Source organism: Eublepharis macularius, chromosome 15, assembly GCF_028583425.1.
Source record: "Eublepharis macularius isolate TG4126 chromosome 15, MPM_Emac_v1.0, whole genome shotgun sequence".
In the NCBI taxonomy this organism is placed as follows: domain Eukaryota; kingdom Metazoa; phylum Chordata; class Lepidosauria; order Squamata; family Eublepharidae; genus Eublepharis; species Eublepharis macularius.
The window spans coordinates 44,638,816-44,697,331 of record NC_072804.1 but is presented as its reverse complement, the minus strand read 5'-3'; the positions used below and the strand labels follow the sequence as shown (position 1 = coordinate 44,697,331).

Sequence of the window (58,516 nt, the reverse complement as noted above, 5' to 3'; positions counted from 1 at the left end):
TGTCACATTTTAATAATAATAATAATAACAGTTGTTTATATACCGCCCTTCAGGACAATTTAACACCCACAGAGCATTTTACAAAGTGTTATTAACCTCATAACAATCAACCTGTGAGGTAGGTGAGGCTGAGAGAGTTCTAAGAGAGCTGTGACTGATCCAAGGTCACCCAGCGGGTTTGATTTGATTTCATCTTTTCTCTGGTAGAAAATATGGGTCTCTTTTCCTCTGTTTTGGTGGTGGAAAGTGCTGCCAAGTCACAGACAACATATGGCAAACCCCCCCCCCCCCCCGGTAGGTTTTCAAGGCAGGAGACAAACAGAGGTGGTTTACCATTGCCTGCCTCTGTGTAACAACCCTGGACTTCTTTGGTGCTTTCCCATCCAAGTACTAACCAAGCCCGATCCAGCTTAGCTTCTGAGAACTGATGAGATCAGGCTAACCTTGGCCATTCAGGTCAACACATCCTCTGCTTTACCTGAGTAATAATTCTGCGAGGTAGGTGAGGCTGAAAGTGACTGGCCCAAGGTCGCCCAGCATGTTTCAGGCAGAGTGGGGATTTGAACCTGAGTTGACACCCCAACTCAAAATAAAAGTAAGGAAAGCAATAGACCCAGGTGGAAATCAGGTTGTTTCATTCATCGTGGTTTATTCTAGGATTTCAGCATTTGAAAAAACGCCGTCCTATCTCCCCATGATATCAATTATCCTGCATAGTCTTACTGATCCACTCTCTGTATTTGGAAATGTCCATATTGACCCCAGGTTTGGTACTGGTGATTAGAGATGGGCACGATCCACATTACGATCGAAAAAACCCACAATAATGGCGATCGCGCGATCGTGACCCGGTGGATCGTGATCGTCCACGGCCAACGATCCAGCGATCGGGAGGGGCCTGGATCAGGGCGATCGGGCTCAGATCAGGGATCCAGACACTCAGGCGCCAGCAATCTATTCCCCTGGCAACAGAACCAGGGAAATGCCTGAGCTGTGTTTGCCCTCCTTCTGTCGCCCTGGAAACCCGAATGGAAGCCCAGCTTTCCTTGATCAGCAGGCCTTCCTTCCAACTACAGAGCAGCAAAGCAGTCACCAGATGGGAGAAGACACCCAGGGGAGGGAGGGGGAAGGGGGTGTTCTGTAGCCATGGGCACTCCAATCTCATCCCTGCAAACCGTGATAGGCAGCTCTGACGGCCAAACACAGACGGCCAAACACAAACACAGATGCCACCGGCATCACCCACCGTTCCTGTATCACTGGGAACAGCGGGGCGCTCCTCCGCTTTTGCCTACACGATCCACAGATCGGGAATGGGAGATGATCGGTGTGGATCGTTTATTTGGGATCGTTGCCGGCCCCAATCCACGATCAGCTGGATTGTTAATTTTTTTGGATCGTGCCCATCTCTACTGGTGATACAAGGCATATCTCCCCAAGACACCACACCCTGGAGCTTCCCATTGCAGACAAGAGGTCCTCCAGAGTCTCCCTATGTAGACAATCAAGAAAAGATAGCTCTTAATTCAGGATCAGTTGCACACAGACACCCAGCCCGATCCAATGCATGTGGGTTGGGACCCAAGTTACAAGGGATTCAACACTTACTCTCCCATGTGTGTGGGACTGCAGTCTTGTACTCTTTTGAATAACTAGCCTACTATGCTAAAGTGTGTGTGTGTAAAGTGCCATCAAGGCATAGCTGATTCATGGCAAGTCCATCGGATTTTTCAAGACAAGAGAGGAACAAAGGTGATTTGCCATTGCCTGCCTCTACATAGCGCCCCTGACTTCCTTGGTGGTATCTCATCCCAGCACTAACCAGGGCTGACCCAGCTGAGCTTTCGAGATCTGACAAGATTGGGCTAGCCTGGGCCATCCAGTTCCGGGCTTCCTGCTAAAGAATAGATCATGAGAAAGAATGTACAAGGACCCTTTCATTGGCTTACTGGGGTGACAGCCAGTTTCAAGTAGCGGTTAAGAGCAGCGGGACTCTAATCTGGAGATCTGGGTTTGATTCCCCACTCCTCCACTTGAAGCCAGCTGGGTGACCTTGGGTCAGTCACAGCTCTCTCTGAGCTCTCTCAGCCCCACTCATCTCACAGGGTGATTGTTGTGGGGATAATAATAATATACTTTGTAAACTGCTCTGTGTGGGCTTAAGTTGTCCTGAAGGGCGGTATATAAATGGAACGTTGTTGAGGTTGTTGTAATGTGGCTCTTCCCAGGCCAGAATTTATTTACTTATTTCCTGCTTTTCTCCCTAATGGGGGCTTAAGACAACTTACTACACTGGTTTCCCCAGCTCCATTTCATCACAATAAACATCCTGTGAGAGGCTGAGAGTGAGTGACTGGCCCAAGGTCATATCCAGCAGACTTCCATAGCAGAGTAAGGATTTGAACCTGGGTCTCCCAAATCCTAATCCAACCCTCTAGCCATTACACCGTACTGGCAAGCTATCCTTTAGCTGCCACAGAAAGAGGGCCCCATCCATTATCTTCCTTGGGCCAAATTCTTTGGTGTCCTTTTTTTTCCTTTCAAAAAACCCAGAACTTCTCTGGTAACGAAGCATTTCGACTATGGTCTTGCCACTGTATTATCCCGCAATTAACTTACCACAGAACTAAAAGAAAATCCCTATCAGCGCCAGTATTGCGTGATGGTCTTAATGCCTATTCGATATACATTGTACTTCACAGATATAAGTCCTGATACTGCGGCCGTTTTCACATGCCCAAAGCCTCTGGAAGATTGCGCGAAACTCACGGCACGAAGCGTCTTCCTAGCATGATTTCCCAGCACGATCCCATTTAATGGCATAATTTCTGACATCATCGCACCATTAAAGGGTATTGTGCTGGAATATTGTGCTAGGAAGACACTTCATGCCGTGAGTTTCACACGATCTTCCGGAGTCTTGTGAGTACGTGTGAAAACGGCCAGCTTTTCTTGGACAGCTTTGGCATGCATAAAAACTGGTGGCTCAGCTGGATAATGCACACGTGCACCAAAAGATACATCCATCTTGTGGTCCAAATGAGTACACTAATGTGTGTCTGCATTAGCTATGCACGTAGAAAACTGCTTCCATACACCAATCTGTTTTGCTAGATTGGGGCAATATTATCCATCAGACATCACTGAATCATATAGAGTCACCTACAACATTTACACTGGATTATGTAAACGCGTGTTTAAAAATGTACAGCCCAACCCCAGAATGATCATAGAGAGCTGGAAAGTTGACAGTCTGTTTTACAAGGATTTCTGTTAGGGCTCAGTACAACTTCAGTTATTTGTTGCTAACAAAATGCCAGTTATTCATTGGCATCCATTTCTTGCAGGTTGTGAGAAATTGTAATCTGTGGCAAAACATTAATCAAATGTGTTCAACATGCCAGTCCTCTGAAGATGTCAGGTCATCTTGCCTTGAACACTTTAAAATGGTAGATGAATCAGCTCTTTATTAGGCAATTTAAACAGCTTTGCAAAATCTATTCCTATGTCAGAATATGAGCTCCTCAATCTAGAATTGAGGTTCGTTGGTGAAGAAATCATACTATAACCCAGCTATGTTTAATACTGATGGGCTCTTAACCTAGTGATTTCATTTAAATGTAAATGTTTTAAATAGAGTAACATCTCTATAAACTTTAGTCATAGCCCAGTTAAGGCCTTATGAGCTGGACTTAAGTTATTTGAGTTCTAATAGTGTCATTAAACCTGAATCCTAAAAGGAGCTGAGGGTGAATCACATACAGAAAACAAACCAAACAACTGACCAAAGCTCCATTGAACCTGATGGGAAGTCTTGCGACACAGCTAAGGAACGCAACTGCTCCACTTTCCAAAAAAGAGAGCCAACTATCAACGCCACGTGCTTCAGGGTGTACTTACTGCTATTTATCTCATTTATCTCCTTCCTCGCTTTATGGGATGTTAATGGAGTGTTAATAGCTCTAGAGGAGGAGTAAGTAGTTGATAAACCTGGCTTAATGATGTAGTAACAAGAATGGAAATTTTGCTATCATGCCAGTTGCCACAAGTTGGTTAAGTTTTACAGTTTGGGCCAAAATAAATGTTTTGATTTTTGACTGGTTTATGCATGGACTCCTCCTGCGAGATTGTCACATATTAGTTGCAAGGGAACTTGTTTCCCAAGTGCACGGGCCTCCCAATTCAGATTGGCAACATGTGCAGCCCCCTCAAAAAGAGAAACAGTGTACCCTGAGGCCCTTTTGGGTCACTAATATAATAATAATAATAATAATAATAATAATAATAATAATATTCAATTTAGATACCACCCTTCAGGATGACTTAACACCCACTCAGAGCGGTTTACAAAGTATGCTATTATTATCCCTACAACAAAACACCCTGTGAGGTGGGTGGGGCTGAGAGAGCTCTGAGAGAGCTGTGACTAATCCAAGGTCACCCAGCTGGCTTCAAACAGAGGAGTGGGGAATCAAACCCGGTTCTAGAGTCCTGCACTCTTAACCACTACACCAAACTGGCTCGAATAAAGTTGTCAACCTCAAGGTGAGGCCTAGAAATCTTCTAGAATTACAACTTACCTCCAGACTACACAGAATGGTTCCATTGGAGAAAATGGCAGCTTCAGAGGGCAGAGTCTATGGCATTACCCCCTGCTGAAGTCTCTCCCCTCCCCACATGCCATCCTCTCTAGGCTCTGCCCCCAAATCTCCAGGAATTTCCCAACCTGGAGTTGGCAACTTTAGTCGTAAAATGATGTGAGGGAGAGGCTGATGCTCCTTCACACTCAGCCTGACAGTCCCAATCCAAAATGGAGCCTCACAAATTTCCCTCACAGCTAATGAGCAACTGTCTAAGTCTCAGTCAGGTTGAGGGAACCAAGACATGACACACCAAAAATTGTAATGTGTAATTTTGGCTTTCAGCGACAACTAAATGTAAGCAGGACCGCTGAACATCTACAGCTGCCTTATACTAAGTGAAGCAATGGTCTATCTATCTTAAAGTTGTCTACTCTGACAGGCAACAACTCTTCAAGGTTTCAGATGAAGAAAGGCCTTCTTCAGCATCTGCTCTCTATTGTTTCCTGTTTGTGAGCTTCCCTGGCCACAATTTGACACTCCAAGCCTGACTTAATGATTCTATCCAGACCATCTTTGTGTTTCTAAAAATTGACCTTACCTCACAAGAATCCGTGCCTCCCTCTATGGAGGCAGGACACATCATTTTGCTGTTCAGTTTCCCAGGGTATTCAGCCGCACATTCGTTGTGAGCGATTACTCTGACATTTGCACAATAAAAGACCAGAGGGATATCCTCTGAAATAGAAGTTGTAGAGGAAAATCTTAAGATGCCATTATTTTGGTCATACTTCTTTTTTGCCTCTCAAGAGGCTGCCACCAAAACTCTGGTTCATCATCATGCATATATGAATTTTTACTCTTCCTTCCTCAAAGGACAATTGGTCAGGTCTCTCTTCTTCGCATGCATCTGGAGAGCTGTGGTTCTTGAAAGCTTATGCTACAATAAAGGCCCTAAACAGGGTATTTATAGAACTGCCTTGTCCCATATTCTTCAACCCACCAATTCAGATTTTCTTCTCAAGCCCTGCTTTCTGAGCTGATGAAGTGAGGCAAGTGGTAACCAGAGACAGGGCTTTTTCTGTGGTGGCACCTGACCTGTGGAATGCCCACTCTCTTGAGCTTTGCCAAGCACTTACTTTACTTTTTTATATACACCAGGCCAAACTATTTCTTTATTGGGGCTTTTAACTACGGAGTTCCATCTTTTCTGGTTGTTTTATGATTTGTGCCTTATCATAATTATTTTAGTCCATTTTGTTTGTTTTATGTGCTTTTTACGGCCTGGTCGTAAAAGCAGATCCACTCCACTTGACTTTTCTTCCAGCAGTGGCAGAAAGCAGGAGGCCAGGAGGGAAAAGTCAGGAAAAAGAGCCTGAAGAGAGCTACATGGAGGGAAAGGAGAGCCTGCTGAAGTCTCCCTGCGAGTTTGGCATCTCTGGGTATGAAGGGAGCCATTGAAATACTCTGGGTTCTGATGAATCATGAAACTAACAAACCATATCATGAAACAGGACAATTTAATGGAATTTCGTGTTTTGCGATTCATGGAATGCAACAAAACACAAAACACTTGGGTTTTTTTCTGTTTTGTGCCCATCTCTACTGTACAGATGTCACTTTTGAGTCTGCAGCCTGCATGCTCTTTTCTAAAGAGTACCAGGGTCAGCTAGATTTGCAGAGTATCACATGCACCCTAGAGCTTTTTGTTATTTTTTAAATCCTGACACCTACTCACGAGAAAGGAATGCATAGATTTGACAGCCAGTATTTTTAACAACTGGCAGACCCGGTAAAAAGACATTAAATTACCTGGAATGTGTTTCTGATTCGACAGAATTGACACAGCAGCCAACACTCTGATCTACATATTTATACTGGGGCTATGTTGCTTGGAAGGGAAAAAAATTTAAAAGGCAGCACTTGCTCTTGGCAAAGCATGCCCTCTACTGGTCTTTGGCTTTACAACCTTATATTAATTAAAATGGTTATCAATTCCCCAAATCAGTTTCACAGCCCTACAAACGAAGTCCTCTTTAGCTATCTTGGCATAAAATACTATTTCGCTTGATGCTGGTTAAACAGGAAATGTGGCCTCTTCTTAGTGGTAGAGAGAGCGCATATGTATGCTTGCATTTGTACACTCAGTACAGTAATGAGAAAAGCAACCTATGCCCCTATTCAGCCCTGGGGGGTACATTGTTCCGAACAGGATTTTTATCTCACTACAGATGCTAATTTTGTACATTTCCTCCCCTGCTCTAATCAAGCTGGTTCCATTTTTAATTGTATCTTTACATCCTAACTCCCTTTTTGGCAATATTCCTCCCCACTTTCAGACTGGGATATAATCTCAGATCTCCATTCCAACTTATATCTGATAAAGGGAGCTTGACTCTCAAATGCTTATACCATGGAAAATCCTGTTAGTCTTTAAGTTGCTACTGAACTTGAATCTTGCTCTTCTACTGCAGACCAACATGTCTGCCAGCCTGAAATTAGTTGTTAGACGATTCTTACAAAGAAAAACGACGAGACTGGGGCTATCATACTTTGGTCACATTTAGAGAAGACAAAACGCACTGGAAAAGACAATAATGCTAGGAAAACTGGAAGAAGTAGGAAAAGAGGAAGACGCAAAATGAGATGGCTTGACTCAGTAAAGGAGGCCACACCCTCTAGTTTGCAAGATCGGAGCAAGTCTGTTAATGATAGGACATTCTGGAGGTCTTTCATTCATAGGGTCGCCATAAGTCGGAAGCAACTTGACAGCACATAACACACACACGAACCATTAAACACACACACTTTCTGTGAATGAAACATGGGCACAGTAATAATGGGGTATAAACACAGCAAAATTCTTTATTGATGAACAGAATGGGATAACAAGAGAGTGTACGGGTGCTTTGAAGAACCTCGGCAGTAACCTTCCAAAGCAGCATCCCCTTAGCCCTCTGACCAGCCATAATCATCGTTGTGCTGAATTCTTTAGCAACTGTCCGTCCTTTAAAAGGGGAAGGAAGGACAACACAGCCAATGAAAACAACACAAAGCCCGAACGCAGCTAACCAAAGCCCACACATGTATATGCAAGGTAAGATTCGCTGGCTGGCATTGGGGGCATAACTGTATGTGCAAATGAATTGCTTTCGAAAGAACAACCCGTCGCTCCATCAAAACAGTGCAAAAAAACTTGGGTGGGGAAAAAGCTACAAACTGAACATTCTATAAAAGAAGACAGGGCACACACACACACAGGGAAATTCCACATTAAAAGCTGCAGTGATACCGCCTGATTGCGGTAGGGCGGGAGGCACTCGATGTGAGAAGGGCCCACTGTCTGGAAGACAGCATACTCTAACTGCTTCACCACTCCAAACATGGAAGTTTCCCTTCTCAGGAAGGAATCTCTCTTCTGTCATTAGACAGAACAGTCTCTTAGACTAACTTATCAGGAAGATAGCTAAGTGCATTTGGGGAGCTACAAGGTCAGTTCCTGAGTTACATGGAATTGATAGAAATCAGTGTTCTCTATTCCAATTCTGGTTTATACTTTTTTTAACCACTTATTCTTCCCTTTGCCCTGACCTTCACGGCCCAGGCTAGTTCAATTTTATCACATCTCAGAAGCGAAGCAGGGTTGGCCCTGATAAATATGTGGATGGGAGACCACCAGGGAGAGCAGGGTCATTATAAAAGGGCAGGCAATGGCAAACTATCCCAAACATCTCCTGCCTTGAAAACTCTGTGGGGTTGTCATGAGTCACCTGCGACTTGACAGCACTTTCCACCACCGTTCTTCCCTCTACTTTCTTCTCTGTCGCTGCTTTTTCACTATATTCTCAACTTACTCCATTAAGATGGAGTCTCCAATTTTTGCTGAACCTCTGGGCACTATGGAGTTTTGAGAAAGGCTTGTGGGTTCCACAACAAAATGGCTACCATGGTTTTTTTAAAATAAAATAATGTTCCAAGACAAAGGTTGTTGTGGATTTTCCAGGCTGTATAGCCGTGGTCTTGGCATTGTAGTTCCTGATGTTTCGCCAGCGGCTGTGGCTGGCATCTTCAGAGGTGTAGCACCAAAAGACAGAAATCTCTCAGTATCACTGTGTCAGTCTCTCAGTGTCACTGTGACACTTAGAGATCTCTGTCTTTTGGTGCTACACCTCTGAAGATGCCAGCCACAGCTGCTGGCGAAACGTCAGGAACTACAATGCCAAGACCACGGCTATACAGCCCGGAAAATCCACAACAACGATCGTTCTCCAGCCGTGAAAGCCTTCGACAATATTTCCAAGACAAATATCTTTCTATGATGGCAGCAACCATTTCTGAGCGGCGTTCACTGTACACCTAAAAGTAATTCCTCCTCGAGTCTTCTGAAGCACCTCCTGCTTCACCCACAGGGCAAGAAGAGACAGGATTTATTTTTTGCTTTGGGGAAGAGATGTTTTAGAGAAGAAAGTGGGCACCCAGAAACATTGTGGTACGTACCATGGCACCTATGAGCAGCAGATTGAATTCCAACCAGTATTATACCACAGAGCTTCCTTTACTCTTCAAACTTTGTGAAAGTCCATAAACTAGGGTTTGGTTTCACGTTTTTTTTAACAGGACTTATTTACACATACAGATGCAGATCATATTGGAAAATTGCAGCATTAGATACATCCCATATCCCAGGTTCACTTCTGATATGCGAAAGTCACTGTAACTTGACCAATTTCACATGGCAAATATCCTTTTGAAGACACCCTCCCGCCATAACAGTTGGGTGTATCCCACGTTTCAACTCCTGAAACCAACACAGCATATACCATGTCACCACTGGAAAGGGGAAGGGGAGACTTCCCTAAGAAGTCTTGACCCCTTGAAATTTGCCAAGGCAAAGTGAACCAACAGAGAGATTCAGATGTAAGAGTTGAATTGCTGTGGGTGGAAAGAATGCAAAAAATAAAAGTGGCAACCAAATTGGTTCCTTCTGATTCTATGCCATCAACTTTGAGAATGTCCTTCTTCAAACTCCCGTTAGCATTTTAAAAGAGTTTATCCTTGCCTGAAAAGGCACTGTGAAAAGTAATGGATTATGCATTCACTTCTGATAAACAAGGGTCTACCATTAATTCAGCACAATATTTATTCTCATAAAACTTTTGTGATATTATAAAGGTTCTGTTTTTTAAAAAAAAATAGGTCTGGATGACACAATTAAAACTATCAAAAACAATGTAGTTATTGCCACAACCTCAACGAAGCCAGACAACATCTTAGTCCAAGAAGTGCCTTTATGATGTCACAAAAGAGGTTCTTCATTCCACCTCTTCTTCCTCCTGTGCCGCGTAGATGGCCTGGTTCCGTCTTTTAATTTTCTTTGTACCACTCTTCTCTTCTGCATTTTCGACACCTATCCGCTTCAGGGACTTTTCGGAGGTATTTTGCTCTTCCTCCTCGTTTTCACTGCCTGGTTGCCCCACGTCAATGCTCACACTGTCCGGAGTGTTGTCAGATGAGACATTCATGCAACTCGGTAGTCTCCTGAGCTCAGAATATGTGGAGGGTGTCTCTAAATGTTGGTCTGAACTGTCGTCTGGATCTTCCTCGGCACTGGCTTCGTCATCCAGTATTATTTCATCAGGGTTGACAGAGGTAGTCAACCCGGACACGTCCGTATTATAGTCACTGGCCTCCCCAGTACTGTCGGCCTCCTCCTCTTCCTCCTCCCCTCTCTGAGCCAGTATCTCCTCTCTCAGTTGCTGGATTCTGTCATTGATGTCAACAAGACCAAACCGGGCACAGAACTCCGTGGTCTGGGGATTGATTCTATGAACCAGGGCTAATCGCTGCTGGGATTTGTTGCCATCAGAGGTAATACTACTGAAGTTCTGGGGAATCTGAAGGTCGTTGTTGGCCTCTTCCAGTACCTCCTTGATCTCTTTTTCTGTAACGCTGTAATCCCATCTATAAGAAGTCAAAAAGCAAAAATTAAAAGCTAAGCAACAAGAATTGCCCCTTCTTTTAACTTTTTTACAAACTAGTGGTTCCAAACAGAAACTGTGCTTATCGCTGCTGACATATTCTTTTCAAACAGGAGTTTCCTTAGTGTGTTGGTTGTTGGGTATGCAAATAGGTGTGAGATGAGTAGGGGATCCACCAAATGTGACTTAGCTGGGCCCACCAGCCACCGGAAGTGGGAAAACAATTCGGAAAAACCCAAATCCTGAAGCCGCACTACAACCCCCTCCTCCCCCCTCCCATTGGGTAGAAACAGGCAAGAAGCTCAAAGCAGCACTTTTCTTGCTGTTTGCAAATGGCCAGAAGTGCTGCAGCTACTGCCAGAAGCTTTCCGAAACGCTCCGAAGCTTTCGGTAAGCCTTGCTTCGGTATTCCCAAATCAGCTCACCAATGCTGGATGGGGCCAATTTGGAAATACCGAACCTACCTGAATTGGCCTGATTCGGGTTAAAAACCCAAATCAGAAACCCGAAATACACACCCCTAGCCATGATGTCTGGTCACCATGGCTCTGTTTCTTACCTTCGTCTTGTCCTTGTCCTCTCACAAACTCCTCTTGGACCTTCCCCACTGCCCTCCTCCCAATCACAGCACCCAACTACTTGTAAGAATGTCTGCAGGAAAGCCCAGATCGCCTCTCCCTCCTCACCAAGCACCCTCCCCACTTCAAGTAACACTAAGAAAAACAAAGCTTTCAAGTTAATATTTCTTGTCAACTCCTGAGGCAAAGGCGTATTCTTTAAACTTCATTAAGCACTTAATTGGAAAAAATTGCATGGATGGCCAGGCAGGGGGAGAGAAGTAACACCCTTTTTGGAGGGGAAGCTGGAGAGAGGTGATGAACTAAAAGAGCTTGGGAGGAAACAAGTGACTGAGCACATGAGTAGGTATAGGTAGGATATTTTTCTCTCCAAGACAGAAAATCCCACATGTGTGGGTTGGCTACAGCAAGGAAGGACCCACAAGAGAGACACTGGGACTTCCTAAAGCAGGAGAAAGTATTGCTAGCCTTTGGATGCTAGTCTCCTAGGCAAATCATTGCAAATGTCCCAAACACAGTGTACTGCATTGCCAAGGGTACTTCTGCCATGTATGCTACCAGAGTAGTTCAAGAAGGAAAAGTAGACAGACAGACATTGCAGTAGCATGGAACTTTATTCTAGAAGCAAACTTCTTCGAGAAGCCTTAGACTGGTTTAATTATTCTAGGTATTAAGATTTCAGGCCAATTAAAGTTGGCTGGGCCTCTAGTTGAGTTGGATTTTGGAATGTCAGCCAAGCAGATGCTCACAGGTAAGAATTCCAGCCCTCAAGCAGCAGGAAAGTGTTCTACCTACTTGGCATGGAGTCCGTTGTTTTCAGGCATATTCCAAAAGTTTGAAGATATGTTGATGAGGTTGTTAGTTGCTTTGAGAACAGCAATCCATTCTGGGTCGTACTCCAGGCAGTCAGAGGCGTTGGGGTTATGCTCAATCTCTACAATCTTAAACACACAAATCAGAAGTTAGGAAGCTCCGTCTTTGCTCTCTTATAGTATGAAGGCACAGTAGGATTCTTGCAACACCTCAACATTTTCTCCTTTCTCCTTCCTTGTGGAAAGGCCAAGAAACTCTACATCTGAAGCCAGGCCCACTAGCCTAACAGTGCAATCCAATGCACCCTTCTAAGACCATTGAAATCAACGGGCTTACAAGGATAAAACCCTGCACTGTATTGTACTCCAAGTCAGGAATCAAAAAGACCAACACACAGCAGCAGGGTGAAACTTTTCATTTGTCTTACAGAGAGCAATAAGTTCTCTAAATTACATTTGACTGTGGTGATTTTACAGTAAAACCAGTGGACGTAACTGTGAATGAAATTCACAGTGAAATGTGAATAGTTTTTATTACTAAATAACAGTTGGGGTGTGAATGGACTCCAATTTGGATTAGGGCCACTGTGCCAGAAGAGAGGGACTGTCTCTTCCCCTCCCCATGCCCCCTTTCCCAACAAACACCCCTCTATTAGTTGCCATTTGTCCTGTTGGCTTTTAAGATCCACATTCGGAAAGAGAGAACAGTGAAAACAGCCTGCTCATAATTCCTTATTCCTGTCAAAGGAAGGCCCTGCTCTTCACTTTCAAAAACAGCATGCCATATCCTCACGTAACAGAGCGATACACTCTTTGGGTCACAGCCATTTTAAAAACAATTCCACCTCTCTCAGGCCTGACAAGATGTATAAAAAACAAATCGGGTACCTGCTAAGAATCACAGAAAGGAGGAACAACATCAAATATCTCCTCTTCCGGGATTCTGTTTCAGGGGCTGGGCAGGCTAGCTGCCCTGTGGATTGTGGGCCCCCCTTTAACAGACGCTTTTGAGTTCCTCTCAAAATTGTGTGCCTTCCAGGCTGCTCTGATGTCTTTCCTGATCATCATAAGGAAGCCCAGCCCAATATCAGGAGAAGGGATGGAATGTTCCAGATTGTCTTACCTGAAGGAAGTCTCGTTGGGGCAAGCATTTGTCCAGGGCCAGGAATTTTGTTGCTTTGGGCTGCTTCTCGCTGCTGTCAGCCTAGAAAGCAGGAGTAAAGATGTGTAATATGTACATGTGGCAACTGGGCCTCTTGTTATAAAACAGACCAGAGACCCCATTTGAAAGCAACAATATGGGATACACCAATTTGGTGTAGTGATTAAGAGCGGCAGGACTCTAATCTGGAGAACCGGGTTTGATTCCCCAGTCCACCGCTTGAAGTCAGCTGAGTGGCCTTGGGTCAGTCACAGCTCTTTCAGAACTCTCTCAGCCCTACCCACCTCACAGGGTGATTGTTGTGAAGTTAATAACACACTTTGTAAACAGCCCTGAGTGTAGCATTAAGTTGTCCTGAAGGTCGGTATATAAAGCGAATGTTATTATTATTATTATTCCTCACATTCACCTTTCTTGCAAATAGCTCAGAGTGGTGGGCATGGTGGGGATGGCTGCATTTTTATTTCCTTTTTTGTGTGTGTGTGACAAAGATCTTTTAAGTATAACAAGAAGATACTTTGAATATTTGAAAGTGTTAGATAAATGCTAACCATAGATCTTGAACAGAAAAGCAAAATGCTCAGTTTATTTTATAGCTGCGACACAGAGAAATGTGGAATACAGGTGATTGGTACCCTTCCAAGCTTGGTCTGAAATGACTTAAACTAGTTAAGGGCCATTTATTATAGAGATGTAAGCAGATAAATGTTCTGTGGATAATATGTTTCCAATCAATAATAAAAAGGAAAATCGTCTTTCAAAAAAAAAGTGCTTTCCTGTTACTTCCTTAGGGTTGTTGGTAGTAATAATCTAACCTTCAGCAGGTCTCCCTGACCTGGATAGCACAGGCCAGCCCAATCTCACCAGATCTTGGAAGCTAAGCAAGGTTGGCCTTGGTTAGTAATTGGATGGGAGACCTCCAAGGAAGACCAAGGTCAGTATGCAGAGGCAGACAATGGCAAACTACCTCTGTTAATCTCTTGCCTTGAAAACCCAAGCAGGGGTCCCCATAAGTCAGCTATGACTTGATGGCACTTTCCTCCACCACCACAGCAGGTCTTCCAGCCGACTATCCACAATTAGATTTGTGCAATCTTCATGCTTCATTAAACTGCAAATTATGTTCTAGCTGCTACCAGCAATGAAGACACCAATTTGCTTCTTTTAAAGCACTCCAGCAAGTCGAACAAAGTTGTTCCAAGATCTCACAAAAAGCATCTATTTTTATCTATTATATTTTATAAGAGACTCTAATATGGTTCCCAGTTTATTCTTTTTAGATCTGAATGCATTGTTCTCCCTCAAAAATGTTCTGGAAATTCACTGAACACACGAATCCCAGCACATTCACAGCCAAACACCCCACCTCCTTTACCTCGTGTTGCATTACAGCTGCGAATTTGACGTGAAGATGTGCTGAGAACCAGTATGCAGGCTTCAAGTGCTGCAGAAGTTCTGATGCAGCTGGACTTCCCAAAGTATTGTTTTCCACTTCTTGGCGGAAAAAGGATTTCTTCTTAAGCAGCGAGTTCTTGTCCCCATAATGATATATACCTCTGGGCCAGTCATGGGACATAAAGATATCCATAGGTTGCTTCAGCTGTTTGTCCCAATATAAAAGCAACACAAATTAGAGACGGACGCTACTGCCAGAAAAAGAATTCAAGAGTCCAGGATGACAAAGCAAACTTACAAAATAATCTTTGTTTGTAGCCCCTCTCTTAACTCCAAGCCAAATATGTGACTGCAAGAAACAAGGTCTTTTCAGTGGTTGCATCTACTTATGCAGTCAGCTGCCTGTCAAGGTTAAAAACTAGTACTGGAAACTCACAACTGGGAGTGGCTACTAAGACACAGTAATCAAAATTATTTTCATATTAATTAAACAAGTGCAAAGTTCATATAAATACAGAATAAATACATTCACAATAAATAGCTAAAAAGCATACAAAATATCCACAATCCAGTAAATACAATAATATAGCCAACAAAGTCCAGAGACTGTAATATGAACCTGACATCCAACAGAGAGTGTTATAATTGATTCTCTTTCTTTCTCTCTACCGGTGCAACAGCAAAAAAGGATCCCAAAGGGAACAAGAACTTCTACTGGTAAGTGTCCAAAGTAATCATGGGAACAAATTCCAAAATCCCAATAAGGGGCCAGCTAATAAGTTTCTTGTTTCATTGGACCAGCTTCATCAGGGGATATTAATAAAGTCCATCCTGCATCCACTGGCACACATGAAATCTCCTGTGTGCCAGTGTTGAGCACACATGAAATGTGTGCTCAACTTGATGTGAAATTTCATGAAATGTGTCCTCAACTTGCCCCCCCTCTCTCAGCCTGGGACCTAACAACAGTGATCCATGCAATGGTCACCTCCAGGCTGGACTACTGTAACTCACTCTACGCAGGACTTCCCTTGGATCTGATCCGGAAACTACAATGCTGCTGCTCGTGTCCTGATGGGTGTTCCATACAGGACACATATTACACCAATCCTACAGCAGCTTCACTGGCTCCCCGTGGAATTCCAGATCCGTTTCAAGGTGTTGGTTTTAACCTTTAAAGCCCTAAACGGATTGGGACCAGCATACCTGAGGGACCGTCTCTCCCCGTATGTGCCCCAGAGAGCACTTTGTTCAGTGGGTAAGAACTTACTGGTGATCCTTAGCCCTAGGGAGGCTCGTTTGGCCTTGACCAGGGCCAGGGCCTTTTCGGTCCTGGCCCCAACCTGGTGGAACTCTCTGTTTGAGGACACTCGGGCCCACCAGGATCTTGTATCATTTCAGCGGGCCTGCAAGACGGAGATGTTCCACCAGGCTTACGGTTGAGGCCAGCGTCAGGGCCATCATTGAGCCTCCCACCGGTCTCCGGTATTCGAGTACAGCTCGTCTGTCCATCTACCTCCTCTTTGTATGCTGGGGGCAGGATTGAGTAGCCAACTATATCAGGTTTTTGTATATATATAATTTTAATTGCTGAATTTTATTGTAGAATCTGCTATGTAATTGTATTTTATGACTGTTGTACCCTGTCCTGAGCCCACCGAATAAACAAAACTGTATGTCAGCAGTCTTTTCTTCATAAAAATGAGCTTTTCATCTACATAGGGAGTGATATAACATTTAAAGCTGGGGCTTCTGAACTGCTGTGGGTTTTTTTTTTTGTTGCATGGTTCTAAATTGTTTCTTTGTTGAGCTGAACACAAGGAAAGGCAGGATACAAATTGCCAGGATTATTTTTTTTTTAATTTCAGATTGGCAAGCTGGGGCACAATAAGAGTTTGGTAGTAAAATATTAGATAATGCCTTGAATCCTTTACTGGTAGTAAGTTGGGATGGGAGAGTGGGAAGGAGACACTGTTAGCTGAATACGATCTGTCTTGAGTTTGTTTCCCCTCTGCTTACAAGTTCTTTATGCCCACTCCTCATCTCCCTTTTTTGGTGATATCATTGGCATAAAATAGCAGCCAACAGGGCCTTCCCAAGAAGGTATTTACCTGCTAGAGAATGATACCCCAGAGCATACAAAACATGCAGCGAATGACCAAGATTGCTAGCCCGTTAAACATCCTCCACCATGTCTGTGTACTCTGAAGAAAATATTTACACTGACCTGCTTGAGCTTGAACACTTCAATATTTCTCACATGGTAGACGCTTCTTAAGGTATTCTGGTTGTAGGGGGGACACTCAAAGTGGCCTGAAATGAGCAACAAGAAATGAGTTACCAGAACAAAGCCTGTGCTATTATTTATTATTTCTTTTACTTTGTTTATAGCCTTTCTTTCTCACTGAGAAAGAAAACAAAAACAATGTAATTTTAAAAATCATATGCCATACAAAAACTGCAATTCAGAAAATGGATTAGAAAAATTAGTGCATAAACACCAGAGAATACGCTCAATAAACAGTGCAATAAACAGTCCTTGTTTCTTTCCCGCTCCCTTCGAGCATGGAGAATATAACTCTGGTTACCTGTGACTGATTTCCTTATCTTATTTATTTACTTCATTTATACCCTGCCTTTCTCCCCAATGGGGAACCAAAGTGGATTCTGCTGCAGAGATGGGAATCGAACCTGGGTCTCCCAAACCCTAATCTGACACAATAACCACGACATCATGCTGGCTGCCTCACTGATTTATGAATGAGAGCCCAAGGAGCAAGTGAGTTAACCCCTTCCCCCTGCAAACCAGACTTCTAAAGCAGATTTCATCCAGTTAGTGTGAGTTTGTATAAAGTGCCATCAAGTCACAGCTGACTGAGGGTGACCGTGTGGGGTCCAAGTACTAGCCAGTGCCAAAACTGCTTCGCTTCCAAGATTTGACAGGATCTGGCTAGCTTGGGCCATCCAGGTTAGAACCTGTGTACAGCATTCATACATTTTGGGTAACCAAAGCAACAGCACAATCCTAAGAAGAGCTCAAAAGAATAGAGCTCAAAAGAATTCAGTGGATTTAACTCTATCTAGGATTGCTTGATTAGTTTCTAACATAAAAGAGCCAAGCTAGATCTGACCAAAGGCCCATCCAGTCCAAAGTTCTGTTCACACAGTGGATCACGTTCTGTTCACGCAGTGGACCATGCCTCTACAAAGACCTCAAGTAGGATGACTGGAACTGCATGCTCCCCAGCAACTGATATAAAGAGGCACACCTCCAGGAAGTAGATATCCATCATGACTAAGAGCCATCAAGACTAGGAGCCGTTGATAACCCCATCCACCCTGAATTTGTCCACTCCCATTTAAAGACTTACAGGTTGGTGGCCATCACCACATCCTGTGGCAGTGAGTTCCACAAGTTAACTATGCATTGTGTGAAGAAGTACTTCCTAAAACCGAAGCTCTCCACAGGAGAGTGGTGAGAAAGAAGAACGTGTATGAACTGAGCATCAAGCTGGGTTCAGTTGCATCCTCCCCCGATGCCACTAAAAAGTGACACCTGAGTACGTTTGCACAAGAAGACAAGACAAACAGATACAAACCTATCCCACCCATTGCATCCTCTGGAAGCTTAGAATCATCTACAAGAAACAAGACTGGCAAATCTCAGAGAGACAGTGCAGTGTAGTGGTTAAAGTGTCGGAACAGGATCTGGGAGACCTGGGTTTGATTGCCCACGCTGCCATGGAAGCCTGCTGGGTGACCTTGGGCCAGTCACACACACTCAGCCTAACGTGCCTCACAGAGTTGTGGTGGGGATAAAATGGAGGAGAGGAGAATGATGTAACCCACCTTGAGTCCCCAGTGACGAGAAAAGTGGGGTATAAATAAAGTCACAAACTAACTAACTGAATAAATAAATCTACCCATCTCATGCACTGTAGCTAATAAAGAAATCCTGCTATCAAAGTCTGCAGCGAGACATTTTGGAATACCTCTTCTGTAATCATGCGATTTGAAAATGCCAGAGATTCCACCAATTCTTACCCCACGGTATTTTACTACTCCAGCATAACCTGAAAAAGAGGGGGAAAAGATTACACTTTTAAACTAAAGCCATACAAGACTGTCCACAAAACCCACCGACATAAGCTCAACCCCCCAAAGCCTTCGCCCTGTGCACACGCATCTGTCATCTCTGGAAGCTATGAGCTGCTTTGTGTTCTGTGAGCTCTGCATGCACTCAAGTCCACACTACCCAAAAAGAGACAGTGTGGAACTGAACCCTCCCAACAGCTCGACTTCTAGACTTTTTGAGATTAGGGAGAGCAAGAGCGTGCTACGCTGAGTGGGTGTTATTTACAATGCAGATGACACCTGCGTCTCAACCACAGCCAATGCCAACTCACCCCCAAGAATCCCTTCTTGGCTCACAGCTAAGTTCTTCCCAGCTACACTAACTTTTGTTTCTTTTTCAACTGACTTGAAATACTTTGGCATCTCCTGCATCTTTCCATTGCATCAAGGAAGTTGGGGGTGTAACCAAAAGGGATGGGGCTGTGGGTCAATGGCAGAGCATCTGCTTTGGATGCAGAAGGCCCCAGGTTCAATTCCTGGCATTTCCAAATAGTCAAGAAGCAGGCAACATGAAAGACCTCCCCCCACTGCCCGTCAGAGCAAACAAGACCAGCCATCAAAACAGGAAGCACAATTTATACCAAGGTAGTAGATGTTTGGTGCTACCCATCCGCCATATGGGAGTTCTTGCAGATGGTTGGAGGCTTCATGGTTGCCCCCAATAAAGATGGTCAGGACCGGAGCCTTCTTCTCTCCAGAATAGTACCTACGAGAACACAACCAAAACCCCCTGGACCTTAGACAAAGGTGGGAAGGAAGCAGCATCTTTGGACTTTTTCTAATTTCCTGCACAGAATAAACCCAAAGACCACTAATAAAAAACAGAGCAAGATTTCAGTCCAGTAGCACCTTAAATGAGATTTTCGAGGATATAAGCTTTCTAGGCCCTTATAACCCAGTCAGAAGGTGGGAGGGGTATTGCAAAAAAGGGAGATAGGATACAAAGGCACAACGTAAAACGTAATCAGCTTTATTGGAGTCTGAATGCAAAGGCCCAATGCAAAATGTAATCAGCTTGATTTGATTTTCATTTCACATTGTATCTTTGCAACCTGTCTCCCCTCCTTGCAACATATCTGATGAAGGTTGCTTGACTCTCAAAAGCTCATACCTTGAAAATCTTGTTGATCATAAAGGTGCTACTGGACTCAAATCTACCTCTGCTTCTGCAGACCAACCTGGCTACCTACCTGAAACTAATAAGAAACAATGGGTGAGGAGTGGGGTAAGATGAATATAAACATCCTAATAAATACTACGCTTCCTCCAAAGAGCTCAGAGTGACGTATATGATTATGCCCTCACAACAACCCTGCGTAGAACCCCTCAAAATAGATTAAGCTGAGAGAGAATAACTGGCCCAAGGCCATTCAGTGAGTTTCACTGGGAGTTGGCATTTGAAACTGGATCCCCCCCCGCCCCCATGTCTTGCCCTATCTTCTAATCACTGCATCACAAGTGCTTTTGAAATTTAACATCAGCGAGGCAGAGTGGAAAAACAAATGGAGTTACGCATCACATTGTTAACTGCACAGAAGAAGTGGAAAGTTTCCTAAAATTCAGGCAGTAAAGGATGGCTTGGTTAATGCAAACAATTCAACCCAGGGAAGAGGAAATGTTTCTACAAGTCAGATGAGGAAGGGAGAATAAGCAGGGGGAAAGTATGGGGAACAATACTATATATGCAGTAGGCCCCATCATGTAACCTCTCACCCCACCAGAGTGACATAGGATGTTCACATATGCAGTACATGTGTGCAAAGGCCTCATTTCAGCACTCCTTCCACACTTTTCTGAAGTATGTATGGCGGGGGGGGGGGGACCACAGGGAGGCACTCACCTACATGTTGAGTCTAAGGATCTGTGAAATTAAGATCACAAAACTAATGAGTCTGTGCGATCACCAGTTCCTCCTGTGGCAAGTGGTCAGCGTGTGCCTCTTGTACTCAGACAAGCTTGGTGTAGAAATATCACAAGGAATATACCACTTGCATCTCATTACCTTTTCAGTCTGTGCATGTGTATGTGTAATGCAGCAAGCACACATATACAACTGGTTATTATGTTATTATAAGCTCCTGGGAGGTCTAGGTTCGACTTTCCACTTTGCCACTGAAACTCATTGGAAGACCATGGGCCTGTCACTTTCTCTCTGCATAGCCTACCTCATAGGGTTGTTGTTATGAGGATAAAACAGAGGAGACACCAGTGGGGGAAAAGAATGCTGTAAGTATCTAATACTCTAAAATATTCCTTGTTTGGGAGCATGCACATAGAGGGTGGCTTAGTTGTACTGCATCTGCTTGGCATACAGAAGGTCCCAAGCTCAATCCCCAGCATATCCAGCCAAAAGGATCAGGTAGGAGTTGACTTATTCATTTACATTATTTACAGTACCTTTCTCACGGAGACTCAAGGCAGAATACACAGTGTGATTTCAATAAACATAATAGGGTATATAAATGTAAAGTTGCAATGATTTAAAAGTAGCAGAAAATCCAATACAGAGTTGAAGAAATGATGAAACAGAGTGTAGGACTGACATATTAAACAGGGAAGTACCCAGCAGGATCATACTTAAAGCAATAGATAATACATAGCAGCACACAGTAGTAAAGCCTACAGTCTATCTCCTTACTGATGCATCTCTTTGAGACCACTTCTGCGAAATACCACTACCTGAGAGGTGGGAGAGCCACTGCCAATCTGAGAAGACAACACTGACCCCAGCGGATCCCTGTTCTGATTCATGACAAGGCAGTGCCATGTGTTTAACATTTCATACATTTTACAAAGTAGCCTCCAGCCGGTAACAATTTCTAAATCTGGTAGGACTTTAGGGTTCCATATCACTATTACCACCACCACCACCCTTTGCTTTTATTTAGCAAGTCTGCAGTTCCATCCCAGAAGCCCCTAGTACTTCCTAACCCTAGATGAGTCGAAACGGGAGAAAGCTAAGGTTGCCAACGCTGGGTTGGGAAATTTCTGGAGATTCAGGGGTGGAGCCTAGGGAGGGTAGGGATGGACAGGGACTTCAGAAAGAGCCCACCCTCCAAAGCTGCCATTTTCTCCAGGGAAACGGATCAGTTGTGAGTCTGGGGATCCCCAGCCACCACCTGGAGGTTGGCAAGCCTTACACCTAGCTCTCCCTTGTTCGCTGACACTCTGCTCACGCTCAGAGGCGCTCTTTGCATCACGAAAATGTCGCTCCGGCCTGGCTGTCCGAGCAGGACGCCCCCCCTCCCGAAGGAGAACCCAGTTCTGTCCAGACCACTCACTGCGCGAAGCCTCCCATCTGTCTGTACTTGGGGGGCACGGCGATGCACTGCATATCGGCCGAGTCACGGATGGCTTGGAAGTCCCCGGCGCAGAGGAGCAGCTCCGGGCGCGCCTGGCCGTGGCGCCGCTCCAGCAGCTCGAGCGTCTCGTACATCTTGTCCAGCGCGCCATGGCAGCAGCCAGTCACCGCCACCTTCATCTTCCGGCAGCTGCGCAGGCGCCCACGACAACTCTGGCGCAGGCGCCCTACGAGAGCGGAAACCCATTCCCGAAGCTCGCCCGTGGGAGAGGTTCCAGAGACGCATGCGCAAGGCGAGAGGCCGGAAAACTGCGGGACGGCGCTGTTGAGAGCGTTCCCGCCTTTTCCCTCCTCTTCCTTATTTAGATTGGGGCCTTGGGCCGCTGCTGAGGAAAAGAAATAACCCTTCGAATAATAATGAATTACAATAAAAATTTAAAATATAAAATAATAATAAGCCTTAGAATAATATAAATAATGAAATAAAATAATAAAAAACAAAACAATGAAATAATAAATCGTAGAATAAAAAAATTGTTACAATGAAACAAAATAATAAAATAATAACCTTAGAATAAAAATCATAATGAAATAAAATAAAATTATTAAAATAATAATAAACCTTCAAATAAAAATCATGAAATAAAATAAAATAATTAAAATAATAATAAACCTTCGAATAAAAATCATGAAATAAAATAAAATTATTAAAATAATAATAAACCTTCGAATAATAAAAAAACAAATAGAACAATTAAAGCAAAATAATAATAATAAACCTTAGAATGAAATGAAATAAAAATAAAACAATAATAATAATAAACCTTAGAGTAAATAAATGAAATAAGAATAAAATAATTAAAACAAAATAATGAAATAATAATAAACGAGAGGAATGAAATAAAATAGAATAATAATAATAAACTAGAATAAATATTTCAGAAATTATTAATAGAGCAGGATATAATCTTTAAGAGAAAAAAAGAAAGGAGGAGTCTGGAGCTACTTTGTTTTCTTTACAATCTGCCTTTCTCATTGAAACTCAAGGTGGGTGAACTGCACATGCAACCTGCCTCAGTCAAATATATGAAGTGAATACCACCATGTTGTCTCCTGTTTTTCCCTGCTAAACTCGAAGAAACAAACCATATTTTAAGCCTTACCCCAGCAGAGAAGTTGCCCCAACCCCTTAATCATTAATATTCCCCTCCTTTTTGTATCTTCCAGCTCAACAAATAGACCAACCAGCTATGCCCCCCTCCAAAGTTCTCTCATGATGATAGGGCGAATTAAAGAAGCAGTAATTTATGTTGCGGTGTGTAGACAGATGTTATTGTGTGCTATCCCTATAGATTCATCATTAATGCGTTTTTCTATGACTAGCTTAAAAGGACATATCAACTGACAGAAGTTCCCAAACAGTAACTTCCATCTCAGGATTCGGAGAGCATCCAGTTTGCCACAACTCCTGGTATAATTCTAAACAGTACTGTCAAGTTGCAGCCAACTTATGGCAACCCCATCGGGTTTTCAAGGCATGATATTGTTCAGAGGTGGTTTGCCATTGCCTGCCTCTGCATAGCAATCCCAGTCTTCCTTGGTGGTCTCCCGTCCAAAGATGTAAATCTTCAAATTATGCAGTCAACATAGCACCAAATAGGAGGATTGCACCATTGTTTAGCTTACATCTCCACCTTGTCTCTTTCTTCAGGTCAATTGCATAACCTGTAGGAAAATACCAGAATGCAAATTGCCCAAACCTAAATTACCTGTAGCCACACCCTCCTGAACAACTCAGCAGGATGGAGCAGTGAGCCACATTCAGTTGGCCATGGGAACAGTTTAGATTCAACAGCAAAGGAGCTCCTCTGCTGAACACCCGCATTGCTGCGCAGCTCAGAGCATGGGGTGGCTGGATTGGTTCCTGGATCCTGAGAAGAAAATGCCAAGTCCAGCTATACATGAGCAAGCATCCTAATCTCCACGGAAATGGCCACTTGCTTCCGTTCCTTTCTCCTTGGTTCTCTGATGCCACTTCTGGTCTCAGGTATGTGCTTAGACTTGTGAACTTGTGGTTCAGAATAGTAAGGAAAGAGGTAAGCAAAGCCTTGAAGAATGCTTAGAAATTCTGTAGAGTAACCTGAAGTTTAACTGCAGCACGAACTGTCATATACGTGACTTTGGGCCAGTCACATTCTGCCTAACCTACCTCACAGGATTGTTACGAGGATAAAACAGAGCAGAGAAGAAAGCTGTAAGCCATTTTGGGTCTCCAATGGGGAGAAAGGCAAGGAAGATGCTTCCAGATGGGAAGAAAGCATGTCTTTGTCATGGAAGTAAGAATCCCTAACGTAAAGTCCTTGAAAGTACAATTCTAAGCAGAGGTACACATTTCTAAGTCCATTGCAGTCTGTGTGGTAGCTCCCCCAGAGTGTTTCTGTGGACCAAAGAAATTCTACCTGTGAAGCATGACTTTCTCTCCTCTTCCTTCCTACTGTGGCCCAAAATGCCCCTGTAACATATTTATTTAGTACCTGTTCATTCCATCTCTCCTACAAGGTGCTTAACATGTCTCACATTTGTCTCCCCTCTTCTCTCTTACTGTTGCAATAACTCCTGTGAGGTAGAGAGTGAGGGACTGGTCCAAGGTCACCCAGGTAGCTTCTGTAATTGAGTTGGTATGGCAGCTGAGCAGAGAGGGTGTGGAGACCCTAGAGTTCCCAAGAGGAGAAAATTTATCAATCCAAGTGTCTCCCCTAGTCTGACACTTGAACTCCCACACAAAGTGCTATTCCTGAGGGAGAAGCATTTTTGGAGAATTTTTTGGGCTGCATCAGGAGAGGAAGGCGAGAAAGTCACATTCTGTGGGTAATAATTCTTCTGTGGAAAATACTCCATGGAATCCACCGCAATGGGCTGAGGAAGGTGTGACTTTGTTTAGGACTGCGCTGTAAATAATGCAGAGGGGAGGGGATATCTTTGATGCAAGGAAGAACATTATAATGATGGGAGGAATTATCTCCTTTTTTAGCATTGACGAAGGCTTGCTGTCCTGTACTCAGTCTCTTAAATTGATTAAAATGGAATAACAAATTGGCAGAAAAGAAATAAAGCTGTTAAACAGAGATTTTCTGTAGAAAAGAGCAAGAGTTCAGAAGCACCTATAAGACTTAACAAAATTTGTAGTAGGGTATATGAGCTTTTGTGAGTCGCAGCTCACATCTTCCGATACTTGTATCTGATACTTCTTCAGATACTTGTATCTGAAGAAGTGAGTTGTGACGCAAGAAAACTCATGCCCTACCACAAATGTTGTTAGTCTTGTAGGTGCTACTAGACTCTTGCTCTTTTCTACTGCTACAGACAGACTAATATGGCTACCCACCTTGATCTATCTCCAGAGATTTTCAGTTCACCAGACTTTTTTTCCCTTTTCATGCACATGAGCACATGGAACGAGTGAGTCCTGGAAAAAAAATTAGACAATGGACCAAGCAAGAAGACACTGTTTCCAAATAGGTAGTGATGGAGGGGTAAGCAGTCAGCAGAAAGAAGCATGGTTTCACGTGGCTGACACTGACATCTTAAACTTTGGAAGGAACAAAGTACTGCATCAGTTCATTCATTTGCAATGCAGTTGCAAGCTCCTTATTTATTTACACAAATGTCTGCCCCAACTTTCTGCTCTTTGGGGACATTCAAGGTGACTTACCATGGCCAATGAAAACAACTGTACTGAACTATGCTGAAAAGCAGCATCCAACAAGCTGAAATAAAACAAACTCTCCACATATTGTTGAAGCTCAGGGACTGAAAAAAATAAGGGGACCTGGAAAAATGTATTTTAAAAAGCTACAAGCTATGGAAACAATTTGGGGGAAACATAATCTGATTAGCTAGGAAGAAAGGAACAATTAGTTAGTTACTATCTCAACTGAGCAAAGATGGTGTGAAAGCCCCAGTCTGAGTTCCCAAGAAGAGAAAATGTACCAATCCAAGTTCCATTGTTTTTAGTATTTTATCACATTTGTATTACAAGGTGTAACAGTTCAAGTGCATGGGAAGAAGCATCTGGCATGTGTGAGTGTGTGCTGAAGCCACTTCTTGCTGTGTGCTTTCGTCACAAGCATAAAAGGGCTGTTGTGTGTCTGGGAGGCACAAAACTCTCATTGTACATCTGGTTCAAAGTCCTAGTATTATCCCCCAACAACCTGAGAACTTTGTAACATGAAGACTGGCCCTTAACAGAGAATTCTCTTGACCCTTACCAAACTACCAATTCCAAGATTCTTTGAGAGAAGCTGTGATGTGCGTAGCTTGAACCTCTGAACCTTTTCTAAGAAGTCCCACTGAGTTCAATGGAGGTGAATCTGAAAAATCACTGTATGTAGGATTGCAGCCTTAAACTAGTGTGAAAACTGACATCAATTTTACTTTCTGTGTGGTCGGGAAATGCAAGAGACGTATTCCTCAAAGGAAAGTGCGTCAGCAGTGCACAAGAGATGAGGAACAAATACACATTTATTAAGTAAAAAAATTCACACAGAGAGATTGTTTGGAAAAGACCTTTTGGTATATCAGTCTTCAAACAGATGACGTGGAAGGTTTGGTGACTCCTTCTTTCCAGCTTCGTTCAGCTTACTCTGAATTACGAAACATTTAATCAGGTGCTTTGTAAACTAATATCTTTCTTCCAAGTTCAGACTGTTTGGCTGTTCTGTGCTGACAGCAACTCAGCTGATCTCTGGATTCTTTCTTCATACTGAATTTTATTTATTTATTAAGCACTTTTAAAATCCTCCTCTTCCTCCCAGGAACTCAGGGCAGTTGGCCTCATTCTCCTCAGCTCCTGTCCTCCATTTTATTTTCACAGCCATCCTGTGAGTAGATTAGGCTAAGAGAGATTAACTGGCCCAAAGTCACCCAGCAAGCTTCCATGACAGTGTGGGGATTCTCCCAGGCTCCGGTCCAACAGTCTACTATGTCACACTGGTTCTCTGGATTCTTACTGAATTGTCAGTTAAAGATGCAGATGGCCTTGTTTACAATGTAGAGTTGGACTAAAATGCATTACTTTTGTATAGGAAATATTCCATTACGTCTATACTTCACCCAAGGTCAGGAATTTTTAGTTTTTATTACTTTTGCTCATGTCTATATTACACATTTGCTATAATTTTACAATGTCTCAGGAAGAAATAATTTTTAATCAAAACATATCAGCAATTTTTGGGTACCACGTTAAGTTTCACTTTTCCCGGATTTGGCTTGAAGTGCCCTCCATTTAGTAGAATACAACCAGCACATATTTTCCTGTGTTTCTAAGTACCAGTTCATGAAACTTGAACATTAATGGAAGGCGGGCCTGGAATATCCCTAAGGGGACCATGGCCAAGAAGGCCCACTCCAGTTATTATTCTCTCCTGACTAGCACATCTCCTTGATAGTTTCAGGGAGATGCGTTGTTGCGGGCGGTTGTGCAGGGTATCTGATGAGAAGAAGGCACACTGGTTGCAGCAAACCCTTGGCTGTTCCTAGCAGGAAGACAAGGGGGCATGAGAAGGAAGTGGGAGCAGTGCAGACTGCTGAAGGACTCCCCCATCTTGCCTTCCTTGTGTCTGAGTCACTGAACCACAGCATCCTGGTGACTTGTAGAGCAGGCTCCGGGAAATCTGGCTTGGGCTCTTGGAAGCTGTTGTGGCAGAGTGGCTAGAGAATGATCTGGGAGGTCACAAATCTCAGCTCATTTCTGAGTTCACTAGCAGTACAATCCTAAGCAGGTCTACTCTGGTGGGATTTACTCCCAGGACGGTGTTCTTAGGGCTGCACTGGGTGACCTTAAGCAAGCTTCTTTCTCAGCCTCACTTGCCTGTCTGCAATATGGAGATAAATACACAGGCCTACATTCCAGGACTGTTGTAAAGATAACTGCCAAAATATAATTGATGTTATGCTTGAACACCAACATGCTACGTAAATTCCATTAATAAGTTCAAGACCATGTAACACACACACACACCACCCCAATGCTTAACGGGGACCTTGGATTCCAAACTCCCATCTAGGTGCTTCAGTCTTACACATCCAGATTCTGTTCCACTATCTCATTACATCCTGCATTAGACTTGATGTACTTGGCTGCTGTTAGGAGTATCTCACACCCACTCTGCATGAATGGATAACTCCTTCCATTAGATCTTTTGCTGAAGTAAGTTTTGTCTACTTGTGCTGCAACAGACTAGCATAGAATTGTTGCAAATGTGATTTTTTTAGTGTAGTGCTGTCCTCTTGCCCTGGGAACTTTACATCCAGTTGTCTTTTTTCATACAGGACCTGATTCCAAAAGATTTATAATTTCTGGCTGAAATTTGGTAGGAAATCTGAGAGATGCCTGCCTGGTCTGTTTTTGAAAATCTAAGGAAGGAGATTTCTATACTCTCCTTAGAAAGGTGGGACTCAAATGCCCTGGTCTATGCCCTGTAGATAGGGTTCAGTGGCTAACCTGAACTCCTCCATAACAAGTCTAATTTTTACCTTCTGTCTTTCTCTTTTTGTGTGTCACTGGATGTTTGCTTCACAAAGGTGCGCTGCTGCCAGCCCCTCAGAACATCACAATCCTGTCCACGAACATGAAGCATTTTCTGGTATGGAGTCCGTTGACGGCGCTCGGAGAAGCTGTAAAATACTCTGTTGAGTTTCAAGGGTAAATTTTCCTGCAAAATATGTCTCCCATCTTGAATGCAGGCTAATTTTAGGCAAGCCTTGTTATGGGAAGTTGTAGCAGATTAATGGTCGTGCTGCAGATTCTATGAAGTGGGATTACAACTGATGCAGTCTTTACTAATTCTGTGCATGAAGATATTTGTTTTTGTTAATATAAAAGCATCCCTGTTTCTGTTTAGCTCAAGTAGGCATATGAACGTGACCACAAGGATGAGGAACACGAGCAACTGAAAGCATAAAAACTATAATAGAAATCTTCTCGAACATTCCAAAAGGCGGCTACATTGCAACACATTGATGGCTTGCCAAAAATAATAACGCTGTTCATAGTTATCTTAAAAATAAATACCCCTAAAGAGAACCTGTTGAAAAAGAATGGTCTTAGGGCTCAAACAGTTGAGACAAAGATCAGGCATAGCATGGAAGCTGCAAGTACATGCAGCCTCTGTTTACCTTGGGGCATGCAGAGAAGGGAGAGGGAGTTGAATCAACTTTCACCTAGTGTCGCTGTCCAAAATCATAGCCACCCCTGCTCAGTTATTCTCATTTTAAAGGAAAAAGCATTACGTATGTTTTAAAAGGGGGGAAACACTGGATACATTTTCCTTTTAAAACAATCAGGGCTTTTTTTCAGCAGGAACGCGGTGGAACGGAGTTCCGGAACCTCTTGAAAATGGTCACATGGCTGGTGGCCCCGCTCCCTGATCTCCAGACAGAGGGGAGCTTAGATTGCCCTCTGCGCCACTCGGCGCATGCGGAGGGCAATCTAAACCCCCCTCTGTCTGGAGATCAGGGGTCAGGGCCACCAGCCATGTGACCATTTTCTCCAAGGGCAACCCACTGAGTTCTACCACCTCTTTTCCCAGAAAAAAAGCCCTGAAAACAATCATCATAGAGCAGTGGAGTCAGTTGGAAATACTAAAACTAAGTGAAGGACGAAGGGTTAAAACTGCCTTCCTTGCACTGCTTGAGTCAAACTGGGGCTGCCTGTGCCTACAGTTTGCATGCTAGGGTGAGGCACGTGATCTTCTTCTCATCTGTTGAGTCCTTATAGGCTTTGCAAGAGAACATCAGAGGTGGTGCTTTCCAAAAATACCTCTGGTAGTCCGTTCTGCAATATGGAGGCAACAGCTGAAAGAGCCCAAAGGCAGAACCCCCAACGTGAAGGCAAGGAAATGAGAGGAGAAGCTGGTGTGAAGATCGCAGTTGGCATATGGGTTAGTTCAGGCAGAGGTGGTCCATCTGGTGTGGAGAAAAGCGTCTCCCGCCAAGTTCCTTGCAAGTTGGAACACATGGTTGTGGATCATGGGCATGACAATAAACCAGTCTATGTGAGAAGGTGGGAGGGGATCTCATCCCCTGCCAGGCTGCTCTGCCCTCCAGCTCTTCATTCATGTTGCAACACATTTTTTATAGGTGTTGCTAGGAAAATCTTGTGTAGACATTGCACAAATATTTGCTCCAAGAACACACAGTGAGTGTTTTGCACCATGTAAGAATGGGTAAGGGTCAAATCACAATGAAAACAGCACCAACGGAATTGGAATGTTGTTGAGGAAGGAAACTGGGTGTGGCACTCGTTTAGGTGGGCACAGAAAGAGTTAAGGCAATCCTCTCCATTAGGATGAGCAAGGAAACTAGACTTAGGCATCAGGAATTTGGGGCACTCGATCATCAATTATATCATTTATTATATTAGTGAGGGCTGCTATTTTGATTTGATGCCTCAGCTGCCAAAGAGTCATGGGCCAATTTGGTGTGCAGCCCATGTATGGCAGGATCAGTTGCCCTGGTAGGACAAGGAAACGAGAGGAGCTGGTGCAAAGATCATGACCAGTGCATGGGTTAGTACAGGGAGAGGTGGTCCATCTGTTGTGGAAAAGGGCTTCTCTTGCTGAATCCTGTTAGGACAGCAAACTTTGGTCCCTTGAGGGTCAATATATTGAATGGAACTGGTTCAAATAGTTACAAAAAGCATATTAGGGGTGGGGATAAGTTGGACCTATACAGGTTGAGGACATACCCTCTTTCTTCCAGAGACTTTATTTAGGGGCCATTCTGTGGTAGGACAGCACTTGTGTGGCCTACAGTTTCACTCCCTGTCATCTCCAGGCTGTTACGTAGCAAGTTACCTTGGATGGTGGCTGGGGTAACCTATCATGAGCTAAGTAGACCATTGATTTGCCTCAATGTAAGGCATATTTTCTTCCAGTGGGCCCGTCTTGCCACACAACCACACATATAACACAAAAACAACACACTTAGAGCAGCATTTTTAAACTGACTGTACATTTAGGGACCCACTTGCAAATTAACTCCATGCAATCCCACCCCAACGTAAAATGCAAGAATCTTGCATCAGCTCTGAACACATTTCTATTTTTTATGTCTATTGATATGCCACATTCCTGAGCAACAGGTTGCTTATTTTATGGCCAATTCATATATTGCACAGAGGCAAACTCAGATTGGCCATTGATCATCTTCTTCACCTTTTCCTGGTTTTGTGACCTACTTGTGAGAAACTTTTGGCCCAGTTTTGAGTCCCAGCCCCTCAAATTCAAGAACCACTGGGGCTGTCTTATTAAGTGGCCCTCGCTGCTGCAAGCTAAAGTTTTTTGAGGAGTGGTACTTTCTTCCAATGTGATGAGGTCATGTCAAGTTTCCTAGCATTCCTCTTTGTTCCCGCCCCCTCCAGAGAATATGAGAGGGACTATGCCAATGACAGCTGGATCCCCATTGGAGAGTGTACTGGCATCAGCGCTACCCAGTGTGACATCACAGAAGACATCTCGGCCACTGTGCCTTACAATCTACGGGTCCGGGCAGCTCTGGGGACAGAGGTCTCACGCTGGGCCACTCTCAATGGGCTTTTCAATCGAGTCACCAGTAAGTACTTCAATGACTCTCAACACTTATCTTTGGTGGGAATCTCTTGTTTGTTTGTTTGTTTGTTTGTTTGTTTGTTTGTTTGTTTGTGTTTGTTTGTTTGTTTGTTTGTTTGTTTGTTTGTTTGTTTGTTTCAACTCTCTTGCTACCACTGTTCAAATGACCTTGTTCTTGGGCTGCATTTCTTGCTGAAATAGTAATTTGTATTTGGGGCTATATACCATCAAACTGCAATTGGGGCTAAAGGTTGCCAACTGGGGGGAAATCTCCTGTTCCTTTAACAGAGGTTTAATGAGACATTTGTTTATTTGTTTGCTTCATTTATACCCCTTTTATTTACTTTTATGCCATGAAAAACTTCCACTGCTCATTTCCACATGTTAAGCCTCTATTAGAAAGACACCCAGGACATTTTTCTCCAGGTTTGTTGCCGACCCAAGGTGGAGCTCATGTGATGGGGTGCTCCTCCATGGGAACGGGAATCCCTGTGCAGGTTAGGGAGAAGGTTAGGTAGTTCCCCACTTCACACACGCGGGGGAGATGAAGTGGAAGAGCCATGAAGTGATAGAATGGATTGCAGTGCTTGAGATTGTATGGGGAAGGTTCCAGTTTTGAATGTTCCCTCACATTAAAAACTCCATGCAAATTGAAAACTAGCATTTCAGGGTGAAAGATTCTACTCCCCTCCTTTGATTTCAGTTTTCTTACATAAAGTAGCATTCTTTGATCCTTTAATTGCAGTTGGAAGGGGTACAGTCCATTCTACTACCTCATCTCCTTGCCCCCTCATTTCCCTGCATCATAGAGGCTACATGTGTGAATCAACCCTGACATGACGTCTAATAGAGTGAAGAAGATTGTGGGGAGGGGGTATGTCAGAGCATGCAATCATCTGGCTCATGTCTTGATTTTACCATCATCAAGAAAAATGTCTACCAAGGAGCTCCGGGCAGCATATGTGGTTCTCCCCTCCTCCCTTTTATCCTTATAGCATTCCTGTGAGGTAGGTTAAATTGAAAGAGAGTCTGGCTGAAGACCACCCAGCAAGCTTCATGGCTGAATGAAAATTTGAATCTGGGTCTCCCCAGTCCAGCAGACTAACCATTACATTACACTGAGCAGGCCTATATGAACTAGCTCTGAGCCAGCCCTTCTTAGGATCTAGTTTTTTGAAGAAGAAAAAATGACAAAGCCTCCTCTTCCATAATTATGCCATGCTCACAAATTACTACAGTCCACTGTGTTAGAAATGTCATTCATTTCTGGCAACATTTTTTTCTAGTCTATCCTCCAATGATACCTACTTAATAAATACATTATTTGTACTTTCTTTTGTGTGTAAAATGTGTTGGGACAAAGTGAACTTGTACCCAGGCCTTTGGGTACTCTGTATGTCTGCATTTTAAACAGTAGAAGCTGCTGCAGCAGCAAAGAGGAGCAAATCAGCCTGCCCGATTCAATGGGTTGCTGATACTGCAGTCTTAAACAAGTCTATTCAGATTCCTACTCGGTGGAGTTTCCTTCCAGGAAAGTGCTTTTAGGATTGCACTTTAAATCAACCCAAGATATTTTGGTGAATGAAACAGAAAATCCCCATTTTTCTACCCCCTAGTGGTGACAGTAGCAGTAGTAATAAATATCATTTTAAAAATTTTATTTATAACATCAAATTGGAGAATCTCATGTTATTGACTCTCTATTGTGACATGTAAAATATCTTATTGGAGAAAGGACTAGTTCACTTTAGAGAATCTATGAAATGGTTGTATGTGCTTTCCTGAGATTCTTGGGCTGTTTCCAGATGGGTTACCTTCTTCCGCTCCATGCTGCAACATCACGGCTCGTCCTGGGGCGAACGCGAAATATTGCGTGAGTTTTGTGCGACGTTGTGCAAAACTCGCACAAGAAAATGCGATATTTTGCATTTTTCCCAGCACGAGCCGCGACGTTGCAGTATGGAGCGGCAGAAGGTAAGCCATCTGGAAACGCCCTTGGATTAAGGAAAGCACAGGCATGGAGCTCATTAATTTTTTCCCGTGCTTAGTGGACACTGGAAATCTTTAAGATGGCCACGGAGGCACACATTCCCTAAATTATTCATTCACAGAAGTGTATACCTGTGACCTTTAGAATAAAATCTTTGTGACCACAGTCTCCACAATCACTGGGGATGGTTGTGGTTTGAGCACAGTTCTCTCAAACTGCTTATAAGAAGTCCCAGTCAGGGATGTCATCCAATAAGCAGGATGGTTGCGGAGGAGGGTGCTGATTCAATCACAAAATCCAATCTAATATGGGTTTTGCAATCATCTCTAGTAAAAATATAAACTAAACAGTTTCGGCCCTTTCTGATAATTCCCAGATCTGCTTCCTAAGGAGCACTTGATTTATGGTAGCAGAACAAAATTTGAGTCCCGAAGTATCTTGGAGACAAACAGCATTTTTCAGGGTATAAGTTGTTGTGACTCTTGGGAAATGTTCTTGGTCTCTAGAGGGCTCCTTGTTCTGCTATTACAGACTAAGAGAGCTACCCACTTGAAATTGATTGATGGTTTGGCAGAATCCCTGTGCCTTCTAAAAGTGAGAGAATTTCAGCAAGTGCAATTCTTTTTTACCTTTCCATGATTATGATGAGAGTAACTGCATCCAACCTTTATTTGAGTCACAGTTCATCTTGGTGTTCAGACCCATTTCCTATTGCCAGCATTCAGCCCTACACAGTGTGGTGCAAAAATAATAGACAGTGTTTTTGAGCATGAGTAAAATGCATTTCTCTCACACACATACAGAGGAGAGCCAGCATGGTGTAGTGCTTATAGTGGTGACAAGGACAGGGGAGGCTTGGGTTCAGATCTCCTACTCTTCCATGGAAGCTTGCTGTGTGACCTTGGGCCAATCACACAACCTAACCTGCCTCACTGGGTTGTCGTAAGGAGAAAATTAGGAAGAAAGAGAATTATGTATGCTACTGTGAGCACCTTGGAGGAACAGAGTGCTAAAAATGTGATAGATGAGATGGTAGGGCAGGGGTCTCCAACAGGTAGTTCATGAGCTCACCTGCTGCTGCAGAGTAACTTGTGCATCTCCCAGCAGAGCCTGAAAAAGATCAGAGAAAAGATCTGTTTTGGACTTTTTATTTTAAAGCTTCAATTTCATAGATTTTTTTCTCTGTGCTGCTGAGTTGATAGCTTCACTTTTGGTGATGTTCTGTTTCTAGAGTGAAACTTGGAAATATGTGGGAAGAGGGTTTGAGGAGTGTAGCTCAGTATATTTTTAATTAATCAGAAGTAGCTCTTGTTAAAGAAAAGGTTGGTGATCTCTGGGTTAGGGATTCTAGTTCAGAGATGGTGAGATCCAGGTGATGCTTGAATTCTTCAGTGGCTGCACCTCCCTAAACTCTGCTTCTATCAAAGGCCTGAAAGGCATGACCCATATTTATGATTATCAAATGGCAGGATGGCCATCCTGCACCTTTAATAATGGTGTACAAGGAGGAAATTGAGCAGGTGCAGTTTTGTTTCATACCAGCCTGCAGCCTGGAAAGTTGAACCTGTTGAACTTTCCTCTTTCTACACAGTTCTAAAGGTACATGAGCAAGATTAGGGTCCAGAAGCACCTTAAAGACCAACCAGATTTCCAGGGTATAAGCTTTTGAGTGTCAGAGCTCCCTTCTCTGCCTCTCAAAAGCTCATACTCAGGAAATCTGATTGGTCTTTAAGGTGCTACCAGACCTGAAACTTGCTCTTCTACTACAGCCCAGCATGGCTACCCACCTGAAATGAAAGGTTCATGTGCTCCATCGCTGGCAATCTTCTTATTTTAGACACCTGCGACTTGCCTGAGATAACATGCCAGCAAATTCCTTCCTTCAAAATGACTTTGTGTGTGGGTTTACTCAGAAGGTGTAGGCCTGGAAAATAGCACAGCTGTTGTTTTGAATGCAAGAGGCTGTTGCACAGGACAGAATTCTATAATGCTATATGCAACGATCTATTTAATACCTCTCTTTTTCACCATGTTTACAGATTGGGGGTATGTATCATGGCAATTCACAGGCCAGCCCCATCCCATGCCCTGTGTTGATCTCTGTTTAGACCTGTAAAACAAAGGGATCAACTGCACATTAAACTGGGCTCCTTCCTTTGCTGTTGGCATTTTAAAGGTGAAAAGACACATCCTTTAGAAACATGTTTTCCCTTCAAAATGCTAATAATCAAGCAGGGAGTCCTGCCTTGAATAGATACACTCCATGGAAGCCTAAGGGTTAAGCCTCTCTCCCTTCCCTTCATGGTCCCAACTCCGAGGCAAAGTGAGGCTGCACATTATGGACAGACAAAGATGAGACCTATGTCTCATCTGTTGGAGACCATAACATTTCAGAAGAGATGTAAGTGATGGTGTGCATCTTTGGGACATTCCTGTGTGGAAAATATACCTTTCTGGGTTGCAGTAAAACCAGACCTATATTTTGAAAATACTATTTCCACAGTTGCTCACTAGTACAGATACGCATCATGCTCCTGGCTATCTTGGCTTCCTGCGACCTTCCTGCGATCCATTTCAGATGGCACAGTCTCCTTCCTAGTTTAGACAGAACTGGTCTGTCTTCCGTTGAGTCCTAGCTAATGCTGGTATTATTACTGTAGAGGGGGCCTGCGGGTAAAATGGTATCTCTGCTGCCGTAGAAACCTTTCAGGTCTGTGCATGATTGCTAAATGCCTGGCGTGGGTAGTGGAATCCGGTTTTACCCCACCTTAGCCTCAAGGAGCTGCTAGCAGAAAAACAAGACTGGATCAGGAGAAACAAACGCAAGATGGTGCCTCAGAGACTTGACCCGAGCTGTGCATCCATGCTTAAGCACCTCGTGTTCTTGACTATTGAACAGATAATGTCCTAGGAATAGACGGGCACATCGTTCTTTGGAACATTCCTAGGATCACACCCAGAAGCCATCTGTGCGTAGTGCCTAGTTTGCAGTTTATTTGCACAAGGAGCTCCCTGAAAACAGCAAACTATCACACTCTTTGCTTGCTGTGCTGGTTTTCTGTTTCCAGGGATTTTTTCAGAAATCCCACATGTGATCTTCCCTGATCCTCCACCTGGAGTTGAAATTGGAGACCAATTCTAGTAGCTCAGGTCTCTGCCACCTTCTTGCCATTGCATCCCCATTGCAAGTGTCAACTTTAGGTCTAAGTTGTCTGCTGGGACTAGTTGACTATACAGAGAAAGATTAAGGGTCAGACACTATCACAGTTGTTTTGGCAATTTCTGGTCTAAAATGGAATTGGTTTTCCAGTGTGATTTCCAGCAATGTATGGTTTTCACTAGAAACATGTCATGGGATGCAAGCAATACCACTCTGCACTTATAGTTTGACATTTCTATTGACTGTAAAGGACAGGAAGATTACAGGAGAGCCAGCATGGTGTAATAGTTGGAACAGGAACTGGCAGAGCCAGGTTCAAATCCACACTCTGCCATTGAAGCTCGCTGAACCAGTCATACCCTCTCAGCCTAACCTATCTCACAGGGTTGTTGTGAGGATAAAATAAAGGAGAGGAAAATGATGTAAGCTGCTTTGGGTCTCCCATTGGGGAGAAATGAAGTAAATATAGAGGAGGGCACATCTTGAGAGTGTGTAGGGGTCACACCATCAGGTGCTCATCTGACCTCTTTTAATGAAGCTGCTATGTGGACATGTCCAGGACAAGTTTTTGAAGTTTACTAATACTATTTTTAAATTTATTTCCCACTTTTTTTCTCTGATCAGGACCCAAAGTGGCTTTCTACATCATTCTTTCCCTTGCCACTTGATACAACTACCTTGTGAGGGTAGGCTAGGCTGAGAGGTTGTGAAGGCCCAAGGTCACCCTACAAGCTTCCGTGGCAGAGCAGGGTTTGAACCCAGTTGTCCCAAGCCCTAGTTCTTCACTTTAACCAGTATGCCATGCCAGTTCTGAAGATACTTTGGGTTTTTGCATAGGACTTAGGCTGGGAAGTAAGATCTGTATTACTACATGAGTGACAGTGTATTTCTAATTCTGGTGTTCTGGTGTTCACAGCATCCCTCATTCCACCCATGTTGAATGTCATGGCTGACGGGCATCACTTGCTCGTGGAGTTAGAGCACCTGGGACCTGCATTTGAATTCTTAGTGCGCTACTGGAGGAAAGGTCAAGAGGACCAGGTGAGTTTGAGTCTTGGTTTTAGTCTGGTCTGATAGAGGAACTGCATGTTTCCACTGTTTTTCTTGATGAATTAAAAGAAAAAACAGAAAATTGTACATTTTGTTTACGGGAAAAAACCTGTTAACTGGTAAGTGTCTGTACATTGCAGACAGCTTTTACTAATGTGCAGGTGACAGTGTCCTAAGAGAAAAACAGTTCTAAAGCTGATTCTCTGTGCATTCCATCAAAAAAAGTGCAACCAGAGTAGAAATTCACCTCCAGTGGTGGTACTGGATATTATTAAGCATAACTCCAGCAATTCTGTATTACCTGTGATTCAGTCCAAGAGTGCTAGTGACTTCTAATAGTTAATTAAACAACTTGCAAAGAAGTCCTTCCTTTGATCTGTCCTGAATCTACTGCTCATTGGCTTCATTCAGTTCCCCAAAGGTCTAGGATTACAGGAAAAAGTTCTCTCTCTCTCTTTCTCTTCACACTATCCATAATTTGATCAATCTTAAAAGCCCCCAAACTCCTTAGCCTTTCAGCATATGGAAAGCAAGCAAGCCCTCTGATTATTTGCATTGGCCTTTTCTGCACCCTTTCTCTACCCTTGATTACGTGAAACCAGGTGTATGAGAAAGTCGTGAGAGACAGCAACACCACTGTGCACCTGGAGACCATGGAAGCAGGGGCCGAGTACTGTGTCAAAGCGCAAACCTATGTGGAGGCCATCAACCGCAGCAGTAATTTCAGCCAGGCGCAATGTGTGAAGGCCACAGGTAAGAACCAGGTCGATGCCTGTCCAGGTGCAGTGCACCTTTGCAAGGGACGTGCAGCTGCATTTAATAGAAATTGAAAATTTGTGACAATCAAATTTCCATTTGACTGCTATCTGTTAAAGTGGCTAATGGCACAACCTCAGTCCCCATCAAGTCCCACCATTCACCATAGTTGAGCCCACAGATCATGCAGGAAGTTGCCTTAGCAGGGGGCTTTTCAGGGCCCTGGGCAGTGGTCTTTCACATCACCTACTACCTGATCCTTTCCTTACTGGAGAGGCTGGGAATTGAACCTAGGACTTTCTGTGGGCAAAGCAGATTCTTTACTGCGACCCTATTTAGAGGAAGGGCAGGATAGAAATGTGCTAAATAGCAGGTTCTGATTAGTGAATCCAGTGGTTGAAGAGTTACCCCCCACCATCTCATCCTCTCACGGCCCTGATGCAAACTGAGGCTGCCATTTCCATTTTCTAAATGGATGGAGATGCCTGTTCTTTGTCTTGTCTGTTTTCATCCTTGGTAACTGACTGTCTTTTTTGCCTTTAGAAAGCAAAGCCTTTTCGGTGATGTTTGCCCCAATCTTCTTCGTTGCCTTTGTGGTGGCTGTTTTCATTCTTTTCTTACTAGCCTGGAAAACGTGTCAACTCTGCCAGTATTCCTGTTGCCCAAATGAGGGTCTTCCGGACACTTTGGTAATTCCCTCTTTTAAAACACATACCATTTGGCACACTTGGATTTAAAAGATTTAGGATATCGCTCCCTTAGCCATAGTCTTCACAGGCAGCATGCAGAGAAAATGCATCAAATGAATAAAGATCCAATTCAATAAACTATAAAATACTAACATGCAAGGAAAAACCAAGGTACAATATAATAGCAACAACAACATTTGATTTATACTGCCCTTCAGGACAACTTAATGCCCACTCAGAGCGGTTTACATTACATCATGCAAACAATTTTAAAAAGACTGGCACCTGAAAATGGAAATATCAGGAGGTTTGAAATGTCCATTCTAACAAATTCTTTGAGTAACCTTTGGGCAAGTCATTCTCTCTGTGAGTCTCTCTACATAAAACATCTTACACAGAGACGCTCAAGTGTACAGAGACTCAATGTTAGCCAGGAAGTGTAGTTTAAAAAGGTAGAGCTTGCGGAGATCGCCCTCAGAGGGTTTGTTCATTTTCTTCAACTCTGTATTGCTAGAATTGCTTATGTTCAGTTTCAGCATTTCTTCAACTCTGTATTGGATTCTTGCTAATGTTATGTCTTTGTAAACTTGCATTTATTCACCCTACGGCATTGTTTATGAAATTGTACTACTCTCACACTGTGTAATATGCCTTGAGTCTCAGTGAGAAAAGCAGACCATAAATGACATTCATCATCATCATCATCATCATCATCATCATCATCATCATCGCCTCCTGGAAAGGGAGGTGAAATTGACAGAGCCTTTGAGGAAGTGAAAATAAAATTAACAAATCCTCTGAGGAGTGAGCTCCGTCAGCTCTGTCTTTTTAAACTACTCTACCTGGCTAACATTGCATCTCCATACACTTGAGCATCCCCGTGTAAGATGTCTCGTGTAGAGAGACTCTGTGTCCCATCTGCATAATAGCCTATCTCAAAGGCTCTTGCTAGGATCAAGGAGATCATTACCATAACGCCCTCCTTCATGGATTCCAAAGTGCTGTACTGAAGAATATGTGATCCTTTGCTACATTCTCTGTAGTGCAGTGACAGATGCTTAAGAGAGCGATCTTTTGAAAATCTCCTTAGAATTCTACTCAAGTCTATTTGATCAGATTTAATTCCCAGGAAAAACTTCTTGGGATAGGGCTGCTAATTTTCATCCCTATTAATTTTTTCTTCCCACTCCTTTCCATAGAAACTAACAGAATCACCTGCCGGGATACTAAACTACCGGGGAGAGGAAGCCGAGAAGTGTGACATGTCTGTACATGTGCAGCCTCCCGATGAGCTGCTCCGCTTTTGGATTCATGATGCGCTTTAACATCCCACTGAAGACGCAGCCTGTGAAATGAAACCGCATATCCTGCCCTCCTAACCGCGCTGAGCCATGCAGCTTTCCTTTTCTGAGGTACATGTCGGACCAAGATAGGAAATTCAGGATAAGCTTTCTTCAGAAGGAAAGCACTGTGTGATCAACCATGGATCTTATGCTCCAGGTATGAGGCTGGGAGATCCAGCTCCAGGAGGCTGGGAGACGATCCATCCATGCTAGCCAAGAACCAGAGCCCAGCTCACCAATAAAACAGAGATGGTGTTTGCAGCCATGTCATCATCTTGCCAAAGCTGAGATTTGGAAGACCTCGAGCTTATTCCAATGCCTTTGTTTTCTTATGCTCTTGGGAGAAGATACGGGGACCGGGATGTTTGGCAGGAGAAGTCTGTGATCAAGGAAGAACAGAAAAGTTTAATTTCTGGCTCACAGACCTCTCCTGCAAAACTGACATTGGATTTGCATTCTGACGGAATGTATTTTGCAGGAATTCTTCCAAAGGGGAGAAAAATGTGAGAAACGGGCTCTGCTGCAGAAGCAACTATCACTATCCACCCTCATGTACTAATTGATCTCAGAAATAAAAATATAGAAAATCAGAATAGATAATCCTGAACTAGCTGGACCAGTGGTATAGGGCAGATCTGTGTATCTTCCAAGGGACAGATACATCTCCCTTGCTTCTAGGAACACTGATTTATTCTAGGAAAGCTGCTCACCATGAAGATACTGGCATGTGTAAGGACTTGATCCACAATCACACTGGTCATCAGTTTTGCCATCAAGACCTAGGAATTGATGTATTGTCGAAGGCTTTCACGGCCGGAGAACGATGGTTGTTGTGGGTTTTCCAGGCTGTATTGCCATGGTCTTGACATTGTAGTTCCTGACGTTTTGCCAGCAGCTGTGGCTGGCATCTTCAGAGGTGTAGCACCAAAAGACAGAGATCTCTAGTGACACTGAGAGATGTCTTTTGGTGCTACACCTCTGAAGATGCCAGCCACAGCTGTTGGCGAAACGTCAGGAACTACAATGCCAAGACCACGGCAATACAGCCCGGAAAACCCACAACCACCACCTAGGAATTGTTTTTCCAGCAGTCTGAGCTCAACTTGGCCACGTGTTCCTCAAATTTCATTAAAGCACTTCTTAGAGAGCTAGCCTAGAGCCTAAAAAAAAAAAATCCCAGTTTATGGGCCAACACAAAATCTACAAAAAAGGTTTAACTGTAGAGGTTGCTGAAACCCCTGGGAGAAAAACGTTAAGTACTGGAACAGATTTCAGTTTGTTCCACGGTTGTACATAGGACTGTTTACGTTCACTTGAGAAAGCTGGAGGGCTATAAGTGCTATCTTTTAAACACTGTAATTTTATGTAGAAGTCTATGCATGCCCAGCTTCAGACCTAAAATTAATCTCCTGCTTTGTTGAAACAGAAAGACTAGCACGTCTCCCTTCTGCTCTGTGCATTCTTAGAGTCCCATGTATTTCAACTACTGAGATGTCTGATCAACTGGGAGCTTTCATATTCTCAAAGGGAGAGATGCCTCTCTTTTTGGGGGGGGGATGCATTTTGAAAACTGTTTTGTACCACTTAATCCAATCAAGGTTGCAATACATTTTGCATTCCATTTTAGGACTCTTCAAACTACAAAATTAGGGGCTTTCATGTCATGTGCTGAAACAACTTTTCTCCCCCTCCCAACTTTTTGTGTTTGTATACGAAACATCAAACTTGATGAAGAGTTCTGGGGAGGAATACAAAAGCTTACTATTTTGTGATACTTTGGATCATTCTAATAAAAAGACATAGTATGATTGCTCTTACAATTTAAGATGTAAACAGATATGGACTTGTAAAATTTACATGCATACCTATTAAAAACTATGTTCTGAGTGTTTTGTGTGTGTGTGTTGCACACCCCGTTTCCCAAGTGATAAAAGTTCCAGGGACAGAGTTGCTTGGCTTTGGACGAGAGAACACTGGAGACTTAGGTTGCTTTTATCACATTTGCCTTACAAAGCATAGATTCTCAAAGAAACAAAGACTGCACATCTGTCTCCTCCAAACTGGATCTGGAAGACCCAGCTTCAAAACCCCAATCTGCCATGGAAACTTGCTGGAAACCTTGGACCAGTCACTTTTTCTCAGCCTAACCTTGCCTCACAGGGTTGTTGTGAAGATAAAACAGAGGAGGGGAGAATGATGTAAGCTGTTTTGGGTCCCCATGGGGGAGAAAGGTGGGGTATGAAATAAATAAACACAATGCCTTAAGGCATCATGAATCCATCAAGCCTTGAGGAATCTGCACTGCGCATCTTACATGTTGTTTGCATAACGGAGCTAACTCACAGGCACAGAAAACACACAGAAATCAATGAACTGTCATAATGCTCTGATAAAGATTAGAGTGAAGACATATTTCCAGCATTCAAAAGTATTGGAAAGCATTCAACTGGGTTGAAAATCAGCCAGTGAGATGCCCCACCACTGTTCCTTAATGTCTTCTATTAGATCAAAGGGGTTTCTTTCGTTGTTCCAAATTCTTGGGTATATTTTGCTCAGTATGTAAATTTGGTCTCCATATTCTGCCCCCCCCCCCCAGGAAGTGGAGAATGATCCCAGGCTTGTTTACTCAGAAGTCACAGGGCTCCATGATACTGACTCACTAACTCCTTATTTAGGACTGAAACTATAATGCAAATTCTTATCTCTGCCATTATCAGCATACTGGAAGTGGGGATGCGTGGGTGGGTGGAGGAGCAAAGGGGAAAGAAGGCCTAGAAAAACAGTAGTAATTGTTACACTTTTGTAGCATTTTAAAGACTAACAAGTTCTTACTACAGCATAAGCCTGCATGGACTGGAACTCAGTTTGGCAAATACACATAGTAGGAAAGGTTGCCAACTTCCAGATCACCCAGATTTACTAGTCTCCAAGCCACAAAGATAAGTTGCCCTGGATAAAATGGCTGGTTTGTAGGGTGGGCTCTATGATGTTATACCCTGGAGAGGTCCTTCCCCTACCCAAACCCCACCCTTTCCAGGCTCCACCCCACAAATCTCCAGGAATTTCCCAGCCCGAAGCTGGCAATCCTAAAAGGAGGTCTTCATTACGCAGCGTACAAGAGAGTTTATGAAGGAACAAAAATGTAAGCAGCAGTGCCAAAAAGGCATGAAACAGAGGATGAGATACTTCAAAACGAACTGCAATCCAGAAAAGGACTGCACATAATTGGCAGTCTGGCTAGCTTTGCCAAAGTAAGTGATGTTTAGTGGCTGAGGAATTCCAAGTCCTTGTTAAACCCTCAGAACGTGGGTAGCTGAGTTTGTCTGCAGTAGGACAGGAGGATAGGATCTGAGCCCAGTAACACCTTAGACACCAACAAGATTTTCAGCATATGAACTTTTGAGAGTCAAGAGTTTCTTCAGGTATCTGAAGAAGGGAGCTCTGACTGTCGAAAGCTCATATCCTGAAAATCTTGTGGGTCTCTAAGGTGCCACCACACTCAACCCCAGCTGTTCACTAAGAGAATGGTGATTGCCAACAAAAAAGAGATGGAGTTGAAGTATAGTTCTCTGCTTCCACAACAACCCCGTGAGGTATGCTTAGGCTAAAGTTTAGCAAACGGCACCAGCCCAGTGGTGATTATATCAGGTTCCTGGAGATTTCTGGGGAGGGTGGGATTTGGGGAGGGGAGAGACCTCGGTGTGGTATATTGCCATACAGTCCTCCCTCCAAAGTGCTCGTTTTCTCCTGATCTCTGTTGTCTGGAAATCCGCTGTCATTCCAGGAGATCTCCAGGCCCCACCTGAAGGCTGGCAATGGCTAGATGAGAAAGCATTCTGCACATTCTCAGCAGCAACCTAGGCTTCATCCGTTATATTTCTAAAACGGAAGCCTTGCATTGAAAACCATATTAAAATTTAGGACGCCCCCAGGTGCTCCAATCCAAACCTCATTTTCAAACAATAACGACATAAAGTGGCCGAGGACACACCCGCACATCTGCGCAAGCGCGTGGACCAAAAGGACTCCGTTTCCCAGAAATCTCTGCGTGAGATCACGCTGCCCTAAACGTATTTCCGGTGCGCCTTCTAACTTCCCGGTCATGTGTTTTATACTGCGAGTAAAGAGGCTTCCTGTCCAGGAGTTTGGGCGCGTGGTTCTGAAGCGAGTTTGCCTTTCTGTCAAGTCCAGCCATGCGGCCCGGTAAGGGAGAGTAGGAGAAAAAAGGGGATCGGAGGTAGTTCCTAATTGTTTTCGCGGGTTAGTGTAATCCTGTGGGACTTGATGAGGACACGTGTCTGCCAGGTAGCTGCTTTTTTTAAAGGTGTTGTTTCCCTCTATGTAGGTTTTAGTCCGCGTGGTGGACGTGGTGGGTTTGGGGATCGTGGTGGACGAGGAGGTTTCCGAGGAGGACGAGGTGAGTGGTTCTTTCTCCCCACGTTTCAAAAATACTCTTTTTTATATATTTTATTCTCATTTCTTAAGATATGTTTTGGTACCTGCTAGAGAAATATCAGCCTGCGTTGGTATTCTTATTTATAAGATAATGTGGAATCTGGAGGCCGAAGAGGTGGCACCCAGACTATCACTTGGGGCAACCTGGTGGGACTGTGTCACAGCTATTCTGAGGTCTCTTTACTTGCTGCAAACTAGTGCCAGAGGTGTTGCTGCTTACTTCCAAAATCCTTTGTGACCTGCCACCCATATACAAAAAGAAATACCTGTCCTCATGTTCCTGTATGACAGCTTTAGTCTTCCTACTGGGGTCTAAAGAGAGAGTTAAATGTATGATAATTATTAAAAGATATTTATATATATATATATATGTACCAGACTTGCATGGCTCACTGGGACCCAGAAAGGCTGTTAAGAAAATGTGGAAAAAATGTAGTGCAGGGATGGTGAACCAAAGCCAAATGTGTTGTCCCCCTGCAAGTCCTTGTAGTTTCTTTGGCATGCACCGGGGTCTGGCCTAGCTGCTGGTGTGGCACAACTGGATCATAGTTTTCCCAAATGTAAGGAAAGCTGAAGACTGGGGAGGGGATAGATAAAAGTAGGTTGACTAATGGGAGGAAAGGAGAGAAGGTAGTAGGAAAAGGGGAGGGACTAGGGATTGCCTGGGAAGGGAAGATGAAAATTGTGGGGGATGGAAAAATGAGTCCTTGTATTTTTGAGTCCTTGTATTTTTAAAAAGACAGATCTGTAATGCATTGGGGGAGGATGTATAGCGTAAAGCTTAAATATTTTGTGGGCATTCATAGCTTTTAAAATGCTTTTCAGATTTGTTGCTGGGCAGGGTGCTTGGGGAGAAAAACAACCTTATGTGTGTTCAAGTTGATGCTGTATCTGTTTTGTTTGTTTGCTTTATGCCTTTCACACATCTTTAAAATAGCAGCGATACTCACGGAAGGCTGCCAGCTTCCTTCCGCAAGGCAGCCACGAAAGCGCCACCATCACGGACAGCATCAAAAATTGCATGAGCCTCCCATGACTATCATGCTGTTTTAAAGACGTTTTAAAGATGTTTTGCATGCTTCAGGTCTTCTAGGCAATAGGCAGGCATAACAAAACAGTACTGACATTAAGCTAAAATTACATGAGCAACTGCTGCAATCCTGTGCTGTGTTCTTTAAAGAGCAGTGGGCCTTGTTCATATCAACCACACCATGAGTCTTTTGAGGTTATCGTCCCAATCCTATGTTGGGTAGTATACCACGTTTCCCATTTTCCTTGCTTTTGCATGTCTCATTCTTGCACTCTAATCTATAGGAGGTGGATTTAAGTCTCCTGGTGGAGGAGGTGGACGAGGAGGCTTTCGAGGAGGCTTCCGAGGAGGACGTGGAGGAGGTGGTCGAGGAGGCGGTGGGGGCCGAGGAGGGCGTGGTGGCTTCAGAGGTGGTAAAAAGGTTACTGTAGAGCCCCACAGGCATGAAGGTAAGAAACTCCATGGATTCATTTTGAGTTGCATCTTAAATTTGACCTGTAAGCTAACTCAAAAGAAATACAAGATCCAGATCCAGTAGCACCTTAAAGACCAACTATATTTCCAGGGTATGAGCTTTCAAAAGTCAAGGCTCCCTTTGTCTCAAGCTCAAACACTGGAAATCTGGTTGGTCTTCAAGATTCTACCGGACCCAAATCTTGTTCTTCTACTACAGGCCAACATGGCTACCTGGCTGAAACCAGAAGAAATGGGCTGCCTTTTGTTTTAAGACAGATAAAAGAACAATTGGGAGAGGAAGGACTTTGAATGGGCCACATGACCGGATACAGACTTACTTAACCATAGCAGGATTGTTTTGTTTCTTTCAACTGTGCTCTAGTCTGCTTAACCTGAAATACACTTCTGTGAAAATGCTTCCTAGATCACTATCTCTATCCTCCTTGTTTCCTTCGTGTCCTTTGAAGACAATGCTAAAATGCAGTCAGTAAAATTCTTTTGGAAATGTAGCTTCCTAGTATTTTGATGCAAGGGCTTGTGGAACTGCTTGCTTCTGAAGGACACCAATAAATGTAATTTTTAAACATCCTATTTGCTTCTTGGTAAGCTCATGAATTTGGCTTAAAACTCAGCAAAATGTGCACAAACTCTTATTTTTGTTCAGAAATGTTTCAGACCAGTAGCCTGTCCCAGAAATAAGTCTCATGGAGTTCATTGCGACTTACTTCCAAGTAAGTGTGCAGAGGATTGCAGCCTTGGTGGTATGAATTATGCTGAGGTTTCCTTTTGTATAGTAATACTACCTGCTGGGGAGGGTTTCTATGTTTCCTGTAAGCGAGAAGCTGTTGGAATCACGATGTGACAGTTGTGTTCTTTTGCCTGGTTCACACAAGCAAGAGAGCGAGACAGACTAGTAGGAGGGACTCCACTATGTGGGGTGGATGCCAGCCTCTGGCGTTCCTTTGTGTATAAAATCCCCACGTCAAGAGGAAGTTAACACAGCAGAGAAAGAGGTTGTGCCTCTCCTCTTGGCTCGCTGTGCAGGTTTCTCTGTTTGCAAGAAGCTTTGAAAACGTAGAGGAGCATTCCAAAGTGAGAGCCTCCACCTGCCAACTGACGCTGGTCCATCTTGTGCATGTGTGAACTGTCCAGGGAGCACTGGTGTGATCTTGTCATCTGCAGACTTAGCAGAGCTGGGCCTTACTGCTTCCTCCTCTGAGTGCAGCCCCCTGAAATGTTTCTGGGAGATTAGCAAATCCTTGGGAACAGCTTAAGGGGATAAAATGGAGAGCTCTGACATAGGAGAGGAGGATCGGCAGAAATTGCTGCCCCCTCTTCTAAGGACTTAATGACATTTTGGACCTGTGCAGTTGGATACATGACATTGTCTCTTTCGCCACAGCAGAACTAATGCAAAGCATATCTTCTGTCTAAGTGAGCCAGGCTCTGTTCTTTTCCACATCTACAGGTGTCTTCATCTGCCGAGGAAAGGAGGATGCACTGGTGACTCGGAACCTAGTTCCAGGCGAGTCTGTGTATGGAGAGAAGAGGATTTCTGTGGAGGTGGGTGGCTTGCAAAAGTGGGAGACACTGGCAGGTGAAGCAAGAGCACAGCTTCTTGTAAATTTGGGGGAAATCATGCCCCTGTCAGAGGAGAGAGAACAAAGCCCCTTCCTTTGTCTGCCAAAACAAATTATCTGTTTCTTTGGATTTCTGTTGGCTGCCAACGATCTGGCTGGAAGAAGAAGGGGAGAAAACGAGTTCTCTTCTGCTGAGCAGATAGTTGGAAGGATTGATTTCTAACTACTTTTTGTGTACTTTAAGGTGTGGGGTATAAATCTCTTTTGCCTTCTATGCCTTTTATCCTTGTGTCATGCACCATGGCTTGGAACTCAGGCCTGGTTCACCTGAGGGGAGAGTCCTGCGCCTGCTGATTTAGCATGAACCTCCTAGCGAAAATTGTCTGAAAATCAGGATGTGAATATCATAAAATTTGGAGAGGAATGGGAATTTCCAGGAATCAGTAGTGCTTTGACTTGCATTCCCAGAACCAAAAGTCCTGTGACACAGACAATATTTCCTCTCTTTAGGATGGAGAACTCAAGGTGGAATACCGAGCCTGGAACCCCTTCCGTTCCAAGCTGGCTGCCGCCATCCTTGGAGGCATTGATCAGATCCACATCAAGCCCGGAGCCAAAGTACTGTACCTGGGAGCAGCCTCCGGAACGACGGTCTCTCACGTTTCTGACATAGTGGGTCCGGTAAGGAGTTGCTGTGGCGCGCCAAACTGGAACTGTAATTTGAATGACCTTTAGTACTATGGACGGCAGTGCACCCCTCCCCAAAATTTGGTTTCAGGTTTTTCCAAGTGTTTTCTTAATTATTGTCGATATTGGTTCAGGTAGTAGAATTCTGCTACCCTGCCCCATTTCTTGATTTCTGATTCCCATTTTTTCAGACCTGGGTCCCCGCCCAGGTTTGCAGAAAATTACCCTAGCTGTGCGTCCCCCCCCCCTTTTGATTTTTGCAAACTGCGTGGTGCGCTACCTATGACTATTAGACATATGAATATGTCTTCCCCTAGTGGGTTTTACATGGCTCACCTATAATATGACTATAACATCAGGTGTTAAGATTTTATTATCATAAACTGCTGTCAAGATTTCTTTTTTCTTGAGAAGAATTTTTCTTTATTTAAGCTATAAACAGTAACATAAAAGCTATAAACAATAAACGTAAAAAATAAACACATTCTAAAACACACACACACAAACCCTAACAATACATATAAACATAAAATAACAAACAAGAAAAAGGAAAAAAAACCTCCTAAAACGAAACTGCAAATTGAATTCCATTTTTCTCTGCAACAAATATGCATCATTTTCAAAGTCTCACTTATTCTATGTTAAACATTGTTCGTGATTCTTAATCCATAAATCCAGATGTCATCAAATCATGATTATCTATTTCATCTAAAAAGTCTATAAACAGTTTCCATTCAGTCAAAACTGTAACTAATGTCTTTTCTCAGATCAGTGAAGTAAGTTTTGCCATTGACGCAAACTCCAAAACTTTTATCCACCATTCCTCCATTGTAGGCATTGTTGGAGTTTTCCATTTTTGTGCATAGAGTGATCAAATTTAAAAACAAAGTTCCCAAACTTCTTTCCGCTGCTGTCAAGATTCCTGACTACTCATTTTTGTCCTGTTTTTGCTCCAAGGAGCACAGAGCCACTCTCCCTTTTTGCACTTTATCCACACAGTAACCCTGTGGAATAGGCTAGGCTGAGAGGAAGTGACTGATCCAGGGTCACCCAGTGTCTGAGTAGGGATTCAAACCTGGATCTCCCAGATCCTAATCTGACTCTTTAACACTACACCACAGTGCATGAAATTGTTTTAAGCGAGCTCATCTGGCTACTTTGCTGGGGTGCTTCCATGAACGCAGCCCTAGCAGTATCACTACAGCTAGTATCTCTTGTGGTGGTTCGCAGAGGCCACCATGGTGCCACCTGATCTCATTACTTCTTTCTGGTACTGCAGGAGGGGCTGGTGTATGCTGTGGAATTCTCCCATCGCTCAGGCCGTGACCTCATTAACGTGGCAAAGAAGCGAACCAATATTATCCCAGTAATTGAGGATGCGCGGCACCCGCACAAATACCGCATGTTGATTGGTAAGTTATTTCTTCTCACCCTGTTTTATTACCTTGCAGGACTTGCTGGCACTGGATGTAGTGATACCAACTCACTTGGATGGCTTATAAAGGAGATTACACAAATTCATGGACTTTAGATCCAATAGCGATTATTAATCATGATGGCAAAATAGAACCTGTGTTCAGAGGTGGTGTGTTTTGGAATACCAACTGTTATGGGATTATGGGGAGGGCCACAGATGGAGGGTTTGGTCTCTGAGCTCTGCTTGCAGGTTTCACTGAGACGGCCGGTCTGGCCGCTGTGGGGATCGGGATGCTAGACTAGATGAACTGTTGGTCTGACCTAGCAGAGATTTTCTTAGCAAAGTATTCTGAAGGTGTCACTCTCATTCTTTACTGCAGCCCCTCCCCACCTTGGGTCCTGAGAAAGGTGGGGAAGCAGTGCTTGTAAGTAAATTACAGTTAGTAGTCATCAATGATGGGGACTGCACAAAGAGGTAGCTAGCTCCCCTTCCAGATGGATAGTCTCCTTACAGTAAGCATTCAGTGGATTTGAGCTTTGAGAAAAGTATGAACAGCTGACCCAAGTGAACATAGCTGCATGTGGTTAATTGAACATCCCCCACGCAGCTGTGAATTGATCTCCAAAATGCAGGAAGAACAACAAACAAGAGCTGGGCGTTCCCTTGCATCAACTGAATCCTAGCTGCTGTACAGCTATGAAGGGGGATGTTAGGGTGTCATGCCTCAGGTGGGGTGAGCCACCTTACGCTGCCACCACTCTGGGATTCAGGGTCCCTTGGGAAGGCCCAGAGTACCCTCCCAACCCTTCTGACCTCCATAGCTTGGCCAATAAACAGGCGTGAGGACCCAGCAGAGTAACAACAAACAAAAGGATTTATTTACAAGGAGGTCAGTTAATATCAAAGTAACAAGCAAGGTGCCTTAGCAACAATAGATGGGTGAAAGTAAAATAAACAAAAGGCCCTAGTGCGACTGAACTCTGTCCCTCTGTCTGCCAGGCCTGCCTTCTCACCCTACCTGGATGAGGGCCTCTCTCCCTAGCAGAAACCTCCTCTGGCCTGCTCCCTGGGAGCAAGAAGAACCCAGGCTTTTTCCCTCTCAGACATATATAGCACTAGCCCCATGTTCTGATTGGCCAAAAAGGGCGCCAAAATGGCTCAGGCGCTTCTGAGAATTGTATGCAGGCCTACTCCCACTGCTAACAGGCTTCTGAGGCCTTGCTAGGCCTTCCTGGCACAGCCAGATCATGACATGGGGTACCCAGCAATTCTATGCAAATAACAGGTAAAGGTGCCAAAAATGCTCCTGCCGCCCTTATTTGCTAATAATAATGAAATTCACTTCCTCCTTTTCAAAGCTGCGGGACAACCTCTCCCTTCAGACAAACAAAATGCGAAGTTTATCCAGCAGGCATGGGTGATTTTTTAAAAGATATATATTTAGAGAGGGCTGGGAAATGGAGATCGGTGGAGCAGCTTGCAAATCCCACAATGTCTTGTACGACCTCTTCCTCCGCAGGGATGGTGGATGTCATTTTTGCAGACGTGGCTCAACCTGACCAGTCGCGCATCGTAGCTCTAAATGCGCACAACTTCCTGAAGAACGGAGGGCACTTCGTTATTTCCATCAAGGTGCTGGTTCCATTTGGTCTAAAGATATTTTTCTGGCGGTGTGAACTTGGGCTAGGGTTTCCGGTTGAGCACGGCTGGGCGTCTCTGGCTGTGTTCTGCTGTGGAGGAGTGTAGTTTTAAACAACTTTAATTGATTGTAACTTTAAATAGTTTATATATTTTGTTTTTAACTCTGCCCCCTTTCTGGAGTGAGGGGGAGAGGGGCATTTTTCTTTTATTGATTTACTTGTGAAGCAAGGGAACTGACTTCTGCAATTCAGAGACTGAGCTCTGGCAGCAGCGTCTGTTTTCTTTTCTCTCCCTCACTGTTTTTAGCTTATGTTACATTATATACTATTAGAAAGAAGCTAGTGACGTATTAGCTGGGGAGTGTTTTGGCTCAGTTTGGAATCTAGTTTCCTAATCGGGACACTCCTTAGCTGGCAGCCAGTTATCTCTTGCCTCCGCTTAGAGGCTGACAAAACTAGCTGGTGGGAAACTGCCCACCTGGCTGCTAGGCATACCCCAAACTTTCTTCCTCCTGTGTTTGGTTGTGAACTTGTTTTTATCCTCACCCTTCTGCGACTGAGTTTAACAGCTCTAATGTTGGCTGTGCTTTGCCCTGCTATAATTAACACCTGGAGAGCTTAGCAGCTTATCAGTAACAAACGGAGGAATCGCAGCGGATTGTCTCAGCATTTGACGCCAGGGGAAAACTTTGAAGTTAAGCTGAGAGACTTGAATAGTTAGCTTTAGCTATTTTACTACAATTTCATTGATTTTTATTGTCTCCTCTGGCCGAGGAGTGAATATAGCTGGCTGGCTTTTATATCAATTTAATTTAATATAATCTATTGACAATTGGTGCTGATGGCAGTTGATCAATTTTAAATAATCTTATCTGAAGTATTTTACCTTGAAGTAAGACAGAATGGGCCGTAAAAGACCGAATAGGTAGACCCCAGGTGAGATAACAACGGCAAAGCAAAGAAGAATTGAATCTGTTTCCTCCGCAACCTAATAGATTTGATATATTGAACTCTGACATCCTTGTCCCAGAAATGTGCATTGAAGCTTCTAACCAAGAAAAGGAAAGCACTGATTTACAACGAGGGAAGAAGACCTTAAGATTCGTTTATTAACTTTACTGTTGAAAACATGATGGAGAATCCACAGTCTACCTTTAAGCTTAAAACACAGGCAACTCAAACCGACTCACCTGACATTTGTACATCAAAACTTCCAGTAAGAAACTCCCCTCTGAACGTCAACATAAACTCTCAAGGGACACAAGTTAGCTTATGCTCAAATACCCCAGTTCAGAGAAATGATTGTGCTGTGTCAGCTGATTTCAGTATGCTAGCTTCTCATACGTTGTAAGCAGCAGAAACTCTTCAAAATGTTTTTAGTACATTAAGAGATATGAGTAAGAATTTAAACACCTTACAACTATTATACTCAAAGCTTGATAGGAATCCTAGTGTTTTAACCGGGGGGGAAAAACCCTATACCAAATATTGAAACTGGTAAACCATCAAACAACTTTCAATCTACAATGGATCTGTCCTTGGACTCTTAATAGCATTTTAGTACATAATAGCATTTTAGTACATATTTAGTACATACATTTTAGTATATACAACCGATATTTGTCCTGGAGAAATAAATGGAGAGCTAAAGACCACCTAAGCTATCTCGTAGGCTTACCAGCAAGAGTAATAGACTTTGTTTCAACCCATTCTTTGCCCAACTCTCCAAAGCATGAAGGGGTTATCCTCAGTTTTTGTTCTACCAATCTCCCCAGGCGAATCCTTGATGCAAAAAGGCTTCTTGCTAAGTAAGGAGTTTTCCCCACTCAGGTTTTTAAAGATAATAATAAGAGGCCTCTTAATTTAATCTACCCTTATGTTACGTCAACTGCAGGAAAATACAAATGCTTTGAGCAGGAAAACTCGGATCAGTGTTTTATTAAAGATAATAGCTCTAATCTTCCGGGACTATCTACATCGTCGGATTTAATTGATATGGGTGGTGACCCACAAGGATTTAATGATGTCCATCTGCAGATGGAACAAGAATCCGTTACTGAGACTAGGGTTACTTAAAACTAAATTATCACAGTTGGATCAAGCAACAAGGGATGAACAACCAATATACTCAGCATTGGCTGAGATTGAAGAAAACCAAAATAACAAAGAAAGCCACTCGTCTTTAGAGGATCGAATAATAGATCTTTCGACTAATACTCTAAAAGTACCACTGACAATTCATATTCAACACATAGAACCATTAGTAGCTACCCAATTTAGTCAAAAAGCGATTCCACCCATACAAATCCAGTCTGCTCCAGTCACCCCTAAAGCTAGACTCTCTAATGTTGCGGTTGCAAGAGAGAATTACGATTTTTTTTTTTAGAACTAATCTGTTGAAGAGACCTCTGGAATTTGGCCCAGTGTTGAGCAGGAATGCTGCTGGGCTTAAAAGAGCCATTCAAGATCCGGAAATTTTGCCTTACTTTCAGAAATTTGACTGCTTCTTGATTCAGGAAACATGGGCTTTAGAAGACCCCTCTCTAACAGGTTTTCTTTCCTATCCTGTAAGTGCTCAGAACTTGGACTAGGAGACACCTCTGTTGGTGCTGCTTCGACGATCTGATCCCGGCTCAGGTTTAGATTGCCCCAATGGATACTTTTTATAGTGGATGGGAACAGTATGCTCTTCTCTTGCCCAGAAAATCCTGTGATTTAGGATTGAGCTGGCTGACAAAACTCCCACATTTTTATCCCTCCTTCAAGGAGATCAGGGTGGTATGTATGGTTTTCCTTTCCCCAATGTATCCTTACAACCAGCCCCCGTGCCAGGGTTTCTTGCGCTGGAGTCAAGCCTCGCGCGTGCCCTGTGCGCGCCTGCCCCCCGGACTGTGTGATGACATCATCACGGCGCATGGGTGGCTGGAGCAGAGTGAGGAGGCTGGCCGCCCCAGCCGCCTGTCGATCCTTGCTGGTGGCTGCTGCGCCTGCCAGGGGGCTGGCAGCGCGGGACACGCGCTTCCGCCCCCCCGGCGCCCCCTCTGGCGCCCCCCTCCGGCCCCCGGCGCCTGCGGCCACCACCTCAACAGTGGCGCTGGCCCTGCTTACAACAACCTTGTGAGGCAGGCTGGTCTCACTGTGCATTAACGGCCCAAGATTGCTTGACAAGTTTCATGGCAGATTTCCCAGACAGACTCAATGAACCAAACTTGCTGCCTTCCACCATTTTTCCCAAATGATTGCTTTTTCACTCCCTCCAGGCCAATTGCATTGATTCGACAGCAGCGCCCGAGGCAGTCTTTGCATCAGAGGTGAAGAAAATGCAGCAAGAAAACATGAAACCCCAAGAGCAGTTGACTTTGGAGCCCTATGAGCGAGACCACGCTGTGGTCGTAGGGATGTATAGGTATGTTCAAAGTGGAGGGTGCAACGTGGCATAGATGTCCTTTTTTAATAACCAAGTGAGCTACAGTGGTTGCCTTCAGACTGGAAAGATGAGCTTTGTTACAAGCTTGGCAGTGCTGTACTGGAAGGGCTCTGTATACACAACCAAAGCGCTGGCAGAGAAAAGCATTTGCCTAAACTGCAAATGAAGGAAAACAGGTGGAGTTGGGGGATTGCATTATATATTTGACATCTGTCAGCCCCAAATCCTTTACATCCATTATCTCAGGAATTTATTCGGCATCCTAGAAGGCTCGCCGCTATTACCCATATTCTAGATGAGGGGGGTCTAAGACTGACATACATTTGGACAAAGCTAGGGGTTGGGTCCATCAGCTGAGCGGAACTGTTCAGGCCTTCCCCAGTTCTACAGCCCCCGAGCTCCTTGAAATGCTGCTCTTGGGGAGGACAGGAGCCCTGCAAGAGTAGCAGGAGGGGGACAAATTGAGGGTCTGCAACAAGAAGGGGAGATTGGTACAAATGGCACCTGCCTGAAAAACTGGATCCCATCTAGGTGCAAATATTGTCATTGTGAGCTTCCAGCAGACATTCATAGCTGCAGTTTTGAGGTAGTACTGTCATGTGATTGATGATATCCAAGGGGAGATCCAATATTGAAGCCCTTCTCTACATCTAGTCACTGAAATAGCTGCATGAAATAGGGTCTGCAGAACAGCGGTGCCAAAATTAGACCACTGCAAAGGAACATTGGCAACATTTCTGGTTTAACACCCTCCCCCATACATTCTGTAGCCACCATACCCATGTGGATTTTGTCCATATGGGTCCCATGATTGGGATTGGCTTGGACTCTTCTGTGGTCAACTGGTCCCCTTTCTTGCTTCTTTACAGTGGAAACCTGGCTGACTTTATTTAACCCCCATCCTCTGCAACCATAACAGCAACATTACAAAAAGGAACCTCACATATTGTTGCTGCTGCCTGAGACCTCAGTTCTCAAGGTAAACTTTTGTGGAGGTGCAGTTGAGCTGTAGGTCTTAATGCCCTTTGCCAAGTGTCAATGACCGGGTGATGTGCCCGAGATGTAACAGAGGGTGCTAAAACCTAGAGGCAGTTTCCCCCAAACACAACATGAACAGAAAGCTTTGCAGTAGCGAGGGACTGTTTTGGCAACTCAGAACGCTATGGAAACACCAACCAAAAGCTGCAGATAGTGGAGAAGAGTGCAGGAGAGTAGAGGCAGGGTAAAGGTGGGCATGTAGGAGGATCAGGCAGGCAGGCAGGGGAAGACAAGCATGAGAGGTGTCTTCTTCTTTTCCTGATTATTGAATCAGGAATATTGAGCTGCTCTCAGTATTCAGAGACCTTTGGGCATGCTCAGTCTTCATCAGACCAGTTCTGGGTTTTTTCCCCCCCTCTTGGTTAAATTACAATTAATTATATTATTTCTCTGAGCACGTTGGGAGTCCACCTGAGAAGGTAGACACCTGTCTTGTCTGCAGGTGAGCTTTTTTAATCACCCACATACCAACTTGTAATTCTTACTGCGGGATATTACAACAAATTAGAAATTAACCATCTTTTTTCCCTTTCAGACCTCCTCCCAAGCAGAAGAAATAGAGACCGCAGGAGCCATCGGTGGGCATTGTATCAGTACTGTAGGCCAGAGCGGTGGTTTCTCTTGCTGCTTTGGGTGAAAGGACTCTTTTTCTACAGATGGGGGCCCTGCTTCCAGAGGGCCGCATGTTCATTTCAGGGATGCTATTCTGCATCTGTTCTCAAGTGTATATTTTTTATTAAAATAAGAAACCTAGAGGCAGTTACCGGTTCTGTCTGTGGGCTAGGGAGGAGGTGCACCTCTTTGCCGGCACACTGAACAAGGTGAGAAATTAGCCATGGCTTGTCAATCCTGTCCAGTTGGCCAGAGCTTTGATTTCACGTGGTGTGGAGATGAGGGCTCAGTTCTGTGTACACTTACTATGAAATAAAGCCTTGTTTTGTATAGTTCACATGACCCATTTGTAAACCCACTAACTATAAGCCGGTGGCATAGAAAAGGTTCTGATCCAGTGGTACCACTGGATCTCCTATTCATTCATATAACTAAAGGTGCTGAACTACCCCATGACAGTCAGTCTCCCATGCACCTACATAAGAGACACACTTTAAGTTTCATTAAACTTGCTGCATCATATTTCTTCAATTCATGTGCAGGGGTTTTTAAAGAAAGAACAGAGGAGAGAAGAAATAAGGAATGGAGGATGAAGTTGCATATTTCTATATAAAAATGTGGTAAAATGTTAAATGGGTCTCTTATTTTTAGGTACAGATAAAGACTACAGTCTTTCCCCACTCTGTGAGAAGGGTTGGAGTTTTGATGTTTGCTGAATTCTTCCATGTTGCTGTTTGATTCCTCACAGGTCTTGCAACCTATGTCCACAAAAACAGTAGCTATTGCCCCTCCCACAGCGGAGAGAGTAGACAGGGCCCAGTTCATTTTCCTATATCCTGCTAGGGGCTTGCATTAGAAATGGGGTGAATTCAGTCTGTATTTACTTGGTAGTATTAGGATAAGGTTTCAGAGGGGCAGGTTTTCATTCCTACACCCGTCATCTTTTAGGCTGCAATTTTAAAAGGTGGTGTAAATCCCATTGGCACGTATTTATTAAGAGGCACAGCCTGTCACCTCAAGCATACTCTTTGTGAATGACTTGTCAATTAAGTTTACATAAAACAGCATTGTGAGAAAAGCAATCTAAAGCTGCCTGTTGGCTCCTAAGACGGAATGAAATGACATAGGTAATGCCTATTTTAAGTTAAACGAACAGAAGGATTTGAGGTATTTATTCCTCCTACTCTGCCATGAGACACCTGAGAAATCTTGGGCTAGTCTCTGCCTACCTAACCTGTAGTTCTGTTGTGAGGCTAAAATGGGCATTAGGGAGCCACAATGCTGCTTTGAGATCTATGAGGAAGGGGCAGGGTCAAAATACCTGGGCAAGAACTGCTCAGCCATTCAGTCTGCAAGCTACACCTTGTCCTGGATGCATCTCTTTAAATGCATCTTCCACCATACTCTTTTACCTGCATGTGCTAATTTTTGCATTATAAAGGAAAGGTAGATTTGGGTGTATCCTGACATTTAAAAAAAACCCTCCCCTCAAATCTAGAGTGGTCTAGCCCAGAATCGTCCCCCTCCCATCCTCCCAACCCCACAATGATACAGCCGCAGTCTCTCATCCCAAAAACGTTGCGGCCAAGAACCCCTCCGTTACAGTGGTACAGTCCTGAATAAACCCTCCCCTCACAG

General features: G+C 43.8%; 3 protein-coding genes across 3 annotated transcripts; 2 read left to right on the top strand and 1 right to left on the bottom strand.

Annotated features, from left to right (window-relative positions):
- Nucleotides 1-8,787: 8,787 nt before the first annotated feature.
- On the bottom strand, nt 8,788-22,137 carry DBR1 (debranching RNA lariats 1). Its single transcript, XM_054998659.1, has 8 exons — nt 21,921-22,137; nt 19,221-19,345; nt 18,498-18,578; nt 16,733-16,818; nt 14,486-14,710; nt 13,072-13,152; nt 11,932-12,077; nt 8,788-10,541 (listed from the first exon to the last, which is right to left on the bottom strand). The coding sequence occupies exons 1-8, from the start codon at nt 22,118-22,120 to the stop codon at nt 9,893-9,895; spliced, it is 1,593 nt and encodes a 530-aa protein (XP_054854634.1). The 5' UTR covers nt 22,121-22,137; the 3' UTR covers nt 8,788-9,892.
- Nucleotides 22,138-23,751: 1,614 nt separating this feature from the next.
- IL20RB (interleukin 20 receptor subunit beta) lies at nt 23,752-41,538 on the top strand. The gene is made up of 7 exons (XM_054999314.1): nt 23,752-23,987; nt 28,523-28,643; nt 31,362-31,552; nt 37,615-37,739; nt 38,351-38,501; nt 39,048-39,193; nt 40,393-41,538. The coding sequence occupies exons 1-7, from the start codon at nt 23,930-23,932 to the stop codon at nt 40,516-40,518; spliced, it is 918 nt and encodes a 305-aa protein (XP_054855289.1). The 5' UTR covers nt 23,752-23,929; the 3' UTR covers nt 40,519-41,538.
- A 3,110-nt stretch (nt 41,539-44,648) lies between these two features.
- FBL (fibrillarin) lies at nt 44,649-57,213 on the top strand. The gene is made up of 9 exons (XM_054999972.1): nt 44,649-44,739; nt 44,882-44,953; nt 46,306-46,470; nt 47,946-48,040; nt 48,568-48,738; nt 50,024-50,156; nt 51,681-51,793; nt 55,062-55,207; nt 56,802-57,213. Exons 1-9 carry the CDS (start codon nt 44,730-44,732, stop codon nt 56,824-56,826), a joined length of 930 nt encoding a protein of 309 aa, XP_054855947.1. The 5' UTR covers nt 44,649-44,729; the 3' UTR covers nt 56,827-57,213.
- Nucleotides 57,214-58,516: the final 1,303 nt, after the last annotated feature.

Coding starts and splice junctions, on each gene's coding strand:
- DBR1 (XM_054998659.1), bottom strand. CDS start 22,120: ATGAAGGTGGCGGTGACTGGCTGCTGCCATGGCGCGCTGGACAAGATG. Junction 12,078..13,071: donor CCCAACGAGACTTCCTTCAG/GTAAGACAATCT, acceptor TGTGTGTTTAAG/ATTGTAGAGATTGAGCATAA. Junction 10,542..11,931: donor AACAACGGACTCCATGCCAA/GTAGGTAGAACA, acceptor GACTTCTTATAG/ATGGGATTACAGCGTTACAG.
- IL20RB (XM_054999314.1), top strand. CDS start 23,930: ATGGCCACTTGCTTCCGTTCCTTTCTCCTTGGTTCTCTGATGCCACTT. Junction 23,988..28,522: donor GATGCCACTTCTGGTCTCAG/GTATGTGCTTAG, acceptor TGCTTCACAAAG/GTGCGCTGCTGCCAGCCCCT. Junction 28,644..31,361: donor TACTCTGTTGAGTTTCAAGG/GTAAATTTTCCT, acceptor CGCCCCCTCCAG/AGAATATGAGAGGGACTATG.
- FBL (XM_054999972.1), top strand. Junction 48,739..50,023: donor TTTCTGACATAGTGGGTCCG/GTAAGGAGTTGC, acceptor CTGGTACTGCAG/GAGGGGCTGGTGTATGCTGT. Junction 51,794..55,061: donor ACTTCGTTATTTCCATCAAG/GTGCTGGTTCCA, acceptor CACTCCCTCCAG/GCCAATTGCATTGATTCGAC.